Source organism: Enhydra lutris, unplaced genomic scaffold (assembly GCF_002288905.1).
Source record: "Enhydra lutris kenyoni isolate GAN:26980312 unplaced genomic scaffold, ASM228890v2 scaffoldscaffold6, whole genome shotgun sequence".
Classification (NCBI taxonomy): Eukaryota; Metazoa; Chordata; class Mammalia; order Carnivora; family Mustelidae; genus Enhydra; species Enhydra lutris.
The window spans coordinates 25,979,378-26,035,388 of NW_019154090.1; the positions used below are offsets into that span (position 1 = coordinate 25,979,378).

The following is a 56,011-nucleotide window of genomic DNA, read 5'->3' on the forward strand; positions in this document are numbered from 1 at the left end:
CCCCCCCCCCCCCCCCCCCCCCCCCCCCCCCCGCTGTCAACTCCACTTATGAAACAGAGAAAATTGAGGAGGAAGAGGGATCTTTATTTCAGGCCAGGGAAATCTTATTATTCTCTAAGCTTTTTTGAAGTGATCAGAACACAGAAATGAGAGCTTACCTCTTCCGTCCTCCCTCTATCTCTTCTCTCCTTTCTTCCTTTTTCTTTCCTCCCTTCTTCTCCCCTCCGTTGCGTGTTTTTCTTTTTTTTTTTTTTTTAAGATTTTATTTATTTATTTGACAGAAAGAGATCGCAAGTAGGCAGAGGTAGGCAGAGAGAGAGGGGGGAAGCAAGCCCCCTGCCGAGCAGAGAGCCCAATGCAGGGCTCGATCCCAGGACCCTGAGATCATGACCTGAGCGGAAGGTAGAGGCTTTAACCCACTGAGCCACCCAGGCGCCCCGGCTGCGTGGTTTCTGAAGGATCTATGATTTATCAGGATAGCGTTTCCCAGCTTTGGTTCCATTGAATACCAGCTTCTCCAATTCTGCCTAATATATAACCTACCTCTACTGGTAGTTACTTCATTTTTTAAAAACGTAATTCCCATTGTTTTACTTATATAAAATCGGTCCCATCCTAAAACAGTGAAACCCGTTAAACCAAATTCTGTCTAGTTCTACATTTCCCCCAACACACAATTAAGAGGGAAAAAAATGTTACAAACCAAACTGAACACTACCAGGTACCTAAAGCTCCCTTCTAACTAGAGTTGGTAGAAACTTCAAGGCTTGCCCGGGAGGGGCCTGCAGAGAAGGCCCTCCAAGAATGCTTGCTGGCTGATCACAGTGCCTAATCCCACATCCTTCCAGGTGTTGCTCCAACTTTAGCTCCTGGAGAGATTGTTAAAATATTCCCAGGGTCTCCGACTCACCAGGTCTGGGGTAGGGCCCAGGAGTCTGCCTTTCTAATAAGCTGCCCCAGGTGACGTTGATGCTGCTGGTCTGAGTAGGTCTACTCCTACACCTCCAAGATAAGTAGGTCTTGGGCCACTGGGCATCAAAATCACTTATAGGTGCTTCTTAAGATGCAGATACCTGGGGGGTGCCTTGGGGGCTCAGCTGGTTAAGGGCCTGACTTTTGATTTCCACTCAGGTGATGATCTCAGGGTCGTGAGATTGAACCCCACGTCAGGCTTGGGGTTCCCATGGAGTCTGCTTGTCCCTCCCTCTTCTCCTCCTGCTTGCATTCTCTCTCTCTCAAATAAATAAAATCTTAAAAAAAAAAAAAAGATGCACTACCTGGGTACTACCCACAAAACATTCTGATTCTTCAGGAGGCGGTTCCCCGGAATCTGCCTTGTCAACCAGCTCTCCAAGGAACCTCTGGAGACCACCTCTGAGAAAACTTGGAGGGAGGTGGCCCACCTTCAAAGTCTACAAATCAGGGACAACTCCATCCCTTTGCTTGGGCCCCAAACCTTAGCACACTCTAGACTTCCCTGTTTCCCTCCTAGCCTCCACTCAGTGGGTCAGCAAATTCTACTGGCTCATCTTTCAAAACATATCCAGATTTTCTTTAAAAGACTCTAGCACATGGACTTGGGGATGGAATGGTAAATGAAACAAGATTGGTAAAGTGTTGAGGATCGTTCAACCCGGGAATTCATTTCATTACTCACAATTTTTATGTAGATTTGAGTTCTTCCATAATAATATTTTATCTGTAAGTCTTTGATGATCTAAAATCCATTTCTAGGAATTTATCTTAATGAACATTTTAGATACAGAAAAAAGAAGTGCAAATAAAAGTATTACTCAAATAATAATAGAGGAAAAATTGGGAACATACTAAGTTCTCCTAATAGGACAATAAACTGTGGGACACTCATCATTGGAAACTTGTCATTAAAAACATTTATTCAGGCCACGTACCAACATAGAAAATGTGATATACTATTAAGTAAAAAACATTAAATTGTTTATGCTGCATGATTAAAACTATACAAAGACTCCTACATTTAAAAAAGATTGTAATTTAATAGGGTGCCTGGCTGGCTCAGTCAGAACATCTGACTCTTGATCTTGGGGCTGTAAGTTTGAGCCCCACGTTGGGTGTAGAGATTACTTAAAAATAAAATCTTAAAAAAATAAAAAAGTTTGAACTTTAAAAATAATTTTATATATCCAGAATCAGCCCACTTTCTACTATCTTCAACGCAATGACCTTCGTGTGAGCCCCACGATCTGGCCTGCATCCTTGCTTCTACCCCTCCCATCTTTTTACCATGTGGCAGCTGGGGGGGGGGTGTCCTTCAAACTATAAGAAGATCATGACCCTTTTCCATTCAGAATCCTGCAAAGGCTTCCCATTTCTCCAAATACATCTTGACTTTATCACTGCCCTCCAAGATATAGGACCTTGCCTGCTCTGTTCCCTGCCTTGCTCTGACTACTCCAACCACATTGGCTTCCTTGCCATGCTTCACTCACTCACTCACTCACTCTAGCTTCAGGACCTTTGCACCTGCTGTTTTCTCTGCCTGGAATGTGCTGCCTCCAGGTACCTGAATGAGTGATCCCCTCCTTCCTCCTGCTGGCTCTTCAGAGAGGCATAACGTGAACTCCTCATCCAAACCAGCACTGCTCCCTCTCTCAACTCCCTCATACTCTTTATTTTTCTCCAGAGCAGTTACTTGGTACCCTCCCTGTTACTTTTGTTCATTGTGTCCTATGCTTAATACAATGCAAATCCCTTGAGAACAAAGGAGTTCTGATTCTCTGCTGAATCCTTGTACCTAGCACAGTGCCTGGCACATAGCAGGTCATTTGAATGAAAGAATGGTGGACTAAATAACTACTCCGAAGAACTGTGAGCTTCATGTGGGCTTTCTTTCCTGGGGGTATCTCTCCTTCCCCAAAACCTCCTGGCAGTGACAAACCCATAGACAGCAGGAGCCCACTAAGAACTAAAGTGGCTGACGGTTCTCCCACCAGAGGCCTACACACACACACACACACACCTGTGTAAAGTGCATCCTGTGACGTGGTGGCCACAGGGTGTGCAGCTAACGGTCATGGCTTTGGAAGGGCTGATGCCGGCATACCACCACCAGCTATGTAGCCTTGAGAAAATGATGAGAATTTTCTGAGTGTTAGTTTTTCCTTGTGCAGAAGGAGAAGGATAGTAACAGCTTCTACTCCCGAGGGCTGGAGTCGGGACTCAATTTCCATAAAGCATTTAACAAGCACAGTGCCTGGCACAGAGTAGGTGTGCGACAAGAGACCCTCAAATTAATCACCAGTCATTTATGTGCCTTTGGCTCTTTCCAGTTTATAAAGTGCTCTTATGCCTGCTTTATCTGATGGGAACCTTTCAACAACCCTGTTGGTTTTATCACCATTTTTATAGGTGAGGCACCTGGATCAAAGTGCTCGCCTATGGACACAACTGAATCTGACTACACCCCCGGACCCTCTTGTCCAGAAATACACCTGTTATCACTGCCAGTGCTAACCAAAGTGGTCTGGACAGCCCACTAGAGCCCCCAGACTCTAAACTGTGTGCCTAGTGTGAGCCTGTGATGGGCAAATACATTCAGCAAACAAAATCAGCCAGTGAGCCAGACCTTCCCAACAACCCCACGGAGGCGGGGGTGCATAGGCTGCCGCACCTCTAAATGAAGCCTGCAAACAAGTCTGGACAGACAAGCCATCTCTCAGAGTCCACCCAGGATTTAGAACACAAAAACACAAAAGCCCTTTCTCTAGTTTCTCCGTTTCCAGTTGGGCAGCAGCTCTGAGCAGCAAATGCCACCTTTAGTGTTTGAGACCCTTGTTGCTCTGCCACCTCTAGCCTACTCTGCCTTGACAGAGACAGTGTTTCTTCCCAAAGGGAACCCGAGGGGGAGGCCCTGCATGGACCTCTGGGCCTGGCTCACATCAGTTTCCTCCACCTTTCTAGGACTGAAGGCCAAGGGAAGTCACGTGGTGGGGAAGAGACCAGCAGGTGTTAGGCGTGAATTTTAGAACCACAAGGCCAAAACACCACACAGTCTTGGGAGTCATAGATTATCACAGCTCCAGCACCTGAGAAACAGAGAAACTCACAACTTAATACCTTAAGCCTCATGGGGTTGGCAGAGATTCCCCTGGACAGGAAGGGGCAGACTGGGAATCTGATGGCTTCTGGGTCAGGGGCATCTCCCGCCTGGTCAGAGGCTTAGCCAACAGGCCCTGCTGAGAATACAGCCTGAGGGCTCCAGCCCCAGGAGGGAGGCTCAATGGACAGGTCTTGGATAGCAACTTAATGGCAAAATTCTACAACCAGGCCCTGTGGGAGACAGATGAAAGGGGAGAGGCAGGCTTCAGAAGGATGCTGCCAGGCCATCCAGCCAGGCCAACCAGCCCTGGCCCCTGGGTGCGCCAAGATCTCGATGGAGCCAGGTTTGTGGCAGGCACCAATCACTAGGAGACTCTGACAGCAACACCATGATGGTCTGGCTCGATGGCACTTGCTCCTTGCTTGGAACATGGTGTGTGAGCAGCACTGTGTCAGCACAGCACTGCACAGCAGCCTGATCGATAACTTCCATTTGCATAGTGTTCACAATGGAGATGCGCGCTCATGCCCCAAACCCTGGAAATGGCCTCGGAAAATGGGTTGACAATGGCTCTGGCCAAGCAGTAGGGGTGGCTCTGGCCTGGTCTAAGGGCTACTTTGGGTCATCTGGAAAAAGGATCAATACAACCACTCCACCCCTGGCTTCATCCTCATTCAAGGTCACTTTAGGTATCTACGTTAATGAACTTCACTGATTTTTAAAAATGACGGAGAGTTCTTGGGTAATCATGATCTCATATTAAAACTATAAGAATCTCTGTTGCTCTCTCTATAAAAAAATCACTGAAGAGATTAGCCCCCCAGGCTGCTCAGAGCAGGGCAGACCAAAAGACAGAGGTTGGACTGCTTTGCCAGTGTGCGAAATCCCAGGAGAAACAGCAGGAGGCACACGGAGAGTAGAGATGCTCTGGCTCCAGAAGCCTGAAAGCTCTGTGCCCTGGGAGATGGAGTCCTCCTCCAGAAGTCCCGGGTGCTTTTCTGTCTCTGGCAGGAGAGCAGAAGAGCTTGTACTCTTGGGAATCAGTGCTGGGAGCACTGCTGGCTGTGAGGCCTGGCAAGTGGGACCAGCTCAGACTGGTTATGTGCTCCAGCCAGGATCAGAACTCATCCCGCAGCTGAGGGGGCTTGTCCATGCCGAAGAAAGAAGATGGCTTCCCCTGGAGGTCCCGTTCCCGCTTCACGAAGGCAGTGAAGGAGGAGACACAGTTGCCAATAAAGTGGTCAGCTTGGCCAAGGATGTACAGGTCAATCTGGGCCACTTCAGGCTTCAGGCTCACCACTTTTACCTGCAGGAGGAAGGGCAGAAGGTTTTCACCAGGGAGCTGACCAGTTCGGCCAAGGCCTGCAGCCATACCCTCCCTCAGCTTTCTTCCCCTGAGTGGAAAGGACACACACAAAAAGTGGGGCAGAGAGGATTAAGACCTGGGGTCGGGCATTCTGGCAGCAGTATTGTCCAGCAGCTGGGGAGAGGCAGAGGGAGAGGGAGAAGCACATGAGGCTCGCTGAGTCAAAGAAAGACATGAACTCGGGCGCCTGGGTGGCTCAGTGGGTTAAGCCGCTGCCTTCGGCTCAAGTCATGATCTCAGGGTCCTGGGATCGAGCCCCGCATCAGGCTCTCTGCTCAGCAAGGAGCCTGCTTCCTCCTCTCTCTCTGCCTGCCTCTTTGCCTGCTTGTGATCTCTGTCAAATAAATAAATAAAATTTAAAAAAAAAAAAAAAAAGACATGAACTCATGACCTGAGCCAAAGGCAGATGCTCAAACCACTGAGCCATCCAGGAGGCCTCTTAAATGGTGCCCTACTGCTCTTCACATGAAGATGACAAATCTTGAATGGGGCCTACAAAGCCCTGTTCAAGTCACCTCTTCACCTCTTATTCTCACCACTACCCACCAGGCTCCCTCCTGCCTCAGGACCTTTGCATGTACTCTCCCTCTGTTTGGAGTGCTCATCTTTTTGTCTGGTTAATTCTTACTTAACCCTCACTCTGCAGCCCCAGTCTCACCTCTGTGGACCTTGATCTAGGGCAGAGTTCTATGCTCTACATTCTCCCAGAACCACCTTCCTTTACTTTGGAGCATACATCTGTTTGTAGTTTCTACTCTGATTAAGATCGGTCTCCTGCATCTGATGGGGTTAGGGGTGTGGCAGTCTTCTGGTCACTGCTGGCTGGGACCAGCCTGAATAAACATCCACTGACTGGACAAGTGAATAAGTGAGCCCCTGCCCCTACGTGAGCTCCTGGACCTCTCATGCAGCATATATCAGAGTTCTGCGCAAAGTCTCTTTTCCTGAGTCTAGACTGGGAGCTGTACAGGGCAAGACCACATCTTACTTATCAGTATCTCCAGCTCGGCAGGGCCCCAGCTTAAATGAGGAGCAACGATAGGCTCTGAGCCCATGGAGAAAGGGGCTGAGGAGTGGGGAAAGGCAAGAACGTGGCACAAGAAAAGGAAAGAGAAAATGATAAGAGGCTCAAGGTGTAACAAATATATCAACTCTAAAAACTCACAAAAAAAACTCCCTGGGACTCTCCAAATGCTTCAACTTAGTACAGAGGTGGGGGTGTGGGCAGAGCTGGGGCTGAAAGTGCTTTGCTGTCACACAGAGATTTCTGATGTAACAAAAATCATCATCTTGCTATGTGGATGGTAGCAAAGAAATAATACTAGTTTAATCACGGCCAAAATCCCCGAGCAATTCCACCTACTCTCTGAAACTTACCCGCTCTGTGTCATGCCCACTATAATTAGCTCTGAGACCTCTTGGGTAAATTCTATCCCTTCTCCGGAGTTTGGTTTCCTCAACTAGATTATGCAGGGGTTGGGTTGGAGGAGCCCCGAGGGCTCCTGGCTCTGAGGGTCTTCTACAGAGTGGGTGGGAGGGAGGCCGGCCGGGATGCTCGGCGTCAGCACCTTCTCTCCAAGTCAGGGCTTCCAGCCTGTGTCTGGGGTAAAGGGAGAACAGGGCCCCTCACATAAAGCCATGGGTTCTCACTGCTAGAAAATAAACCTTTTAAGGTCTGTGCAAGCATTTAGGGCTTTCATTCACCCACGAAATCTTACTGAATGCTTACCATTAATTCAATCATTTCATTGACACATACTTACTTATTACCTACCCTCCACTGATATGGTACCAAACACATCCACTCGTTATTCACACACTGAGTATGTACTATTCGCCACTTCCTTGAGCACTTACTAAGCACAAAGAGCCTTCCCTTTATTCGTCAGTCACTGACTCCTACTATCAGTAACCGCTAACATTACTGAGGACTTGTTTTGTCCTGAAATTGTTTTAGTTTCTTCATATCTGATCTTCACAACCGCCCAGTGAGACAGGACTGCTCTCAGTCCCACTTTACAGAAGAGGGAACAGAAGCACAGAGAGGTAAAGTAACTTGCACAAGATGGCACAGTGAGTAGCGCCCACGTTCTCTGGCTCCCGAGTTCAGGCCCTTAATCTCTCTGCTACGCCGGATTTCTCCCGAGGGCCCACTCTTTACGTGCTTATTCGAGTTGTTGAGCGTCTACCGTGGTAGGCACTGTCCTAGACATTGGTGTAGGCAAGGCCCCCAGGTGCTGAGGAACAGAACAGTGAGTCAGCCTTGGACTCTGCCTTTAAGGAGCCACAGCTCTTGGGAAGAAGGCCGTGTTTCTGGCCTCACACAGACTCGACAGTGCCTCCAGAGCAGATGTGATAAAATCCTGTGATGGTTCCAGAAGGGACATATTGGCTATAAGAGGGCAGGGAAATCTGGAGAGAAGGTGCCAAGATGTTTGGGCCGGGGTTTGAAGGAAGGATAGGAACCAGAGCAGAGGTGGACATCTAAGTTGGGAGGACATGAAGCATGTAGAGGGAGTGGTGGGACCACCCTGGAGCTTTCTTCAATTCCCTTCCCCTTACACCCCCGTTGGGACCATACACACCTTCTCTTTAAAGAGCTCTTGGATCTCGGGCATGTAACTCTCGGAATCCGTGGCGATGTAGACTGACTGGGCATTCAGCGTGTCCACCCAGAGCTTCACAGCCCGTCTGATTTCCTTCAGGTCAGGGAGGCACATGGTCACGGTGAGAGGGGCAGCCGTGCTGCGGCTGTAGCCCACACACTGTGGGGAGGCCATGAAATGCGAGCCTGCAGTCCCATCCTTCAGCATGGCGCAGGCATTCTTCTGCAGGGTTGCAGGGGGACAGGGTTAAAGACGGCAGCGGGGCCGGGACCCCAGAAGCAAGAGCCACTGAGTGGCTATACAGAAGATCAGAAGGCTATACAGAAGATCAACTATGTTTTTAAAAAAAGTATTGAGGGAAGAGGGAAATACATCAAGACAGTAACAGTGGCTGTCTCTGTGTAGTGGCATACCAGCTTTCTACAAAATATTTTTTTCTTCGTCTTACTGTATTATCTGGGACCTCCAGTAGAGTTCTGAACCGCGGTGGTGATAATAGGCAGCCTTATCTGATTTCTGACTTCAGTGGGAACACTTCTGATAGCTCCCATGAAGCATGTTTGCTGTGGGTTTTGGAGAGATAGGCTTTATCAAGTTAAGGTGGGTCCTTTCCATTCCCAGTTGGTTAAGAGGTTGCCTTTTTTTTTTTTTAAATCATGAATGAGTGTTTATCAAATGCTTTCTTGGCCTCTACTGAGATGATTATACGATTTTTCCTCTTTGGGTGCTAGTATAGTGAATTTCGTTGCATTCCAGGTATGAAGTTTACTTGTATCATATGCTCTTTAATATGTTACCGGAATTTACTTGCATCTGTGCATCTATGTTTGTGAGAAAGAGCTCTACTCTTCTGAACTGACCTTATCCAAGTTTGGTTTAGTGTTCTGCTAGCTTTATTAAAAATAGCACCTTATATCTTTTTATGTTCTTAGCATGTATACATGGAAAACTGTTTCTTAAAGGTTTAGCTGAGACCACTCATAAGATATTCTGGGCCCAGATATACTGAGCCTCGCTCCTTTTCTTTATGGAAGGAGGGCAGGGAGGGAGTCAAGTGCATAAACATGTGACTACAGTTCACCCTTGAACAACACAGGGCCTAGGGGCTGCCATCCCCTACCCCGTGCAGTCAAAGCCCTGTGTATAATTTTTGACTTCCCCCAAACTTAGCTACTAACAGCCTACTGTAGACCAAAAGCCTTAATGATAACATAAAGAGTTGATAAACACATATTTTATATGTTACATGTATCACATACTGTATTCTTACAATAAAGAAATCTAGAAACAAGAGAAAGTTACTAAGAAAGTCATAAGGAAAAGAAAACCCACGTACAGCACCTCCTGTAAAACCTCATCGGCATGTTCAGGGGCCCACGCCATCTAAACCCATGTTGTTCAAGGGTCAACCATACCTCCTCGATTGACTCTGAGTGGATTTTGACCTAATTTCTATCCTTTGCAGTATTTTGCAAGTCTTCAACGATGATCATTTCTAACATACACATATACATACATCTTCTTACGTAAGTTAAGGAGACTATCTACAGTTCTCCTGTTATTTTTACACAAAAGATAATCTGATGAGGTTTCTGCACATTTAAGCAGCCTCCAAATTTGGAGGATGACATCTTCAGTTCCTGGGGGCCCCACCCAATCTCCAGAGCCTGTTTTTCAACAAAGAGTCTACTGGCTAAACACTGAGCTGGACCACAGGACTCCTGGGCTGTGGGTCTCTCTCTGGCTGGCTGCCTGACTTGGAGTCTAGCCTGATGTTTATTTATCCATCTGCAAAATAAGGACGAAAATGGCAATTGTTAAAATGAGGGCTGGCAAGCAAGCACTCTGGAGCCGCATTTCTGATGTGTCTAAGGCGGGATCGTGGAACATAGCCCTGTGGACTTGGCTGAGTGAGACCTCTCTGCCCTGGCTGGGACTCGGTGCAGTGGGTTCAGGGTTCAACACCCACAGGCATGGGCCCTAATCAGGGACACGTCCAAGCCAACCCTGAGAGGAAGGGAGAAATTACCCAGTCAGAGCCAATGCGCAGATGAATGCCCACGTAAGGTCGGATGAGGTGGGTGTGGATGTGGGCCTCTCCCGTCCTCACCATCTCATCTGACCACACCATGTATTTCTGGAGTGGCCTGTGCTCCTCCAGGACAGGGAACTGGGCCGGGGCCCCTGGCAGGGCTAACACTGGATGTTCCTTTGCAGAAAATCTAGGCATGAGACAGAATGAGGGGAAGTCAGACAGAGGACACACAGACAGCCTGGCCGCCGCCCCCACAGGACAAAGGATGGTGTTGCGCCATGCCCCACAGACCCTGCAGAGGGGCCCCTCTAACGTGCAAGAAGCACGAGAGGCTGAGAAACCCCAACAGGCTGATAAGGAACCGTGGCAGCGACAACAGGCACCATATACAATACTGTCCCTTGGCACGGAATTTACAACCCTCTTTGCTTGCTTAACAATTAAAAATTTACAGTAGAGCATTCCAACCTTTTGTATGTCATGCTGGTTTCCAGTCTGTGGTGTGGTAATTCACTCCGGGGTGGGGTGTCTGGACCGCGCCTCTGCCCTTTTACCCACATGGCGGGACCGGGACATGCCACAGCTTCCAGAGGGCCGTGGACAGATCAGGCTCACAGGGAATGTGTACTCACTGGGTGAGGCCATTCACTCAACATTTAACATATATTGGTTGACTGCCTACTGTGTGCTGGGGCCCAGGTGAGAACAAGACAGGCATGGTCGCTGCCCTCATGAAAAGCATCTGCCATCTGTGGACGCCCTTGTCGTACCCTCCCGAAGGCTCTCCTTCCCCCTTGCACACTATGCACTTTGCAATTATCTTCCCCTGTCTTTTCTGTAGGACACAGTCTTTTGAAGGCAGAGCCTCTATGAGCCTAGGACAGTGTCTGGCACATGTCAGAGCTCAGTGAATATTTGCTGAGCGAATGAGTGAGGAGAGAGCCCGTGCTCCCTCTTCAGCTAAATCCAGAGTCTGTCCTAGCAACACGAAACATCCTGATGGTTCCATCAACTCGAACGCACTTTCAAGCTCCAGATCTCTGTATGCTTCTTGCCTTGACCTGGACTGCCTTCCCTCTGTCTGGGAAATTGTGAAATCAGGGGCGCCTGGGTGGCTCAGTGGGTTAAGCCGCTGCCTTCGGCTTGGGTCATGATCTCAGGGTCCTGGGATCGAGTCCTGCGTCGGGCTCTCTGCTCAGCGGGGAGCCTGCTTCCCTCTCTCTCTCTCTCTCTGCCTGCCTCTCTGTCTCCTTGTGATCTCCCTTTGTCAAATAAATAAATAAAATCTTTAAGAAAAAAATTGTGAAATCAGCACGGCCACTCTGGAAAACGGTTTGGCAGTTTCTTGTAAAACCAGAACACAGTTACCATATGCCCCGGCAATTGTCCTCTTGGGCATTTATCCCAAACCAACGAAAACCCATATTCACACATGAACCAGGAGACGAACGTTCGTTCATAGCAGCTTTGCTCATGATAGCCCCAAAATGGAAACAGCTCTAACGTCCAAGAAGTGACTAGCTAACTAAACCATGGCGCAACCCCGCATGGAATGTGACACGGCAGTAGCAAGGAACAAACCACTGAGACAGGTGACAATGTGGGATGGCCCTCAAGGGAGCTATGCAGAGAGAGAGAGAGGCCAACCCCTCAATCTTACATACTGTGTGATTTCTGAAATGACATAATGGAGAAGAGGACATTTCTGAAATGACATAATGGAGAAGAGGACAGAAGTGGAGAAGAGGTTAGTGGTTATCGGGGGGGTGTGCCTGTGGTGTGTGCACGCGCATGGTTAAGGACATGGGTGTAGTCACATCTTGGTCACAGAGAATCCTCGTGAAGTTAGAACCGTTTGGGTATTTTGACTGTCGTGGTTACATAAGCCTAAATGTGCATAAAATTGAACAGAACTACACACACACGCACACACGCACATGCAGAAGTGAGTACAAGTAAAACTAGGACAATCTGAATACGATGGGTGGATTGTATCAGTGTCAACATTCTGGTTGTGATGCTGTACTACAGTTTTGCAAAATGCCAGCACTGGGAAAAACTGGGTAGAGGGTATCTGGGAATCTCTTTGTTTCCTTTCTTTCCTTCTTTCTTTTTTCCTTCCTTTCTTCCTTCTTTCCTTCCTTCCTTTTTTTTTTTTTGTCTTTGTATTATTTCTTACAACATGTGAATCTACAATTACCTCAATAAAAATTTCAATGAAAAGCTGTTAAATATCTCAAAGCATACAGAAAAATACAATAACTTTACAACCCACATACCTATGACACAAATTAGCAGATATTAATACTTTGCTGGGTCTCAGATTTTTTAAAAAAGAGACACTGAAATAAAAGGTCTATCTTGTCATCTTTCCCTCCTTTACTTCCTCCTCCCAGAAGATATGGTGGCTTTATGCATGACTACACTTTTACTATTTATACAAAAAGGTATTATTCTGTGTGCTTTTCACACACTGTAATGGCACAGGCCCAGGCTACCGAGCCAGACGGCCTTGTGCTTGTGTTGACTATGGCACCTGCTAACTTGGACAGGTGACGTACCCATTCTGTGTGGCAGTTCCCTTATCTGTATAACAGAGCTAATAATAGCTCCTGACTCGCAGGACTCTTGAGAAGATTATACGGATTAATCAGGCAAAGACTTTAGACAGTACTCGGCACACAGAAAGCTCTTAAGAAATTCTGACTATCACTATCACCATCATTGTCCTACTGCACGAAACCACTCCAAGTCTTTAGAAATTCAACTTCATGCTTTACAGACTTGGACACGTTGACCATGTTCGCTTCTAAGTTCTCCATTTTGCACGAGTAAGCACAGCAGTGCTGCAGTGGGCACGCCCCTTTCTTCACACCCAGCCCAAACACCTCGTTCTATAGACACCTCCCAACCCTCCAAGACCAGCTGCCACTCTCAGGCCCCAGCTCCTACGGGAGGGCTCCCTGTCCCACTTCTCCTTTGCTGCCTTCTGCCCACCGATGTGCTCCACAGCCATCTCCCCCGCTCCACCATCAGCCCACAAGGGTAGGGGCCTGGGCCGTTCCACTCACCACAGTTCACACACACACTGGTCCAGGGCTTGTGTCAAGGAAGCAATAAGCAAGTGCTCGCTGACATCCTGGCTCTGCACGACACTCGTTTCATTACAATAATCTTACACGTACACGTATGGGAATCAAGTATCGAGCCTTATTACGTGACCGGCAACGTTCTGCTTGCTTTACGTGTGTGAATGCATTTGGTTCTCACAGGAGCCCGGTGAGGTAAGCACTATTGTTATTCTCCTTTCACAGATGAGGAAATGGAGGCACAGAAAGGTCATGCAACCAGGAATTGGTGGAGCTGAGATCTGAAACCAGGCAGTATGCTCTGGAACCTGGTGTTCTTAACTATGTCCCTCACTCCCAACTCCCCCACCGCCATCAGTGAGGCCCTCAAAAGCAGAGTCTGCATCCTCTGTTTCTGATCTGTAGCCCCTAGCACAGGCCTCAGCACACAGTGGGTACAATCGATACTTTTAGAATGAATGGTTGAGGGAATGAGAAGCATTCATGGGTCTTACCAGAAACACCAGGCCAGGTTGTCAGGGTCAGCAGAAGAAGCAGCGCATATGAGCTGAACACCTACCACCGGGCCCTCAGCCAAACTCCTTTCCAATGTCACCTCAGAAGATTTTGAAAGGAGAAAGCCAGAGTTTGTGATCTCCCGGGTGGTGCAACCACTAGGACAAATCGGGAACTGTGCGCTCTCTGACCTCTTGGAGAGAACCTGCAGTTAACCCGTGGTGAATTCTAGATTCAGAATGTCCATCCCCTGTCCCTATATCCGGATCAGTACGTGGCTGCCCCACTGGGATATCAGCTCAGACCTGATGAGCATCAGGAGTCCCAGACTGATGTGTTCATTTACTCCCAATGAGAGAGGAGAGGGCTGGCTGTTTGGAAAGAAAGGGAGTGCTAAGGGTGTTGTTTGGAAAGAAAGCCTCAGCAGTTCTATCCGCCCCTGAGCGCCCTAGGTCAGGCCCTTAGCCTGGTCAATGTCCAGCTGAAAAAGGCATATGCCCTTGCTGCTGGGTGCAGTGAACCTCTGGGGTTCCTCCCCTCCACCCCTCAACTACTGAGATGCCTCTGCCCAGCTGAGGTTTCTCTACGCACAGCATCTGCTCATGCGCCCAGAGCACACATGTGGGGCAGTACATGAACACCACACTGAGTGCAAAGGATGCAGGGACATGAAGGAGGCAGGCTCTTGTCTCAATGTCCCTGTCAGGAAGGACTATCTTTCTCTCCCACTCTTTGCAGAAATGGCTCCTCAAACTTCGGGTCTCAGTCTGGTCCCAGCCCTGCCAATTACATGTCACTTGTTTATGGCCTCTGAGGAAGGCTGCAGCCTGGGAGCTCCGTAACGATAAGGGCTGGCAGTGGAGCAGGGGAGATGGCTGTGGAGCACATCAGTGGGCAAAAGGCAGCAAAGGAGAAGTGGGACAGGGAGCCCTCCCGTAGGAGCTGGGGCCTGAGAGTGGCAGCTGGTCTTGGAGGGTTGGGAGGTGTCTATAGAACGAGGTGTTTGGGCTGGGTGTGAAGAAAGGGGCGTGCCCGCTGCAGCGCTGCTGTGCTTACTCGTGCAAAATGGAGAACTTTGAGAGAAGCGAACACGGTCAACGTGTCCAAGTCTATAAAGCATGAAGTTGAATTTCTAAAGACTTGCAGTGGGTTTCATGCAGTAGGACAATGATGATGGCGATAGTCAGGATTTCCTAAGAGCTCCAAATACCAGCTAACTTCATGCCATGAGAATGGTTCAGCATGAGGACTCATGGTCTTTCAACATTTGATGTGTGATCACTATCTACTGAATTAAACCTCCGCCAGGGTATTCACAGACTCAGAAGCAGCAGAGCTAGAAGTATTCTTAGAAGTCACCTAAGTGGGGAAGAAATGCCTCTTTATCCTCTTCTCCTGGAATTAGCTGGACACATGACAGCCCCCAAAGAAAGAGATTTCTATGTACCTCTCGCAGTTAAGGTATGGCGACCATGTGTCTAGGAACTAGCCAACGAGATGCAAGAGGGTTATATGGGACTTCTAGAAAGGTTCCTTAAAAAGGGGAGGCTGTGCCCCCCTTCTGCCCTTTTTTCCTTCTAGCTGCCTGGGGCAAGGTTTTAATGGCTAAAGTTTCATCAGTCCTGTGAGAGGACACTGAAGATAAAAGCTGGTACTGGGACGGCTGGGCGGGGCAGGGAGCCTGAGCCCTGACCACACAACGGAGCTGCCATCCAGGAGCGGGTTGCAGACCCAGTACTTCTCCTCCTTAAGAAAACAATACATTTCTATCTTCTTAATCTGCTACTATTTGGGGTTTTCTGTAACATGTAGCTTAAAGTAAGCTGGTATACCTAGACCTGTGGCCATCCAAACATTTTGTTGACATACAAGAGGATTACTGGTTAAAGGTGGTGGGAAGGAACCTGAGCCCCTCCAAGCTGGCCCTGCGTTGCCAGCCTCATGGCACTAGAGGCCCTTCTCAAGAATTGAGGAACAGTACAGAAACCACAGACCTTGGTCACCCTCTTCATTTTAGAGATGGAACGCTGGCCAGAGAAGGGAAGCAATATACCTCGTCCCACAGTGAGCCAGGGAGGAGCCTGGCCCTTTCCAATGCCACTCTCCCTACGCCCATACCCCTGTCCCCAGAGGACACCTTTCTACAACAAGCGAGTGTCCACTATTTTAGAAAATGTTTAGAATATATACGATCTCCAGCTCCCTCCTACAAAGCACTCAGGCTGCTTATCAGGGCCTACAGAGCCCCGTGTGGTCTGAACCCTGCCACTTCTCCAAGCTCCGCACCTGTGTAAAAGATTAATTCTTCAAATCTCCCCTCTTTAGATGGGCTCTATGTTCCCTCCCAACTGTATGAAGCAGAAGTGACTCTGTCCCAGTCACCAGGCCCAGATTCTAGGGGCCAGCAGTGTCTACTTCCCATCTCTGGAAACATTCACTCCCTGGTTGTACCCTCTCAGAACTTGGCTGATATGCTGTCAGAAGTCCAAGCCACATGGAGAGGCCAAATGTATTCACATCAACCAACTGCCCCAGCTGAGCTCCCCGAGGACAGCCAGCATTACCGGCTAGCCATGAGCGAGCTCTCTTGGACATGCAGCCCAGCTGGGCTTCCAGACTCCAGCCTCCGCTGATAGCTGACTGCGACCACATCAGACCAAAAGCAAGAAGTGCCCAGCTAACCCAAGTGTCCATCAACAGATGAATAGCTAAACAAAATGTGGTCTGTGCACATAATGAACTATTCAGCCTCAAAAGGACTAAAATTTTGATACACAGCACAATGCAGATAAGACCGGAAGACAGTATGCTAAGTGAAATAAACCAGACACAAAAAGACGAATATCATATCCCTCCACTTATATGAGACCTAGAATAGGCAGAGACAGAAATCAGAGACAGAAAAGTTGAGAGGGATGGGGCGGGGGGTGTGGGAGAACGGGGAGAAGCTGTTTAATGGGTACAAACCTTCTGTCTGGAGTGATGAAAACGTTCTGGAGATGGAAGGTGGTGACTGCTGCACACAACATGGCACAGTCCTTAATGGGACCGAATGTACACTTAAAACAGTGGTCACAAAAATAACAAAATCACACACACACACCCCGGTAACCACTTTTTGAAATCTTATGTTTATGTTTAGAACTGATCCTGCCAGCAGTATTTTCTAATCTGGTAAATATTGGTATTAATTCCTCCTCAGAAGACACAGTTAAGTAATACTCGATCACAAACCAAACCCAGTAGTTTCACATTAAGCTAATCTGTACAGGTGTGTATAAAAGTACGTGGAGGATCGAAGTACATACACCAAGCTGCTAAGAGTGTTTTTTGAAGGGGGGGGGGGAATGGATTACGAGTAAATGTAATCCTTTTTTTTTTTTTTTTTTTTAAAGATTTATTTATCTGAGAGAGAGTGAGAGAGAGCATGAGAGAGGAGAGGTCAAAGGGAGAAGCAGACTCCCTATGGAGCCGGGAGCCCCGTTGCGGGACTCCATCCCAGGACCCTGGGACCATAACCTGAGCCGAAGGCAGTCACCCAACCAACTGAGCCACCCAGGAGCCCCTGTAATTCTCTTCTTTATTAAAAATTTAAAAATCTCCCACCAAATCTGTGGTGGGTTCTAAAGAATATTTATACCAAGAAATGAGATGCTTAACATGGATGGAAACTGCACAGTTGGGATTCTGGAAAGAAGAGGGAGAACCAAAAACCGGAAGGACTGCCTCACTGAGCACCACCAACCTAGGCAACTCGGAAATAACTGCCCGCTGCTGGGGAACTGCTCCCAAACTGGCTTATTATGCAGTAACAGATGATGGAACAGTCCCCACTCTCCTCCTCGCTCACTCTACACCAGCCACACTGGCCTTCTGTCGGCCCCTCCACCACACCAAGCCTGTTCCAGAGCCTCTGTGCTCCATGTCCCCGCCAGGGAGAACTACCCTTCCCTCCAGTTTTTCCCACGGATGGCTCCTTCTCTTCAGGTCTCCCATGGACTGAATGTTTGTGTCCCACCCCCGCCCCACCCCTCCGATTCATAGTTGAGGTCCCAATCCCCAAAGTGATGATATTAGGAGGTAGGGCATTTGGGAGGCAATAAAGTTTAGTTGAAGTCATAAGGGTAGAGCCCCCATGATGAGATTAGTGCTTTGTAAGTGAGCCTCCTCTCTCTCCAACATGTGAAGGCACAGCATAAAGGCAGCAAGCAAAAACCACCAGAATCCAACCATGGTGGCACCCTGATCTCGGACTTCCCAGCCTCCAGATGCACAAGAAATAAACGTGTTGTTTGAGCCTTCAGGCTCTGCTATTTTGTTACAGCAGCCTGAGCTGACTGAAACAAGGTCTCAATCCTCCAGTCACACATCACCTGTTTACGTCCTTCATGGCAGGCACCACAGCTTCTGAAAACAAGGAGGTGATCAAACGGAAATGCCCATCTGAGATTAGCCACGAGGGACGAGTAGAACCTGCCTTGACTGAGTATCCTCAGTAGCTCCCGAATTAGCTCAGGAATCCCAAAGGGGAATTGGCAGCTGTTACTGGCACAGCTACTGTCCAAGGTGATTAAGAATGGGTGCTCCTGGGGCGCCCGGGTGGCTCAGTGGGTTAAAGCCTCTGCCTTCGGCTCAGGTCATGATCCCAGGGTCCTGGGATCGAGCCCAGCATCGGGCTCTCTGCTCAGCAGGGAGCCTGTTTCCCTTCCTCTCTCTCTGCCTGCCTCTCTGCCTACTTGTGATCTCTGTCAAAAAATAAATAAATAAATAAATAAAATAAAATCTTCAAAAAAAAAAAAAAAAGAATGGGCGCTCCAGAATCAGACTGCCTGGGTTCAAATCCTAGCTTTGCCACTTCAAGCTGTGTGACCTTGGGCAAGAGACTTCACTCCTCTTTGTTCAATTTCCCTACGTGTAAAGCACAGACAATAGTAACTCCTGTCTCACAGACTGGTGGAAGGATCCAGTGAGTTATCACCTTAGAAGACTTACGTAGTAAAATGAAAGCTTAGAACGGTGTTTGGTACACAGTAGGCACTAAATAAACAGCAGCTTTATTACACATTAAAGAGTTACATTTGGCCTGCAGACGCCCTCTCAACAGCTGGATGACCCTGGGCAAGTTATCTTACCTCACTGAACTGTTCCCTCACCTGCCAAATGGAAATCAATCGTAAGACCCACTTCATGGAGTTTCTCAAAGTTCCTCTTTATATGAAATAAAGCATGTGAATAATCATATTAACAGCTAATATTAGTTGGCCCCCTACTATGAACCATGTGCTCTATGCCCTAGGAGGCAGATGCCACAGGGCTCCTTCCAGTCAACCATGAGGAGATTCAGGCCAGACAGCTGGAGAGGCTGTTCAGGGTCTCCTGAGAGAGAGGGACAGGGCTGAGTCCGAGCCCAGGTCTGTCTGATCCTAAGCACAGACTCCTTTCTCTACCTCAGTCTACCCTTGGTCTATAGAATGCCAAGCCTATGACCACGTATGAATTCCTACGTTCCTCACAGCCCTGAACCCAAGTCTGACTTTCAAGCCCACGTTCGTTCTTGCCAGGCTATAGCATCAAGGCGAAAGCACTCTGTTCGTTAGCATCATTATAACTAGCCTGTGGCTCCCTGAAGGCTGAAGCTGGATCTTCCTCATTTTTATGTATCACCTCTGGCCTTTGAGCACTATGTCTCATATGTGACAGACGCCCTATAAATATTTCAGAGCCTGTGCCTGTGCCCTGCTAACCTATTTTTTTTAATAGGGCTTACTGGAGTGCAATTAATAAAGCACATCCAATTATTATCAGGATGACATCACTTCTCAGTATGTACCCGAAGTGGCTTTTCTCAAGAAGCTGCTTCCAATTTTCACCTTGTGAAGAGGAAGGTAACAGGGGAGTGATTCTCACGCCTAGAGGAGGAAATCGACACCCATGTGACAGCACCATATTCTTTTTATGACATCCTTTATCGGCCGATAAACTCTTGCTCAACCTTGTGGCAGGTCAACGTCTAACCGTGTCAGGCGTTGAGATGGGAAAAGATCACACAGGATCCCAAGTTCAACAGACAGAATGGCTGTACCTTTGTTCTCAAACATCAGGGTGTGGCGCAGGGGAAGAGCGGTGCAGGGAGAGGGCCAGGAAGGTGCTGCCTTCTTAGGGGCCCCGTGCCCCTCCCCTAAACCCAGCAACATTGTCCCCTCCAAGTACCTCTGGATCCACTGGTCTTTGTAGGAGGCACTGAAGGAAATGCCAGAAAAAAGCTCAGACTTGTTGAAACTCACATGAAACTGATCCCAAAATGGGCCAAAGGGATTTCCTTCCTGCAGAAAGAGAGAGATCAAAGACTTACTGAGAAGGAGGGAAAGCCTTCTGGGGATGGGGCCAAGGAATTGTGGGTGGGGGAACCCTGGTCGACTAGACTTCGGTTGAAACACCTCATAGGATGGCCTAATAGGAGTGTCACTTTATAAATCCTGAGCTGGGGACTGAGGAGAGCAGTTCAGCCTCCAGTCTGGTTTCCTTCAAATGTTCCTTGCAGTACCTAAAGGAGTCTCTTCTACTGACATGCCACATCCCACTGACCCTGCAGCACTGGTCGGGGTAGAGGAAGGAAGTGGATCTTGAATTTGGGCTTTAGATCTTGGACTAGACCTTTAGAGACTTTCAGGAGCAGCTAACACAATGCCCTTATTTTCAAAATGGAAACCAGGCCCCAGACAGGCTAAGACCCTTGTCCAAGGTCACACAGCAAGTGAGGACAGTGTCGTGGCTACAAGCCAAGCCTCCATTCTCAAATTTCATGGCTCTTTCAACTATCCTCCCTAGACTTCAGTGTAAGCACTGAAAGACACACTGGGGATTGTCTTATTCCCAAAGTGGCAGAAAATTACAAATTTCTCCTGATAAAACATGACTGTTTCTTATTTACCTGCTGAAAGGCGGGAAAGAATACAAGTTAAGAGGGTGGATAATCGATCCAAATTACCTAGGGTTGAATCCAAGCTTATTTGCCATGTGACCTTGGGCAAAATATTGAAACTCTATGTTGCACTCAGTGTCCTCTATAAAATGGGGATATTAATGGTACTTCCCTCATGGAACAGTTTGAAGATTAAGTGGGTTAATATGTGTAAAGCTCTTAGCATGTCACCTGGCATGTAGTAAGTCCCATAGAAGTATTAGTTATCATTTGGGACGCCTGGGTGTCTCAGTCGGTTAAGCGTGCGACTCTTGATTTTGGCTCAGGTCATGATCTCAGGATTGTGAGACTGAGCCCCAAGTTGGGCTCTGTGCTAGGCATGGAGGCTGCTTAAGATTCCCTCTCCCTTCCCTCTCCCCCTCCCCCTCCCCCCACTTTCTCTCCCAGTCTGGGGAAAAAAAAAAGTATTAGTTATTATTACTCTTGTGGCATTTTACAGTTTATAAGCACTTTTGTAGCTGGCCCTCATGACATTTATGAATGAGATGGAGCAGGGATTGTTGTCTTTATTTCCCAGGTAGAAATAAAGGCTCAGTGGAATCAAGATCCTCTGCGCCAACTGACACTGATGACGAATGTCAGAAATGGGACTTAAATCTCCGTCTTTCTACTCCAAGCCCTTCTAGTGCCCTTCCCCACGTAGTGCTGCCACAGTGTCTCAGGGGCCTAGAGGGCATAAGACAGGCAGAGAAGGTCCCCCAGACCTACCTTCATGGGGCATGTCTTCTTATCGGGGCTTCGCTGGGCTGCCACCTCGAAGCAGTATGCCACCCGCCTCTCAGGGGGCCAGTGAGTGGGTGCCAGCTTCTCCATGAAGTCCTCCAGGCTGATAATGCGATGGTAAGCCTGGAGGGGCTCCAGCTTGAAGTACTTCTGGTAGGACACATGGAGCTACAAGAAAAGGTGCAAAAGGAGAGGCATCTCCTCAGTATCCTAGTGACTCTTTTAAAGACATTCGTTAAAACCATACACTCCAAGACCCAGAGAGCTCAGACTATAAGCCAATGGAAAAACATCTGGAAAAGGACACCAAAGCTAGAAGAGAAAAAAAGCCTGGGAGAAATGATCTGCAAACTAACGAAGCAATAGTTGACATCTTTTATGTTCAAAAACGCTTGCTGATCTAGATGAAAAAAAGACAAACAATGTAAGGGAAAACCTGAGCAAAGGACAGAAGTGAACAACTCACAGCAAAGAAAACCCATATAGCCAATACATTAAAAAGATGTACAAACTCACTAGTAATTAGAAAAATGCAAGTCACCGTTAAAATAACACTTCTCACTTATTAGACCAGCAAAGATTTAAAAGCTTAACTTTAATTGTTAGAAAGGAAGTGGGGAAACAGGCTGCTACATATGGCTGGTAGTTGAAATGAACATTCTGGAACAATCACTTTGGAATGTGATCTTGCAGCATCTACCAAGAATTTAAAATGTTCCTTCTAGGGCGCCTGGGTGGCTCAGTGGGTTAAGCCGCTGCCTTCAGCTCAGGTCATTATCTCAGGGTCCTGGGATTGAGTCCCACATCGGGCTCTCTGCTCAGCAGGGAGCCTGCTTCCCTCTCTCTCTCTGCCTGCCTCTCTGTCTACTTGTGATCTCTGTCTGTCAAATAAATAAATAAAATCTTTAAAAAAAATAAATAAATAAAATGTTCCTTCTACCTCTGTGTATTTTCCCTGCAGAAGCTCTTCCACTTTGCACTGGGAGATGGGTACAGGTACGCTCAATGCCACAGCAGAAGTACAAGAAAGACCTCAAAAGAAGTCACACTGAAGACATTAAATTCACAACAAGGGCTGCCTCTGGAGCTGGGAGGAGGGGGTGGGACTAGCCTTGGGAGCCACGTGAGACTTTAGCTTTTCACAACTTCATCTATAATATTTTATTTCTTTTATTAAAAAAAAAAGAAAGATGAAGCAAAGAAGAAAAAATGTTAAATGATGATCACATCTAGTGGTGGGTACATGGATGGTGATTGTATTAATCCCTACGGTTTTCTGGATTTAAAAAAAAAATTCTTAGGGCACCATGGAATAGGGACACCTGGCTGGCTCAGTGGGTTAAGCGGTTGCCTTTGGCTCAGGTTATGATCCCAGGGTCCTGGGATCAAGTCCCACATTGGGCTCCTTGCTCAGCAGGAAGGTGGCTTCTCTCTTTGCCTCTGCTTGCCTCTCTCCTGCTTGTGCTCTCTCTCTCTCCCTCTCTAACAAATAAATAAATAAAATCTTAAATAAATAAATACCATGGAATAAAAATTCAGACTTTATCCTATAGGTCAGGGTTCCCAAGCATATTCCACTAGTTCATGTGGATAAAGAGTTCTGCAATGCAAAGGTTCTGGAGTTAAACAGACCTGGGAAATGCTGTGTTATGCTGACTTTTTTTTTTCTTTTTACGCTGATTTCTTTACTACAGGACTTCTCCATATGCTAATGTGTATTCTGAATCACCAATTCTGGAGGATGGGAAATTGAGACTATAATTTCCCAAACTGATTTAACCATTGCCCCCCTCCTTCATGAGCCACTGGCATTTCAACAAACAGAATTTGGGAAATCTAACTATTAGCAACAAGGTCTTGCTGAGGGATTTTATTAATTTTTTTTAAGATTTTATTTATTTATTTGACAGAGAGAGAGATCACAAGTAGGCAGAGGCAGGCAGAGAGAGAGGGGGAAGCAGGCTCCCCGCCAAGCAGAGAGCCCAATGCGGGGCTCCATCCCAGGACCCGGAGACCATGACCTGAGCTGAAGGCAGAGGCGCCACGCAGGTGCCCCTATTAATTTTTTTAAAGATTTATTTATTTACTTTTTAGGAAGAGAAAGAGAGAACACAAGCAGAAGAGGCAGAGGGAGAGGGAGGACCTCAAGCAGACTCCAAGTTGAGCACAGAGCCTTATACAGGACTCAATCTCATGACTTTGAGATCACAACCTGAGCTGAAAGCAAGAGTCAGATGCTTAACCAACTGCACCCCCAAGTACCTCTTGCTGAAGGATTTTAAACAGAAATAATAAGATATCTGACTTTTAGAAAGTTCACTCCGGTGGAAGAGGAGAGAACAAATGGATGGTAAGCTTAGGGGAGGAAGAGGACTAAGGAGGCTACTGCAATGGTCCTTTTATTTGTTCAAGTACTCACTCAACGTGTATTTTTGAGCATTAAGTCCAAGTGAAGACGGAGGGCATGGACAGCTTAGGAGAGGTAAAGGAATGTGGAGTAGAGAGTAAAAGGATTACTTCTTTCAATTAGGATGACTTCTGGTTTCCTGGCTTGGTATCCAGGTGAATGGAGGTAACATAAACTAAGGCTGGAAATATAGGCAGTGACACAGGTTTGAGAGGGAAAGATGCCAAGTTCAGTTCTGTCTTTGTGAATCTGAGGTATCTCTGGGACATCCAAATAGACTCAAGGGCTTAGGAATTAGAAACACAGGCTTATGATCAGAGGAGAGTCTGGGCCACAGATAAGATTGGGAGGTATGCAGAGAACAGTGAAAGCCACAAGACTCAATAGAAATTTACAGCAAAGCAAATAATGGTAATAATAGCAACTAATATTTATTGAGTGCTGACTTAGTGCCAGGTGCTGTACTCATCACATTTCATGGACTTGCTCATCTAATTCTAAGAGGTGGGACTATAAACCATCTCCAATTTACTGATGAAGAAACCCAGGAAGACAGACTCTAGACAACTCATCTGAGGTCACATAGCTAATAAGCAAATGGAACGAGGAGACACACGAACATTTACTTTTTATTTTTATTTATTTTTGAGAGAGAGAGAGAGAGAGAGAGAGCGCTCAAGTGAGTGAGCATATGCCTACTTGTAATCTCTGTCAAATAAATAAATAAATAAATTTTTTAACAATTTTATTTATTTATTTCACAGACAGAGATCACAAGTAGGCAGAGAGGCAGGCGGGTGGTTGGGGGGAGCGGGCTCCTTGCCGAGCAGAGAGCCCGATGCGGGGCTGGATCCCAGGACCCTGGGATCATGACCTGAGCCGAAGGCAGAGGCTTTAACCCACTGAGCCACCCAAGCACCCCTAAATAAATAAAATCTTAAAAAAAAAAAAATCAGCACATCAATGGCTCCCAGTTACAGAGGATATCCTATATCCTAAGCACTCTGCATTGATTAACTATTGGTTCTAAGAGACAGGCATACAATGTTCAAGGCATGCTACAATCCCTAACTTATTATGGGAGGTAGCCACCATTACTAGAAGCCTTTTCTACAGATGAGAAAACTGAGAGACGAAGAGATCAAGTACTCTGTCCAGGCTACATGGCTAGTTAAGTGGCAAAGACAAACTACAATCTCAAGTTCTCTGACTTTTCACCTCTAACTGATAAAAACCTCTCTAAATATAGGCATGCATAATAATAATAATAATAATAATAATACCTACACAGAGAAAAGGCTGTAAGAATGAAATACAGTTTTGTACATAAAAACATAGTTTTGGGGGCGCGTGGGTGGCTCAGTGGGTTAAAGCCTCTGCCTTCGGCTCAGGTCATGATCCCAGGGTCCTGGGATCCAGCCCCACATCGGGCTCTCTCCTCTGCAGGGAGCCTGCTTCCTCCTCTCTCTCTCTCTCTCTGCCTGCCTCTCTGCCTACTTGTGATCTCTGTCTGTCAAATAAATAAATAAAATCTTTAAAAAAAAAGGTAGTTTTTTAAAGTTTATTAAAAATTTTAAAGTCAGCGCATTAGATTAGTTTAGTTCCTACTGCCAGGCCCCTGGGGATACAGTGTGAACAAAGACAGACATGGGATCACAGAGGGTCAGTGGAAGATACAAAGAAAAAGCAAAAAATAAGAGGATGTTGAGTATCACCATGATGGTGGATACTCCAGAGCGAAACAGCTCTGGAGCCAGACTGCCTGGGTTTGTGGCCTTGAACACAGTATTAACTAACCTATGCCTCAGTTTCTCCTTCAAACTGACAATAGTACCCATCACCCTTTGACTAACCGGATGAGCAGAGGGTGGGCCCAACCAGGAGTGGAAATAGAGCTTTAGGTTCAGATCACAGGTTCTGGAGTCAGACAGACATGGGCTTGAGTTCCAGCTCTACTATTCACAAGCTGTGTGACTTTGAGCAAGTTACCTAACCTCTTGAAACCCATTTCCTCATAGGAATGTGATGATGGAGAAAAGAGCTAGTTCTCCTGCGGTGCTCATAACAGTGCCTGGCACACAGAAGGCATTGGGTAAGTTAGCCAGTTAGCCAGGGAAGAGAGTTCGGGGTGACTGGGGAAGGTTCAGAGGAGCAGGAGGTAAAGGCCAGAGAAGGACTTGGAGTCAAGAGGAAGCAGGATTGGGGTAGGATGGATAAGGGCTAAGGCCAGTGGGAGGTACTCACATTGGTGAAGGGAGGCCTGTGATGCTGGTACTCAATCCAAGGGGGTACAGCCAAGGTGCGGTTCAACAGCTTTGCAAAAGCCAGGGAGCCCAAGAAGTGATCAGCCTGGTTCCCGAAGCGCCCTGGATGGTATATGGTGGTTGAGGTAAGGCCTAGGGCATCGAGGGCATGGGGCATGCAGTATTTGGAAAGGTTGCAGGGCCGGTGGGGGGGGGGGGCAAGACACCAAGGAGAACCAGGAGAGCTGGCAGGATAGGATCAAGTCTGGACTGATCCTACTGCGTCTGACACTCAAGGCCCCTACCCTACTGCCTCAGCCGCTCCAGGTTCCTTGCCATTTCCCACCTCCCATCCTGACCCCGTGCCTTTGCTCCTGTTGTTCTCTCATCCAGGGGTGCCCTTCCACCTCTATCTCCACTCATCTGCGCATGAAGGGACAACTCCAATGCCTCATTCACCAGAATCACTTCGCCAACCCCCTGCTATACTCAATCCCCTTCTCTGCCTCCCACCTTGGATTGGAGCTATTTATAGTTCACTTTTTCTCAAATGTCCTTTCCCACTTCCTGGCCTTTGTACTGGCTCTTACTTCAGCCTGTAAATACCTCAGGAGCAAGAACCCTGTCTGATTATTTTTGTTATCCCCAGCATGACATCCATTCATTCATTCGACAAATACTGAGAAGCCACAATGTGCCAGGGTCTCTGCTTGGTGCTGGAATATAGGATTCAGCAAGAAGGATAAGGTCTCTCCCTTAGAGGCACTCACAGTCCAGCTAGAGAGACAAGTATATAGTGGTAAACAAGTATATAATGGTAAATTCTGATAATTTCAAGGAAGAAATGGAAAAAGGTCGGTGATAGAGAACGGTAAGGTGGAGATTGGTGTTGAGGTCAGCAAAGCCCTTTCTGGTGACATTTAAGCTGAGACCTGAGAATGAGAAGGAGTTGACCTGGCAGGAGTGAAGAGGAAGAAAGTGTTTCAGTCAGAGGGAATAGCAGGTTTCAGGGCCTGAGAATGTATGAGGAATGGAGAGGGAATGAGAGTGGCTGCTGCTGGGGGATCTGGGGAGGAGGGAGTGGTGGTAATGACGGGCAGAGGGCCAAATCAGCAGGGTCTGGAGTCTGGAGGGTTTTAAGAAGGAATGACTTTTACAATGACGATCCACCATCCCATCTGAATTGCATCTTTTAGATTCTCCCTTACTCTTTTCTATTTTATTTTCCCATAGTGTTCATCCTCTTCTAAGACATTATGTATAATTACTTATGTTTTATCTTTTATTGTCTGTATCTTTTGCCCATTGTATCTTCCATTGTCTGTCTTTCCCAGCTAAAATGAAGGTTCTACAAGGGCATGGTATTTTCTGTCTTACCACTGCCCTATCCCCAGAAAAGAAAACAGGGCTGGGCACAGAGCAGGGGTCCTATAAATATTTGTTGAAGGATGAAAGAATCGTCCAGAGCCAAGGCTGAGTCAGTGACATTAAGTCCTGTCCCACTAACTCCATTTACTGAACTCTGGGCTGGCTTAGACCTTGCACAAGACACATAACCTCTCCTGGCCTCGGTTTCCTCATCTGCCAATGGAAGGTTGGACACAGAGGCCCCTCAGGGCCGTTGCAACTGAGGCAGAGAGGCAAGGAGCAGGCCATGCCCCGCTCTGCGGTTCTCTCCTGGACATGTCAAGATATCTGTGGGTGCCTCAGAAGAGGGCGTTCTCCTCTCTGGGCCTCAGTTTCCCCATTTGAGAAGAGGGCTCGGGAGGCCTTACCCATGCATGGGCAGTAGAGCAGGTAACCGGCCGGGTCCCAGGAGCCTGCGGGCAGCCCCGGGAGCGGCAGAATCAGCAGCAGGAGAGACACGCGCACCAGCAGGGGCGACGATGCCCACGCGGCGGCGCCCATGACGGCTCCGGAGCCCGAGCGCGCCGCGATGCGGAGGCGGGGAGAGAAGGAGGGGCGCGAGCGTCCGCCCCGCTCCCGGCGGTCCCCACGCGCCGCCCGCGCGCCGCCCCGGCCGCTCTAGCCGGCAGGCGGGCGGGACCATAGAGAGCCCGCGGCACCGCCCCCTCCACGGCCCGAGCGCCCGCTCGCGCGGCTCCCACAATGCACCGCACAATGGCCCGACCGCCGCCACTACCGGGGCCTGAACGGGCCTGGCGGAGCCCGAGCGCGGCCCGGCCCGCAGCGCGGGGCCCCGAGCGCGGTGAGTGCCGGCGAGGGCCCCGGGGGACGGCGGGGAGCGGGGCGGGAGGCCGTCTCGCTGTGCCCGCGCGCCCGGCACCCGGAGCGGCGGCGCCTCTCATCTCGGGCCCCACGGCGCGGTCGCCCACACCCCCGACTGGGGGCCCCCTTCACGCCAGTTCGGGCCCGGATAGGCCCCATGGTGACGAAATCTCTCCGCGGATCCGATACCTGGGTGGGGGGACCGGAAGAAACCCCACTGGTCCCCTTCCTACCGAGACCTGGAGACTCAGCCCTGAGGGTCCCCTACTCTTGACCCCCAGGTTCCCTGGAGACCCAGATAACGCGCTGCTGACCTTACGAGGGACCCGGGTCTGGGGGACGCAGATAAGCTGCACCTGCTCCCTCCCCTCAGACACGCCTACCCGGACCCACATAACCCCCTTTCCTGCTCCAAATACTCCGCTTTTTACTCTCTATTTCGTTTTCCAGAACCACACAACCCATTTTGAGGCTTCCGTCAAATACCCGGTTCTGGAGAACCCCAGTAATCTCCATCTATAATTCCCTCCTCAGTGACCATACCCCCAAACCTTAGATATCTATCTGGTTACCCTTTTGAGACTTTGGAAGTTCAGAGAATTCACTTCTGTTTTCAACTCCTGGAATCCTTCAGCCCTTACAGTCCCCCATCTCTTTTGGGGGTGGAGGGATGTGGTCCCTTAGAGGCTAAGTTAACTTGCTAATGATTCTTTATCATACTTTCCCTTCCTTCCCATCCCTGAGGCCTCCTCCAGACTTCTCCCTGAATTTCTGTCCCTTCTCTGGCAGGCATCCACTCCTGTCTCTCCCAGCTCCAGGGGAGTTGAACCTCTTCCCCCACACAGTGGAGTGATCTAAGAAGCTGCCCAAGGAGCCTGGTTATTCCCTATAAATCCAGTCCCAGGCTCTGGCCCCAGCTGGTGGGGGAAAGGCACCTGTAACGTGGAAGATAAGGGGACAACTGGTGTGGGGGAGTTGTTGGTGCTTTCACCTCCAAGAGTAGCCTGTCTTCTGGCTTGTGTGTTTTTCCACCTGTTAGTTTGGGACTGTGATAGAGACTGGCCTTGGATTTCTAACCCTGCCCCTCACGGTGAGGCCACCCCATTGTCGGGGGAGTCCTTGGGGGTGTCCCACCAGGTTTCCTGGTAATGAAAATGGGGCTATAGTGAGTTGCAGCCATTTGCTCAAGGCCTCCTCAGGAGTGAGAGGCAGCGGGAAGGGAGGAAAGAGTGAATCAAAGGGACTGCAAAGAGGGCCCATCTATAGTGACAGAAGAACTAGCAGCCCGAGAGTAAATCCAACCCCTGTTAATCCTGTTTGATGTCTCTTGGAATGATGCAAGTCATTGAGACTCTCCGGCCTCCCTGTAATTTAATTCTCCCACCACTTTGGAGTGTGTGTGAGGGAGGGAGGGAGAGGGGCGGCTCTTCCCATTCCTCCCTTTCCTTCTCACTGTTTTCCAGCCAGTCCATGTGTCATTTGGATTGGTTTCTGGTGCTCAGGTCAAGACCTGGTTTTTTTTGTGTGTGTGGTTTTTTTTCTCTCAGTCTGTTTATAATTTCCCAGTTGCTATTTTGGGTTCTGCTCAAGGGAAGATTCTGTCCACCCTAAGGAACGTTCCAGGGTGTGTTCCCGGGTGTGTTTCCTCCTCGGCGGGTGTTGAATTGAGTTCTTCAGATCCCCAAGTAGCTCTTGGGCTGGAGGGATAAAAGCTATTTTAGGGTAGTCACTGAAGTGGAGCTGTTAATCCTCTATGGGTCTCTCTAGTTAAGAACACTTAGAGGTTAACCCTTCTCTTGCTGCGGGGGTGGGGGAGGCTTCTCCACGGTTTTGGGAGGGTTGTGAGAATTTCCTGCCGCAGCAGAAGGTGGGATAGGAACGTGCAACTCAGTACAAAGGCAAAGATAATAGTTGCCTTTTGTTGGGTACTTACAGCACGCCAAGCACTACGCTGTGCCCTTTGCATACCTGACTAAAATAATCCTCACAACAAGCCTGTGAGGTAAGTATTTTTAGCTTTACAGATGAGGAAACAGGCTAATAATGGAGAAAGAACGCAGTTTCTATAGAGATGATGTAACACCATAAAAACTATCGTTTCGTCAGAGGGCAGCAGGCATCATGGCACACAGCAGGACAGACAGACTAGGGAGCAGTTTGTCTCCTTGCAGCTTCCAGAGAAGGCCTTCGAGTTTTCGGAAGGCATTTGTGTGTGGGGTACAGAGCCTTAGTAATAGAAGAGATTCCTGAGGTGAGAGAACTGCGGCCCAGGATGTGGTGGTGGAGGAGGGGAGCGCTGCGGGGGCTGGTTAGAGGGGATGTGCTGCGGGTTGACTGTGAGGGAAAAGGGGAAGGCTGCATTCTGGGGAGATGTTGTGAAGGGAAGGAAACTCACTCAGAGGCCTGAGAAGTAACATTAAAAGGGGAAAAAAAGAAGTACTACTCGGGCCCTGTGCGGAAAAGAGGCAGACACAGTGTAGACCTCAGAGACAGCAGTGCATGTACTCACATACTTTAGATCAGATACTTCATCCTCCATGAGACTACTGCTATAGGTAAGGAGAATAAATGTTCAGTTTAGAAATTGAGGAAACGGAGATTCAGAGAAACAAAGTAACCTGCCCATGGTTTCACGGCCAGTGAGTGGCAGCTCTCCTGATAGCAAGTCCAAGGTTCTTTCCATGCTGCCTCCCTCTTCAGATCAGGCGCCAGAAGGAATCTTTGGATGAAAATATACTGAGTTATACCAGTAACTGGGAGGGATTGATTGTGTTTGTTTTATGGGAACAGGTTCCGTCACCTTCTCTACAGTTGTTAAGGTTAGAGTGTGAGACCAGAAGAGCAGCTTTGAAAGAAGCAGAATTCTTTCAGTTTTGCCGAGGAAGAAGTCTGAAGGAGAGGGGCCCAGGAACTTTCCTGGAGGAGAGGAGTTTGCAGACAAAGGACAGAGGGAGAGAGACTAGATTCCCAAAAGGGTTCCTAAGGTAACAGCGGCAGCTTTGGTTATCCAGTAGGCTGTTGGTGACTATAGGTAAGGACTTCCACTGTGCCTTTTTTTTTTTTTTTAAAGATTTTATTTATTTATTTGACAGAGAGATCACAAGTAGGCAGAGAGGCAGGCAGAGAGAGAGGAGGAAGCAGGCTCCCCGCTGAGCAGAGAGCTGATGCAGGGCTAGATCCCAGGACCCTGGGATCATGACCTGAGCCGAAGGCAGAGGCTTTAACCCACTGAGCCACTCAGGCGCCCCTCCAGTGTGCCTTTTTAAAAGGGTAGGGGGAATAGGATCAGGGTGTTGGCTGTTTCCTTTTAAAGTCATAGCCCCATTAAACCCAGATCAAGGCAAGCACATGGCTGCTTCCCTCCTTTGGTTCTGTCAGTACAACCTCGTGAGCTGTCCTTAGCCACCACCGGCCTCTTTCCTAGAAGCCCATTACTCACGCTTTCAGAAGCAGCGTACTAAACTGCTGTGTCTTGTTTGTGCTTGTTCAGGAGAACAGAAGAGGTGGACGTGTGGGAGGTGGGGGACGTCCTGTTCTCTTTCTGAGGTTGTGTGGAATTTCCAGGGCTAGGCTCCCCTCTCACACTGGCCAAAGTGATGCGATTTGCTTCCCTCTGGCTGCCATTCCCAACTTTCCAGGGGCTGAGGTGCATGATTTTGGGTAAGAAGGGGGAGCAGAATTTGACTTTGAGGGTAGGAGAAATTCCCCTCCAAACTAGATGTTTAAACTTGTGCTTGTTTTCTACCCAATTCCAAGGTGCGTAGTAATCACTGGTATTATAAACAGGTAATTCCACCCTTGAGAAGGAGGAAGGACTTAAACCATGAAAGGCAGACGTCAGAGGCCTTTGAGATTTATAGTGAAGCAGGCACATACACCACGATGACTTGAAGGCTCAAGTGGGACTAGTTTTTAGTACTGCCTACCCCTCCCCAGCACATGACTCATGCAAAATGCAGCCACCTTTGTGCCGATCTTTCTAGGCAAATCTCCACTCGTGATGGGGAAGTGTTTATCATATTATATTGCAGTGTTTCTTCAACAAGAGGAATGGTTCCTGAACAGGACGTAGCTCATGTTAATGATGAGCAAAGCTCTCTGGGGCATGAACCCGCTGATCCCATCATCTCGTTCACGGCCAGTCTGTGGGATGAATGGTCACTGTAAGCAGCAGGTGCTAACGAGCTGAGCAAGCATTCTGTGGCCCACAGCTGTTTGTGTGGTTGGAGCCTTCCCCAGATTCTCATGGACAATCCCCAGATACCCCCTTTGCTCCCTTTACATGGAAAAGCCTCATGACCAGATTTTTGGCATGACCTCTTCAAAAGGAATCCCCCTGTTGTAGCAAGTTGCTTTGCAGTTGGTAATCTGTGATGAGTTTGTGAGTGAATATGGGTCTGTTGTCCCCCTTTTGACAGTCCGTACAGTAACTCCCATCCTCTTCTTCCTTTGAGTTCATGTCAGGAAAAAAGCTCTGTCATCTTTGCTCCAGTTTTCCCCCTTCCCACACGCTTCCCCTCCCCCTGCCTCAGCAAGAGAAAGGATCAGACTTCACGATATTGGCTCCCCACTTTGGAAGGGCTGCGACCCCAATTTAAACCCGAACTTTCTGAGCATAAGTTAGCCTTGCATCAACTTGCATTCAGTGACTCATTCACCCACCTAAAAGTTGGGAGTCCTTTTCTAGATGCTAAGTGTGTAGAAATGAAAGAACTGTGATCTGACCCTTCAAACAATCAGTTTGGTGAGGAGTTGTAATGCAAGCATGCTACCTGCTCATAATGGAGAAATGCATGTGTGCTATGAGGGTCTGCCAGCAAGGGGGTGGGCGAGGTGGGGTGGGGGTGGCACTCAGCACCTGGGGTCTTGGACAGGCTTTGCTAAAGAAGCATGGCTTGGGACACCCAGAGGGGTGGTGGTGGGTAGGATGGGACCAGTACTAGTTTAGGGGAAATGTGGAGTCTGCTGTTCCCTCCTTCGGCAGAACCTCTCATTGATGCTCCGCTGAGAAACACATCTGGCTCCGGAGCTGACTTTCCAGGGTGTAAATTCCTAAGCAAAGCCTTCTTCCTTCCATGTTGCCTTTTGGGCATTTTATTGCTCTTTAGCACCTCCATGAGGGGGAGAATTGTGGAAAGTAGTGGGTGAGGGGGAGGTAGGGTAAAGAGGAGGAGGAGCTACTTATCTCTAAATTTAGTGGAAAGGATATAAAAGTGAAGTTGAAAGAGAATAGTTGGAGGTTAGGGCTTTTCTTGCCTCAGATTATCTTGCTTACTATTCACCTAGATAGTACTACTAATAATAGTTACCATTAAGCACTTACTGGGTGCCCAGACTTCTCTTGAATGCTCTCTCTTCATTATTTCATTTAATCCTCAGACCATTCTTATGATTTAGGAGATCATTAAGCCCATTTTGTAAATGAGGAGATAGCTCAGGGAAGTAAGTAGGTGGCTGAAATTCACATGGCTCTGAGGTGGAGGGGCTGGGATTGGAACGGGATCTGACTCCCTCCAGAGCCCATGTTTTCATGGTATTGGGCTCCCTAACACCAGGTGTTCTGATGTTTCAGGTGAAGAGATTGTTTTCTGAAGGCTGCGTTGGAGGCTGTGACAGAGCAGAGAGCCCGTGTGGAGCTGATGGGGAGGCTTTCTGAATAACATGGCCCTTCGCCATTAGTCTTGCCATGACCACATTTTTCACCAGCGTCCCCCCCTGGATTCAAGATGCAAAGCAGGAGGAGGAAGTGGGCTGGAAACTAGTTCCCAGGCCTCGGGGCCGGGAGGCGGAGAGTCAAGTGAAGTGCCAATGTGAAATCTCGGGGACGCCCTTCACGAATGGGGAGAAGCTGAGGCCTCACAGCCTCCCCCATCCAGAGCAGAGACCGTATAGCTGCCCTCAGCTGCACTGTGGCAAGGCTTTTGCCTCCAAGTACAAGCTATATAGGTAGGTGACACTCCCGTACCTATTCCTTCTGTGGGGTTCCCAGAGGACAAAGCCAGAAAGACTCCACTGAGTATGAGGCTTTATCTGTGACAGAAGAGTAGAGGTTAATTGGCCCACAAGTGTACCCTGAACGCCAACCACTTGAAGTCACTCACTAAAAGCTAATACTGGTATTTGTAGGCAGACACTAGACTCTGATGGGGAAATACCAGCCAGTCATGAACAAAGCAGATTGAACAGTTCTGGCAATACTACTTTCCCCACCTTTGTCAATTAGCGGTGAGAATCTTAGCCAGAAATTATGACTCAGTCTTAGAACTTTAGAAGGAAAAGGAGACCCTCTGGTCCAATCTGTAAATTTTAAAGTGGAGGCTCAGAGTGGGGAAGTAATTTACCCAGGGTCACATAGCTTCTTTGGTCCTGCAGTGCCTCTTCTGAGCCAGTCTGCTGCTCACATGATTCCTTCTGTCTCTGTAGACTCCATGGTGTCCTGTGGGTCAGCAGCTGATCTGAAACTTGTAAGCCCAAGAGCCCTATATAAAGTGACATGGAATGTGACAGTGCTGGCATAAAGCAGATACAGGAGAGCAGCCTGGCAGGGGTGGTGAGGCTGCTCAGATTTTATCCTTGCCTTTCCATCAGAAGAATAGGAAGATGCCCTTTACAAATGAGGCAGACTACCTGATGCACACCCCTTTGTCCGTTCATCTAGCCAGCTATGATTTATTGAGCTCCTGCTATATGCCAGCCACAGCATTCAGTGCTGGGGACCGAGTAGTGAGCCAGACAGATGAGGGTGCTGGCCCTAGAGTTCACTATCTTAATAGTGGGGACAGACAGCAAACAAGTAAATTCATGAACAAGATCACCAAAGAAAGCCTTAGTTCTTTGTCTGGAAAACAGTTGATGGGAAGGAACTAAAACAAGTAACGGGGTAGTGGGTGACCAGGATTGTCCTCATGACAGTTCTGTGGTCCTCAGGACAGAATCATGCTTTGATTCTGGGTGTTCCTATGTCTTAGGCGGACTCCAGTTGGGTTGTCCTCTTAGTACCATCTGGGTGTCCATGGGAGGCTGCAGGAAAGGTCCTGGTCTGGGGGGCAGGAGCCCAGACTCCAACTGTAGTCACTGTGTGAGCTTAGGTGAGTTACTAAACTTCTTAGGGCCTCAGTTTCCTCACTTGTAAAATGAAGGAAATGGACTGTGGATCACCCATCACCTCCCTCTCATACATTATCATGTCGGTTATGTCCCAGGAGGTTCACAGTAACTCTCAGGCATGGGACTCACACGTAGCATGAGTGTAATGGCTGTTTGATACCTTCCAGGTAGGAAGGATCACTGGGTGCTATAGTGGAGGCAGCAGTGGTGTACCTAAGTGAACTCAGGTTGCAAGAAGGACTGTGTTCAAATTCAGCCTCTGCTGCTTACTGACTGGTGGGTGGGGCTGTCCTATGCTTTGGCCTTTTGTGGAGAACGAGGTAAATGACAGTTCAGACAGGGCCTGGTAAATGTGGGTCCTTGAAGTCTTGGTGAGTTGATTCTGAATGTCCTGTGGAGCTCTGGATTGTAACTCCTGGACTCTGAGCTGCTGTCCCTCCAGATGGGGGCAGGTAAACCAAGGGGGGCACTGAGGTGCTGTACCATGGGAACACTTTTTAAAGTGTTGCTGGTTTATGTGGCAAACACTTAAATGGTACAAATGGGCATTCAGTGAAAAATGAATTGTCCTCATGCCGGAAGCTACCATTTTCCTCCCCAGAGGTGTCCAGTGGGGTCCGTTTCTTGTGTATCCTTGCTGAGACATTGAAACATGTACTCCTTCCCTTTTTATTTTCACAAGGGATTGTATTACACACACAGTACTGAACTTCCTTTTTTGACTTAGCTCCTTATATTTTGGGATTGTTCTAGATCAAGAAGTTTAGATATATTTCTTTTTTTTTATTGTGCCATTTAAAATTTTTTAAATATAATTTTTTGAAAAGAAAATACATCCACATAAAACAAATTCACAAGGTACCAAAAGGCATACAATAGAAATTCTCCATCATACGCATAAGCTTATCTCTTCTCTGCATAGGCAGCCAGCGTTGTTAATTTCTTGTATATCCTTCCAGAAATATTTTTGAGTGTGTACAAACAAACATTTGTCTATTTTCTGTTTCTTTCCTACGCATAGTACCATTCTGCAAGCACCGTTCTGTCCCATTGCTTTTTACCACTCATGTATCCGAAGAGCTTGTTCCCTGAGGGCATATAAAGCTACCTTGTTTTGTTTTTAAGTTGAGTCATTTTATGAACTTACCATAATTTATTCGCCAGTTCCCTATTGATGGACATTTAGATCGTTCCTGACTTTTTACTTCTACTAACAGTGCTGCAAAGACTAGCAGTACATATGAGATTTTGCAGGTGGGCGAGGACAGCTATAGAATTTAGGTACTGACTGGCACAGGACCCCACTGCATTCCATCACATGACTCGACCATAATTTTAGTATCTAGTTCCGTCAGTGGACGTCTCGGTTGTCTGGCCAGCCCTTGTGATCTCCCTTCTTTTTCTCCTCTATCCTCCATCCCTACCCCCAGGCACATGGCCACCCACTCAGCCCAGAAACCCCACCAGTGCATGTACTGTGATAAGATGTTTCACCGCAAGGACCATCTGCGGAACCACCTGCAGACCCATGACCCCAACAAAGAGGCCCTTCACTGTTCTGAGTGCGGTAAGAATTACAATACAAAGCTAGGCTACCGGCGCCACCTGGCTATGCATGCCGCCAGCAGCGGTGACCTCAGCTGTAAGGTGTGCCTGCAGACCTTTGAGAGTACCCAGGCCCTGCTGGAGCACCTGAAGGCCCACTCACGCCGAGTAGCAGGCGGTGCCAAGGAGAAGAAGCACCCCTGTGACCACTGTGACCGGCGGTTCTACACTCGCAAGGATGTGCGGCGGCACCTGGTGGTGCACACGGGCCGGAAGGACTTCCTGTGCCAGTACTGTGCCCAGCGCTTCGGCCGCAAGGACCACCTGACGCGTCATGTCAAGAAGAGCCACTCACAGGAGCTGCTCAAAATCAAGACAGAGCCAGTGGACATGTTAGGCCTACTCAGCTGCAGCTCCACGGTCAGTGTGAAGGAGGAGCTGAGCCCTGTGCTGTGCATGGCCTCTCGGGACGTGATGGGGGCCAAGGCCTTCCCTGGCGTGTTGCCCGTGGGCATGTATGGTGCCCACATCCCCACCATGCCCAGCCCAGGCGTGCCCCACTCCCTGGTGCACGGCACGCTGCCCGTGGGTATGAGCTACCCGCTGGAATCCTCACCCATCTCTTCCCCAGCTCAGCTTCCTCCAAAATACCAGCTTGGATCTACCTCATACTTGCCTGACAAATTGCCCAAAGTGGAGGTGGATAGTTTTCTGGCGGAGCTTCCTGGAAGCCTCTCTCTCCCGTCCGCTGAGCCCCAGCCCGCCTCACCTCAGCCGGCGGCGGCAGCGGCGGCCCTCCTAGATGAGGCTCTACTCGCCAGGAGCCCCGCCAGCCTCTCTGAGGCCCTCTGCGCCGCCAACGTGGACTTCTCCCACCTGCTGGGCTTTCTCCCCCTCAACCTCCCCCCATGCAACCCGCCAGGGCCCGCGGGAGGCCTGGTCATGGGCTACTCCCAGGCCGAGGCGCAGCCCTTGCTCACCAGTTTGCAAGCACAGCCTCAAGACTCCCCCGGAGCTGGGGGGCCGCTGAACTTTGGACCTCTGCACTCCTTGCCTCCGGTCTTCACATCTGGCCTGAGCACCACCACCCTGCCTCGTTTCCACCAGGCATTCCAGTAGCCCCCAGGGAGGCCCTTGGTCCAGGCTTGGGCTCCGTCAGGGAGCCTCTGTGCCCACCCTGTCTGCCTCCCCCACGAAGGCAGCTGAGCTTTCAGAGCTGGGTTCAAAAAGAAAAAATTCCAGTATCTGTATGGAGCACTTGGTTTGGGGGTTCAAGGCTCCAGGATCAGTTCCAGGAGGAGCCCTGAGCCCCAGCCCCATGAAAAGATCTCATACCATAGAACTTCAGGTATTTTTACTTTTACTTTTTTGATCTGAATCGGGAGCCACACTCAGCCCTCTCCCCCTCCAAAACGTCAGAAGCGCTTTCTCTTTGGAGAAGGAGGCAGTCTCTTGGAGACAGAGGGTTTCACTTTGGATGACCTCGAGAAAAATAGCCCAAGAAGCCCGTCTCCTGGTCCCAACTTGCAGACCCCACAGCAGTTGGTCGGGCCCTGCTGCAGAGAAAGGGTCACTTGGCTCCATCACCTGCTTCCAGCCAGTGGGCAGGAGAGAGGGCCTCTTCCTCCCACCGCCCCCGTCCCTCCTGTACCGACACCTCCACTTCCAGTCAGTGTTGTCCAGCAACGGCACCGTTTACACAGTCGTCTCAGACACACCATTCACCTCCCTTGCCAAGCTGTTAGCCTTAGAGTGATTGCAGTGAACATTGTTTACACGCCGTGAGTCCATTCCCACCAGTCCATTCCAGTTGGCACCAGCCGGAACCATTTGGTACCTGGTGTTAACTGGAGCCCTGTTTACAAGGCGGAGTCGGGTCTCGCTGACTTCTCTTCACTTGAGGTCACGTTTTTCCCCTGTGGGGAAATAAACTGACTTTGGACTGCTTCAGTCTCTGCCATCTTCCATGACTGTGTCTGTCCCTGCCTTCCTTGGCAGTGTCCGCGAGACAGGCAAGAAGACTGGAGCCGTTTTCTCACAGGTCTGCAGTTCTGTTTTTCTCCGAGTACATCATGACCCCACCCCCTCCCCTTGAACTGGAGAGGGGAGACCTGAAAGGCATGCCCGCTGCTTTTGCCCCCACTCCCCGACCCCTACCCCAGACATCATGAACTGTTATCATTAGTCTCGGAAGGAGGGACTCAGGTTCTAAGCTGGTATGGATAGCAAAGGAGAGGGTGTGAAGCCCTGATTTTGTCTCCTATTTATCCCTTTTCCAGGAAGTTGTGGAATTGTTGGAAGAAGAGTTTTCAGGAAGTTAGGGCTGGGCAGATAGTTGAGTCCTAACCTGTGGGTATGTCATTGGCTCCCATACTAACATTTTCTCCACAGTGCCCCCCGCCACTCCTTTGCAGTTACCGTGGACTCGGGGTCACTGTGCATAGGCCTCTCTGCTCTCCATCAAAGAAATTCCACCTTCTGCTTGTACCCCCCCACCACCACCTAGCCCCGATACTTAGCAGGGTTTCTTGCAACAGATGATCTGGCTTGTGGGGCTCCCTGCCACAGACAGTGCAGCCCTTGCCCAGCCGAACCCCATCCCTGCTTCATTTCTCAGTTCTGGATGGGCTTCGCTCTTCCCACTCACGGGAGGGAGGCAGCTCAGGGACCATTGATGTGGGACCCTCATGAGACACCTCCACTCTGATTCAGAAACACACTTCTACCTCTTTACTGTTAACTCCTACAAGTGCAGCCAGTAGTTTTCTGGGCACCTCTCTCAGCCGTGCCTCATGCTGGCTTCTCCACCAGGGTTTCAGGACGAACTACCAAGGAACTGCCTCAGCCTCCTCCCAGTCCTCCTACTCTCCCTTCTAGAAATCACTTTGCTTTATCATCAGGAACTGAGCAGGTCCAAGACCCAGGCTTCTGCTTCAGCCCAGGCCAGTACTCTTTGAGGTGAAAACCTTAAAATGTAGCTCCCTGGTCCTTAATTGGAAGCAATGTGGTGTGAATAAGCACGTTTTGATTTAGGCAGGGTAGCTTGGGATACCTTTTAAAAAAAACAACAAACCAGATATAAAAATGTCTGGCAAGGTTAGAATCAGACTAGATGATTTGCTTCTAAAAATTAGTTTCAGTGAGTCCCAGGGACTAATTTAAGGTTTATTTTTAAAAGCGTCCCCCTTGGTACGCAGCCACCTCCTGCATGCTGTGCATGTTACTGGGACTCGTATTACAGGAAATGGCACGTGAGGGTCCAAGCAGGACTCGGTGCTGCCATTCTTCTTATTGTCTCTGGTCCTCATCACTAGACCCAGCAGCCCTTTACCTGCTCCCGGCCACCTTCCCTGCATCCCTCATTCATAGAGGCAGGTGGGCCTCTGGCCACAGAATAGACAGTCTCAGGCTTAGAGGAGTCCACTCTTCTTGTCTGTCCTTTCCCTTCTTTGAACTCTCTGCCCCATTAGTGATGCTGGGAAACTCCTAGAACAGGCAGAGCGACTATTTAAAGCCTTGTAACTGGGGCCTTGCCCCATCCCCCCTTTCCATCCTGCCCCTCTTTTCCTTCAGTGCCCTCACCACACACAAGGAATTTCTCTATCACTGTGAACTTTGCTGGTACAGAGGAACATCTGCCTTCACCTTTTTTTGGACCATAGTCACCCAGCCGTTTCTTAAACTTCCCTTCCCCAAATTTAAGGAGGAAAAAAAAAAAAAAGCCTTATTGGCCTGGTTGTTCGAAGGATAAGAATAGCCTTATCCTGCACTCAGTACCAAACCCACTTCAGTACCTTTACTGAGGCCATGAGAGCCTAAGGGGTGTCTGCCCAGGACAGGAGCCATGGCATGTGGCAGAGACCAAATAGGGACCAGGTAAAAGGGGTGATGTCCTCTTTCCCTACCACCTCCTCCAACTTCTGTCAGCAATGAGTTGCCCTGAACGGGGCAGGCACCTCCCATCCTGTACATAGCTGGTCCAGGTTGAGTACATTTCTGGGGGCCAGGGATGACCTGCCCAGCTGTGTCAGCTCAAAGGTTCTGTGCACATCTTAAAAGGGGAGAGGTGGGAAAAGGAGCACCAATGAGACCCCCCCCCCACCTTTTACAAATGGCATTTAATGGAAATCCGGGAAGCAGGTGTGATTACTTTTTTGCTCGTAGATATTGTCCTAAGTTGAAATTCTTCCACTGCCCTAAACTTCCCCTAGTAGTCTGAATCCCTGCCCCCCCTTTCTTTTTGGTAGCTGTTTTACCATTCCCTCTTCTTCCCCTCTTATCTAGGAGCTGTTTTTAAGCACGATTTTTTTTAACAGTTTATATTGTACAGGATCAATATTTTGCTTTTTAACAAGGATATTTATGTAATAAGAAACTTTGCCTTAGGCAGGTGTTGGCCAGAAAAGTCCAGATTCCTCTGGGACCCCACCCTGGCCTCTCCTGGAGCTCTGAACCTGCTGTGGAAGGAATTGGCTATGACCTTCACCACTGGAGAGAAGGGTCTGCGGCAAGGGAAGGGGTGTTCTGGTTCTAACAGGAGAGAGATTCACCGTGATAATCTAGTGCCTCTGTGGAGGGGTTTGGAAGAAGTATTCCAGCCCAGTTTCTTCAGATGCAAGCTCACTTCCGTAGCTGCCCCCTCCACCTCTGCCTGCTTGGCACTAGAACTCCTGAGACATACTTCCCGTTCGCCTCCCTCCCTCCCAGTGATCAAGGCTTTGGGGCCACTCTTTCGTAACGCCAGATTATTTAAAGAGAGAAAAATACAAGACAAAAACCTTCTAGCACTTTGTAAACACAGTGAATAACCTCTTGGAGTATTTTTGGCTTTATATAAAACAAGGTTTTTAATTGTAAAATATAAGTGCCATTAGAAAATGCACAGGGCGTATCTTTGTTAAAGTAGATTTTTCAATGTTTTACAGAATTACATTTTCAAAAAAAAAGTTTTTATAATGAAGTTGTTTATTAAAAACTTCTGAATGATGTGTTTGGAAGTTGTGAACCTGTCTGATTGCGAAAGGGCTGAAGAGAGCCTGGGGAACTAGAAACTCCAAACATCTCTAGCCCCAAGGGGATGGTGAGTGTAGGGCAGATGGAACGGGCCTTCACGTTAGCACCTATAGACTTTGAAATGAAAGATCGTAATGGGATGTCTTTGAGGTAAGTGGCATCACATTATCATTTAAACTTGGACGCAAGGGTCAGAAAAATCAGAGTGGCTTAATGAAATTTCATGTAACGAAAAATGCCAGATGTAGCAGTTTTTAGAATTGGTTCAGCCCACTCAAACGTGGCTGGCTTTAGCATTCCTGTCTCTCTCGACCCTATCTTCTGTAGAAATGACTTCGTCCTCAGGCTCTACAAGGTGGCTTCCTTTGTGTAGGAGTAGAACGCTGCCATGATTCCATCCCTATCACTCTCACAGTGCTGACCAGGAAGAGCAAGAAATTACATTTCTTTCGTATGTTCACAAAAGCACCACTAGGCATCTCCTGTCTCACTGGCTTTGATATGGCTCTGTGCCCTCCCCAAAACCAGCCGGCGACGACAAGGCTGAGTGAGACAGGAGGAGTGAACGGTTTCTCAAAGGAAATTGGGGTTGCAGTTAGGATTGGGAATGAATGCTGGTTGTCCCAAGAAAAGACATGCCATCCACTGCCCAAATTGCACAGCTGGCAAGTGACAGAGCTAGGACCTGACCTTGCTCACACCTGGGCCTGCCCATTGGGTGTAGACAAACTTGAGACAGTGACGTGGCTTCTGACTGATTCTTGGCCAGTCGCTTAACAAAGGTAGTCCTCACCTCAGTCGCACGTACTGCGATCCTCCTATCCAGGGATAAAATTGAGCTTGCTTTTCCATGGTCTGGGGCCAGTGTCCAGAGCCACACAGTGTAAGTCACCTCTGAGTCCAGCCCAAGAGTCCATGGGACAATAACAAGTGTTAACGTCTGTAACAGGCACTTTGTGTACAAAGGCACTGGGCTGGCCCTTCATCTCTTTGGCCTTGCATTTACTTCATAAACATTCACTGTCGACCACAATGCCTTCAGATCCCTAGCTGGGGCCCCAAGGGAACGCACCTTACTCTCTAGGGAGTGTATACCCCATGGTGGGCCCAGGGACTCAGAGCTATCTTATTCATTGGGCAGGAGGAGGCTGAAGGCTCTCTGGAGGAGGTGGCAGTGACTTCCACGAAGAGGGGCCATTAGATGTGCTGACCTGCATAGACCCTGAGTTTGGGAGGCAAGACCACGGGAGTGCAGATGCATTTGCAGGCTCAGGGCTGCATGGCTGGTTCATCCAGGCTCATCCCAGCTCATCCCATCCAAGCACATTCCCTGCAATTTAGACTGGAGTTCACATAGGTGAAATGTCTGGTATAGAGCAAGCAGCAGCCAGGGTTGGGGCGCCTGGGTGGCTCAGTGGGTTAAGCCTCTGCCTTCAGCTCAGGTTTTGATCTCAGGGTCCTGGGATGGAGCCCTGCATTGCGGGGGGGGGGGGGGGTCCTTTGTCCGCGGGGGGCCTTCTCCCCCCCCCCCCCCCCCCCTCTCTCTGCCTGCCTCTCTGCCTACTTGTGATCTCTTTCTGTCAAATATAAACAAAATCTTAAAAAAGAAAAAAGAAGAAGCCTGGGCCTAGGACAAGTAGAAACATCCACCTTGTGGTCCACAAGCCCAGGAGGCTACAGTTCCTACAAACAGGTGTCCGTTTACTCCAGGTTCACAGCGCTTGAGACATTCCCTTGCCCAAGATCCTTGTACTCTAAGTTTCTTCCTTTCTCCATATAAATATTTCCAGTACCTCCATGTGCCAATCAGTAACCATCATTTGCAGCCTGTTTGAGGCTGGTTCACCTCTTCTGCATATGCTTGAGTAGTTTGTCCTGTGCAAAGCTGCTAGTTTCCTACAGCTGCCCCCAAACCGCAGTTGAATGTGGGCTCCGCCCGGTGCCCACTGCCCACCGCAGCCGGGTTGGGAATGGGGGGCAGTTTGGAGGGAGAGTAATCACTTGGTGTGGTGGTTGTGATGGAAAGTTCTATCTCCGCGACCAGAGTTATGCCTGATTCTCAGTGCTCACTCTGAGCTGCTCCTGGCTTGGTACACCCCTGCATTTCACCCCCCTGGCACCTCCAGCGCCCTCCTAATCTGGGGCCAGTTCCGTCTTGCGCTCGCGATTGCATCCCCACCAGGCAGCCTCCTGCCATTCCGCCAGGCTGGGGCACCCCTGCGAATCACGCCCCGAAGTGGGGCGCGAGGGGCGGAGCGCGCCAGGAGGGGAGAGACCGCGCGTCTCCCCCTCGCGCCCCCTGCCCCTCTGGAGGGACCCACAGTGTCGCCTATGCACCCTGACCCCCGCCAGGCCAGAGGCTCCCGCAGGAGATCACAGCTGAGGGGACCGGGGCCCTGGATCCGCCACGCGCCAGTCGCCCGACCTCGCCGGTGGGGCCCGCAAAGCCGCGGCACACGGGCGCCCCCCCTCCCACCCCGGGACCGCCTCGCCTGCTCCGGGGCGCGGGGCAGCCGCCTGGCCTGGGCCGGGGCTCCAGAGACCTGCGGAGCCCAGGGGCGTGGGTCGCGGGAGGGAGGCGGCGGGAAGGCCGAGGAAGTGACGACTGGGCAAGGCGCCATCTTCATGGAAGAGGCGGAGGGGTGGAGAAGCTGCAGCTCGCCGAGGAGGGGGAGGACTGGGGGAGCTGGGGATGTGGGGGCGTGGGAGGAAGAGCTAGAGGTGGGAGCCGCGGCGCAGCAGAGCCCGGGGCCCCTAAACCTGGATGACCCAGCCGTGCACCCACCGGAGGCCATCGAGTGGGAGCTGAGGTGCCCAGGCGGACAGGGCCTACCTGTGGCTGCAGCGCAGGTCTGGGCACATCCACCGTCTGCACCTGGCCCACAGGAGTTTCGTCATCCAGAATATTCCTGGCTCCTGGGTCACCGCCCTTCTGAACCACTCGCAGCTGACAGCCATGATCATGAGCGGTGATGAAGACATGCTCTGCTACCTGATGCGTTTGGAGCTGAGGGAGCTCAGGCACGCCAGGACCCAATGCTAGTTCAAGTTTCGCTTTTGGAACAACCCCTACTTCTGGAACAAGATGCTCATGGAGTATGAGCGCAGATCCTCAGGACTGTGGTATCAGTTCTGGTTTGCCAGGACGCGCAGCAGTGTCTTCACCTGGTTCTGGCAGCACAGCTTCCCAGAAGCTGACAAGGTTGCCCAGATTATTGAAGAGGACCTGTGGCCCCAGCCCCTGCGGTACCACCTGCTAGGCAATAGGCCTCCCAGAGCCAGGAGAAGCCTGGCAAGGTGGCCCACAGAGGCCCCTCCTAGGTTCCACAGGTTCCGGTCTGGCTAAGTCCCTTGCTAGGACCTGGCCCCTACCTAAGACTCCCTTCTACCTGCGTTTAGGCCGGTGACATAACCCCACTATCTGCCTGAGCTTTCAGGCCCCCTGGCCCCTCTGAACGTTCAGTGGACTCTGCTCCAAGGCTGTGGCCTCCATGCCCAAGCTCTTCTGTTTCCAAGTGGCCTTCATGCATCACATAGCTGTTACACGCTACAGTGTCTACCAAGGACCCAGTGCTAAGGATGGGCACTACCATCATCTTCGTGGTCCAGGTCTACCTCTGACGGTGGCCTTCCTTCGCACCCCCCCCCTTTTTTTTTTAAGTAAGCCGTCTTCCTTCCTGAGTTCTGCCAGGGCTGCCACCAACATTGTTGCCTGCTCCCAGGTCTGTAAGGGCCCCAACGACCACCTGGCAAGGCACAAGAAAGCCCCCAGCTCCCTAGCAGCTCTGGCACGCTGGCATATCTGGGCATGTGCTCCAGCCAGGGGCCATGATGGGGGTCCCTTCCAGAAGCCTATCTTCCTGAGCCCAGTCATGGGGATCACACAGAATCCAGGCCCCAACCGGCACCCTCAGTCTCTGCCTGTTTTTAGGCTGCCGGGATGCAGGTACCGGAGGGGAGTTTCCAGTTGTGGGGCCTGTCTACACCTGCCCAGATCTCACATCTTTTTCGTTTTCTTTAAAATGACAGCTCAGGGACGCCTGGGTGGCTCAGTTGGTTGGGCAGCTGCCTTCGGCTCGGGTCATGATCCCAGCGTCCTGGGATCGAGTCCCACATCGGGCTCCTTGCTCTGCAGGGAGCCTGCTTCTCCCTCTGCCTCTGCCTGCCATTCTGTCTGCCTGTGCTCGCTCTCTCTCCCTCCCTCTCTCTCTCTGACAAATAAATAAGTAAAATCTTAAAAAAAAAAAAATTAAAAAATAAATAAAAAAAATGACAGCTCAGAACAAACAACTGAAGAAGCAAAGTTCTTAAAAACAGCTAAGCAGCCCGTCTTTTTTACTGAATCTTCCTCTTTTGGCTCTAGAGAAGGAGGGTTGCTCTGCACACTGCGGGAGGGCTCCCCCCACCCATCTCTGCCACCTCTTTCACATGCCCCGCCCCCTTTAGCAAGGGCACTCCCCCAGGGGCGGGGCTAGTTTTGTTCTGTTCTGTGCTCTTTTTAAAAAAAAAAAATTTTTTTTTTTTAAGATTTTATTTATTTGAGAGAGAATGAGTGAGAGAGAGCATGAGAGAGGAGAAGGTCAGAGGGAGAAGCAGACTCCCCAAGGAGCTGGGAGCCCCATGCGGGACTCGATCCTGGAAGTCCCGGATCATGACCTGAGCCAAAGGCAGTCGCTCAACCAACTGAGCCACCCAGGCGCCCCTGTGCTGTGTTCTTTTAGACCAACTCCTTTCTTCTCCTTCCACCAGGTCCAACCCCCACTGTGGGACTGTGTAGGTGGAGGAGTTCAGTTGCCTCCCCTGGTCCTCCTTTGGTAGGAAGGCCTTGTCTTGCTTCCCAGGATCTGGGGAGGCCTTGCCATGAAACATGGTGGCCGGTGCTCTCTGCAGGGGAATGCAATGGAAGCAGAGGCAACTGGGAAGTTTCCAGTGGCTGAGAGACTGTGGCATGTAGGGAGCAGAGTCCCCTGGTTCTTCTGAACTTTCCTGATTCATCAAAATGTTTTTTAAATGAGAAGAATTACTAACCGACCACTGAAACTTGAGAGGTTCTCTTGGTCCTGGTGTGAAAGTGGAAAGTGAATGCTGTTTTTAATTTCACACTTTTAAGTAAGACCCTATGCACCTCCTCCCCTGTTTCTGCCCGGTGGAGACATTGAGCTGTCCAGGCCTGCTTACTGCTTTTAGTTGAGAACATTTACAAGAACGTCCATGTAATTTCTCCCTGCCGTGCCATTCGGAGACTTCAGTGGCCATTTGTGGTGGTGATCAGGTGGTTGTGGCCTGTTAATACAGCCCTTTGTGGTTCTATAGGACTTAAAACTAGGAGCTGTTAGCATGTTCTGTGAGGATAGCCTCCAGAACAAAATCTGCTAAGGTCTGGATGACTCTGTGCGCTGGCCACCACGATGTAGCGGGCATTGCTGGATCTCTGCTTCTAAACAGAGAAATATCCATGGGATGGCTTTGTCCAATCAGAAGAAGATTCATGGCACTACTGTCTCCTATCTGCATGGTTAAAAAAATAAAAACCTTTCAGTCTGGGGAAAAAAAGTCGGATGATATTATTTCCCCATCCAGAATTCTCCATTGGCAGAAAAAAAAAAAAAAAGTCCTAATTCTTTAACATGGCTGCCAAAGCCCAGCCCTGTCTGGCTCCTGCTGAACCCTCCCACTGATCTCCTCCTCACTCACCCCCAGTCGCCTCTCTCCTCCTAATGCAGCACATTTTGGCCTCAGGGGTTTTGCACTTTCTTTCTCTAGAATTTTCTTCCTACAGATACTCTCCTCTCTGGCCTCCTCCCCTCCTTCAGGCCTTAGTCAAATGCCACTTCTCCAGAGGCCATCCCCACCTTGCCCGTCTAAAGTCCTTCTTTACCCCGTTCTGTCTTTTCTCCCCGCCCCTTCAAGATTTTCTCCATATCACTGTAACTCTCTGAAATGGTCTTGTTTTCCTCTCTTCTCCTTCCTCTTCTGACGAGTCAGGAGAACAGCGACATATCCGTTGGCTACTTGGCCATGTTATGCCTCAGAAATTACTTGTGCGAGTGAATGACTCTCCAGATGTGTCCATAATCTCCAGAGCATTATCCCAGGCCCCGACAGAACAAAGAACAAGGCATAGTTCCCACTGGAGACCTTCAGCTGGGCAGTGACGGGTCTCCGTGTGATTTGTTGCACAGCTGGAGCACATCTGGGAGTGAAAGGGACACTGCTAACAATGACACGGGACAAGAAGCCTAACTGGTACAGAACCATCACCCCAAAGAGATGGGACCCAACTAAGTCCAGCTTGGCATACAGCTCACCCCAAATGTGTGTGATGGGGGATCGGAGGGTGGAGACTCCCCTGATGTTGGGATACGGGAGCTGGGCCTTGAGGAAAAGGCAGCCGTTTAGGTAAAATGCCCTTAGGGAATTCCTGAGGGAGAAAACGGCAGGACCAAAGGCACTGGGATAAAAGATGCCTGATGTGTTCAGGGCACAGCATGGACCCTGGATATGGCTGCTTGGAAGAGGCGACGCTGGACGGGGAGGGTAAGGCCATTTTCTGGATATTCAAGCCAAGGCATTAGCCCATGGATAGTGGGGAGGGATATCAGATGTGGTTCAAAGGTAGGAGAGAGCTCACAGGGCATCTGGCCACAAGGGGAGTGGAATGTCTGCAACTCCAGCTCTCTAGTAGACAGTTTGATCCCAGGCTGCAGGTCTTCCAGGAAGCCCTTCATGATTGCCCTTCCTTGTAACAATCTCTGCCACCTCCGAAGTATAGCCTAGAACCCAAATTTTGGATACTTCTGCCTGGCCGGGCTACCTCCTCTGGGTTTCTCTTTTGTGTTAAACGCCTGTTTGTGATGCTCCCAAGGGAATCAGAGTGAGCCTCTAAACATCCTGGGGACCCTAGAAACTGGTGCCCCAAGTCATTTGCCTGCCCTCCACCTGGTGGTTGGCAGGTGCACTTAGGCTCCTGCAGGCCAGATTTGGGCCCTGTCACAGCCTGCACGTTCTTAGGCCCTGGACGATGGTGCTTACCAAAATGGGTATTGACTGGACCTTTCTGCTGCCTGGCCAGGGCCATGTTTCTTTCACTCTGTGACTTATCTCAGCAAGGGGCCGTGGCAGCCATGGGTCCCGGCCATCCATCTAGGGCAGGAGTCTCATCCTCAGAGCTCACTCCTGCTTGCTCACTCTTTCATGTCCTGAGTCACTCATTTGTTTACCCACATATTTTAGCAACCACTCCAGAATGGGAACCGGGGATACAAGATGACTGTTTTGATCTCTGCCCTCAGTAACCTCAAGAGCCCAATGATGAGGCGGAAAGCAGTGATACTAACCACTGACGTTTAGTGAGCACCTACTATGTGCCAGGGGCTTACATGGACACAGCAGCCAGAGTGGTTCTCTAGACCTGAGTCAGGTCATGTCCTTAGTTCTAAACCCTCCAAAGGCTCCATCACGTGGAAGAGGAAAAACTAACCCACTCCTCACAACCTGAAAAAGCTTCATGATCTGGCCTCTTGTCACATCTCTAACTTCACCTTTTCTGGCTCCCCTTCTCCAGATCACTTTTCAGCGACACCGCCTCCTGCTGGTCTTCAATGCTGGCTCAGAACCTTGCCTGCTCTGTCCTCTGCCTGGAACCTTCTCCTTCAGATACAAGTATGCATTCCTTACGGTTTCTCAGCTCATCTGTTACAATTTCACCTCTTCAGGAAGACTTCCCTGATTACCCCTTCTCAAAACTACCCTGTTGGGGTGCTGGGGTCACTCAGTCGGTTAAGTGTCTGACTCGTGATTTCGGCTCAGGTTTGTGATCTCAGGATCATGAGCTCCAGCCCCGCGTCAGGCTCCTTGCTCACAGCCGGCAGTCTGTGGGACATTCTTTCTCTCCTGTTGCCTCTGCCCCTCCCCTCACATTCACTCTCTCTCTCTCTCTCTCTCTAAAATAAATAAATTGCCCTGTTGCTCTTCCTCCCTTTCTGTGGTGTGAATTTTGTTACAGCACGTACAACCATCTGACATTACATTCTTACGTACCTGCCTTTTTCCCTACCCTTGTGGGGACTTCGTTCTAGTCACTGCTGAGTACCCCTCACCTAGCTAGCACCGGGCATGCCTGGGGCTTCTGAAACTCATTGTGGAATCAGTGAGTACTTTATATGCTCCTGGTTTAGGACGCTCTTCCAGGTGGGCCAGGGGAAGATTATCTCTGGGGATAGGAACCCTGTGTGGCCAGCGTAGCCCTTCTTCAGGCAGTGTTGTGCCCATTTCTGGTCCCTCCTCCAGAGGGATGGCTGCCTGGCTTACACCTGCGCGAGGGTGGAGGAAGGAGGTCAGAGCGAGGAGGGGCTTCCTGCTCCGGGGTGGAGAGCAACATGAGCCTCTGACCCCAGGGCACTGCTCGCCTCAGCTCTCAGGACTCTGCCCTGTTCTGTTGGCCAGGGGAGGAACTTTGGACAAGTTTTTACAATCAGAAAAATCTGTCCCGAAACTAGAGCAATTAGCTGTTACCTGTAACCACCCTGATTAGAGTTTGGGGGACTTTGATTTTTTCCTCCAAGGACATGATTTCAGCACAGAAATTCAAGGAAGTCTTTGGTATCTGCTTGCCCTTGCTCAGCAGAACTGAACATTGACTTGGGCCGGTGAACTCTGAGGCCCCCGCCCCCCTGGCAACCCCCATCACTGCTGACTCAGGATCTCAAGGGCACGGGGCTGTGGTGGAGCAGGCACCCTCTGGAAGGCTGGTAGGCCTGCGTGCTCTTGATTCCCCACTTCGTGGCCTTGGGCACAGCTTCCTGCATTTCTCAGCCTGTTTCTCATCTAAAGGAGTAGTTAGAATTCCTTAGCAGGGGGCCAATGTCCCTGCAAGGTGCCTTTCCTGCATTTACACTTCTAGCCCACCAGGTGGCTGGCTCAGCAACAATGCTTCCAGTTGCATCTAAGAGAAATTCTAACTTTAATTGACTTAAACTCTCGTTTTTTTCCTTATGTGAACATCCAGAGGTGAGAGGGGCTTGGGGGCAGTTTGATTCAGCAGCTCAATGTTGTATTCCAGGACTTAGACCTTCTTCTCTGATCTGCCATCCTTCCTGTTGTTCCATCCTCGGCTTGGTGCCAAGATGGTGGCACTAGCCCCAAGAGTCAGTTTAGGAAGTGGCAACTCCAGAGAAGGCTGATTGTGACTTCCCATGGCTCCCTTAAAATGGAGGAAACCTTTCACAGAAACTAGACTTTCCAGATCGCGTATCTAGTTGGCCAGAACTAGGTAACATGTCCACTCTTGAATGAGTTGTAGGCAGGGGCGGAGCACAAAGCCATGACTTGCTTGGAACAAGCATCATGGATGAAATGGATATCTGCCCACAATGTCCAGTAACATAACTGCCACAGAACAAAGTTCAAGAGTATTTGCAGGGGGCGCCTGGGTGGCTCAGTGGGTTAAGCCTCTGCCTTCGGCTCAGGTCATGATTCCAGGGTCCTCGGATCGAGCCCCACATCGGGCTCTCTGCTCTGCAGGGAGCCTGCTTCCTCCTCTCTCTCTCTCTGCCTGCCTCTCTGCCTACTTGTGATCTCTGTCTGTCGAATAAATAAATAAAATCTTAAAAAAAAAAAAAAAAGAGTATTTGCAGGATTACAAAAATATCCAGTACCTATCAAGGTAAAAATCACAATGCCTGGCATCCAGTCAAAGATTGGCAAACGTATGAAGTGGCAGGCAACATGATCCAAATTGAGGAAAACAAGCCATCAAAACCAACCCACAACAGAAACAGATGTCAAAATGAACAGATTAAGGACATTAAAAGTTATAGTTATATTTTATGCCTTAAAAAAGTTAAATATACTCTCATACACACAGTCAAATGACCCTGAGATCAGGACCTGAGCCCAGATCAAGAGTTGGACACTTAACCAATGGAGCTGCCCAAGGGCTCCTAGGGTTAAATGATTTTTGATAGGAGGTCAGAGCAAGGATAGAGCTGACCATTCAGCTGGGACAATCTTTTCAACAAATGGTGTTGGGGAAACTGGGTATCTACACACAAAAGAATAAAGTTGGACCCTGACCTTATACCATATGCAGAAGGTTGTATGGGGCCAAGTTTGTATGTGGAAGACAGTATGGAGGTTCTTCAGCCTCAATTGATATTCCAATGTCAATAATGATCAAAATAGATCACAGACTCAACTGTGAGACCTGAAACTATGGAGCTCTTAGAAGGAAACATAGGGGAAAAGCTTCATAACATTGGATTTGGAAATGATTTCTCAGATGTCACACCAAAAGCAGAGGCGACAAAACAAATAGATAAAATGGACTTAATTAAAATTGAATTTTGTGCATCAAAGAACATTATCAACAGTAGGGACAGAGAACTCGGAGTATATGGGAGAAAATATTTTGAAAATCATGTATCTGATAAGGGATTAACATCCAGAATATATAAAGGACTTTTAAAACTAAACTAAAAGAATGGGCAAAGGACATGAATAGACATTTCTTCAAAGAAGACATACAAATGCCAATAAGCACATGAAAAGTGTGCAATATCACTTACATTAGATAAATATAAATAAAAAACATGAGATATCACTTCACACCCACAAGGCTGGGTATTATTAAAAAAACAGAAAAGTAAGTGTTGGCGGGTATGTGGATAAATTGTAATTTTCATAATGAGAATGTAAAATGGTGTGGCTGCTTGGAAAACAGTATGGTGGTTCCTCAAAAAAAATTTAACATAGAATTACTGCATGATCCAGCAATTCTGCTCCAAGTTATCCACCCCCAAAGAACTGGAAAGCAGGGACTTGAACAGATACTTATATACCAGTGTTCATAGCACCATTATCCACAACAGCCAAAGATGGAAGCAACCCAAGTGTCCACTGGTGGATAAATTGATTAAGTGTGGTATGTACATAAAACGGATTATTACTAAGCCTTAAAATGGAGTGAAATTCTGATGCGTGCTACAATGTAGATGAACCCTGAAAAGAAATAAGCCTGACACAAAGGGAGAGATATTGTATGATTCCACTAAAGTAGTCAAATTCAGAGACAGAAATTAGAACAGTGGTTACCAGGGGCTACCGTGGGAAGAGAATGAAGAGTCAGTGTTTAATGAGTACAGAGTTTTAGTTTGGGGAGATAAGAAAGTTCTGGAGATGGCTACTGGTGATGGTTGCACAACATTATGAATGTATTTAATGCCATTGAACTATACATTTTAAAAAGGTTAAAATGGTAAATTATTGTATGTTATGCATATTTTACACAAAAAGTTAAATAGATATGAAAAAAACACTTAAATCAAGTTTCTGAGATTAAAAAGGCAATGTATCAGATGAAGACCATACTGGACGGGAGTAATAGCAGAGCAGACATGACAGATTAGTGAATTTAAAGACAAAGCAAAAGAAATTATCTAAAATGAAACAGAAAAAAGAATGAAAAAAACAAAAGAAGAGTAAAGAAAAGAGGCTTAATGGGTGGGCATCACTGGTGAGACAACTTCAAGCAGCCTAACATATGGGCAATTAAAATTGCTGAAGGAAAGGAGAGAGATGGGGGACAGAAAAAAATATTCAAAGATACAAAAAGCCTAAAACTTTCTGAACTTACTGAAAATAAACATACAGTTCTGAGAAGCTCAATGTACCTGTAAGCATAAGAAATATGAAGACTAGGGGCACCTGGGTGGCTCAGTGGATTAAGCCGCTGCCTTGGGCTCAGGTCATGATCTCAGGGTCCTGGGATCGAGCCCCACATCGGGCTCTCTGCTCAGCGGGGAGCCTCTCTCTCTCTCTCTCCCCTTCTCTCTCTGCCTGCTTGTGATCTCTCTCTCTGTCAAATAAATAAATAAAAATCTTAAAAAAAAAAAAGAAATATGAAGACTAGACCAAGGCAATTGAACAGCTCAAAATCACTGACATCAAAAAAGCTGTCAGAGAAAAGAGACTTGTTGCATACAGAGGGGACAAAGGTAAGGACATCAGATCTGTTGTCGGAAGCGATATGAGCAATAAAAGACAGTGGAGTAGCATCTGTAAAGTACTAGGGAATTGGGGGGAATCTTGTCAACCTAGAATTCTATGCCCCACAAAAATACCTTTCAATAACAAAGGTCAAATTGAGATGTTTTAGACATAGGAAAGCTAAAAGAATTAATCATCAGCAAATCATCACTATGAGCAATGTTGAAGGATGTCTTTCAGGCAGATGGAAAATTATACCAGACGGAAATCTGGATCTATACAACAGAATGAAGGCCACTGGAAATGGTACCTACCTGGGTACTTACCTAAGATTTTTTTATTATTTTTCAAATTCTTTAAAGACAACTGTTTAAATAAAAATAGCAACAGTATACTGTGGGATTTATAAAGTAAAAAGGAATGACAACCAGGGCTCGTGGGTGGCTCAGTGGTTAGGTGTCTGCCTTCAGCTCAGGTCATGATTCTTCCGTCCTAGGAAGGAGACCCACATTGGGTTCCCTGCTCAGTGGGAGCCTGTTTCTTCCTCTGCCTGCTGCTCCCCCTACTTATGCTCTCTCTCTGCCAAGTAAATAAATAAAATCTTAAAATAACAAATAAGTAAATGACAGACAACCATAACATGCAGGCTGGGAAGGGAGAAATGGAATTTTACTATCTTAAGGTTCTTATATGGTATGTAAAGTGGTATAATATCACTTGGAGGTAGACTGTGATAAATTAAGGATATATATATATATATCCTAAAGTAATCATTAAAATATCAAAACAAGAAGGTATAGCCAATAAGCCAACGAAGATTAAATTATAGTAGTCCCTGGGTGCCTGCTGGCTCAGTTGGTAGAACATGTGACCCTTGATCTTGGGGTCGTGAGTTCAAGGCCCACACTGGGCATAAAGCTTACTTAAAAAAAAAATACAATAATCCCCCCCTTATCTGCAGGGGATATATTCCAAGACCCCCACTGGATATCTGAAACCACAGAGAATACTGAACCCCATATATACTATGTTTTTTCCTACATATACATACCCATGATAAAATTTAATTTAAAATTAGGCACAGTAAGAGATTTAATAATAAAAACTAATATACAGTAATAAATTTATATCACTGCATCCTCTCTTCCTCTCAAAAATATCTTATTGTAGGGGCGCCTGGGTGGCTCAATGGGTTAAGCCTCTGCCTTCAGCTCAGGTCATGATCTCAGGGTCCTGGGATCGAGCCCCACATCTGGGCTCTCTGCTCAGTGGGGAGCCTGCTTCCCTCTCTCTCTTTGCCTCCCTCTCTGCCTACTTGTGCTCTCTCTCTCTGTGTGTCAAATAAATAAATAAAATCTCAAAAAAAATCTTATTGTATCATACTCACCTTTTTGTGATAATGTGAAATGATAAAATGCCTACATGTCAAGAGGAAGTGAGGTGGACAATGTAGGCATTGTGATGTAGCATTAGGCTACCACTGATCTTCCGATGATATGTCAGAAGGAGGATCATCTGCTTCCAGACCATGGTTGACTGCAGGTAACTGAAGCCGTGGAAAGCAGAGCCACAAATAAGGGGGTACTACTATAATTGATTTGTCCAAAGGCAGGCAGAAAAAGAAGACAAAGGAAACAACAAATGGGACAAATAGGAAACAACTGGCAAGACTATAGACTTAAACCAAGCCAAATCAACAATCACATGAAACGTAAATAATCTAAATACTCTATTTAAAAAGCAAAGATTACAAGGCTGGACGGAAAAGCAAGACCAAACTACATGCTGCCTATAAAAACCACTTTAGATATAAAACGCAAATGGGTTCAAAATAAAAGGATGGACCAACATACACATGAAAAGATGCTCAACATCATTCATCACCAGGGAGATGCAAAAGAAAACCACAATGAGTACCTTATACCTGTTGGGATGGCTAAAAGAAAAAACGCAAGAAACAACAAGTGTGGGAGAGGATGTGGAAAAGTAGGAAGCCTGTGCACTGTTGTTAGGAATGCAAACTGGTGCAGCCGCTGTGGAAGACAGTATGGAGGTTCTTAAAAAAACTAAGAATGGAACCACCCTGTGGTCCAGTAATCCCACTACTG

The 56,011-nt window shown here is 48.6% G+C and overlaps 3 protein-coding genes across 4 annotated transcripts; 2 read left to right on the plus strand and 1 right to left on the minus strand.

The window, feature by feature from the left end:
- Positions 1 to 4,846: 4,846 nt before the first annotated feature.
- On the minus strand, positions 4,847 to 27,954 carry LOC111141450 (protein O-fucosyltransferase 1). 2 transcript variants are annotated; one of them, XM_022494015.1, is made up of 7 exons: positions 27,800 to 27,954; positions 26,026 to 26,147; positions 21,360 to 21,542; positions 19,880 to 19,992; positions 10,080 to 10,272; positions 8,030 to 8,272; positions 4,847 to 5,384 (listed from the first exon to the last, which is right to left on the minus strand). In XM_022494015.1, exons 1-7 carry the CDS (start codon positions 27,930 to 27,932, stop codon positions 5,196 to 5,198), a joined length of 1,176 nt encoding a protein of 391 aa, XP_022349723.1. In that variant the 5' UTR covers positions 27,933 to 27,954; the 3' UTR covers positions 4,847 to 5,195. The 2 variants fall into 2 exon arrangements, with proteins under 2 accessions (XP_022349723.1, XP_022349724.1); XM_022494016.1 differs by lacking the exons at positions 4,847 to 5,384; positions 8,030 to 8,272; positions 10,080 to 10,272 and adding an exon at positions 19,536 to 19,578.
- Positions 27,955 to 28,140: 186 nt separating this feature from the next.
- LOC111141823 (PLAG1 like zinc finger 2) lies at positions 28,141 to 38,855 on the plus strand. The gene is made up of 3 exons (XM_022494654.1): positions 28,141 to 28,233; positions 33,826 to 34,199; positions 36,791 to 38,855. The coding sequence occupies exons 2-3, from the start codon at positions 33,940 to 33,942 to the stop codon at positions 38,022 to 38,024; spliced, it is 1,494 nt and encodes a 497-aa protein (XP_022350362.1). The 5' UTR covers positions 28,141 to 28,233; positions 33,826 to 33,939; the 3' UTR covers positions 38,025 to 38,855.
- Positions 38,856 to 42,000: 3,145 nt separating this feature from the next.
- LOC111141868 (putative testis-specific Y-encoded-like protein 3) lies at positions 42,001 to 45,264 on the plus strand. The gene is given in 4 exon segments (XM_022494711.1): positions 42,001 to 42,068; positions 44,045 to 44,154; positions 44,271 to 44,482; positions 44,737 to 45,264. Coding segments are annotated over 4 exon segments (918 nt in total).
- Positions 45,265 to 56,011: the final 10,747 nt, after the last annotated feature.

What these genes read in the sequence shown, in the direction of transcription:
- LOC111141450 (XM_022494015.1), bottom strand. Translation starts at nt 27,932, where the DNA reads ATGGGCGCCGCCGCGTGGGCATCGTCGCCCCTGCTGGTGCGCGTGTCT. An exon ending in ACAGGCCTCCCTTCACCAAT is followed by an intron (nt 21,543 to 26,025) that starts GTGAGTACCTCC and finishes CTTTTCTTGTAG; the next exon opens with CTCCATGTGTCCTACCAGAA. An exon ending in AAGAGCTCTTTAAAGAGAAG is followed by an intron (nt 5,385 to 8,029) that starts GTGTGTATGGTC and finishes TTCCTCCTGCAG; the next exon opens with GTAAAAGTGGTGAGCCTGAA.
- LOC111141823 (XM_022494654.1), top strand. Translation starts at nt 33,940, where the DNA reads ATGACCACATTTTTCACCAGCGTCCCCCCCTGGATTCAAGATGCAAAG. An exon ending in TCCAAGTACAAGCTATATAG is followed by an intron (nt 34,200 to 36,790) that starts GTAGGTGACACT and finishes CCCTACCCCCAG; the next exon opens with GCACATGGCCACCCACTCAG.